This window comes from Hyla sarda, chromosome 5 (genome assembly GCF_029499605.1).
Source record: "Hyla sarda isolate aHylSar1 chromosome 5, aHylSar1.hap1, whole genome shotgun sequence".
In the NCBI taxonomy this organism is placed as follows: Eukaryota; Metazoa; Chordata; class Amphibia; order Anura; family Hylidae; genus Hyla; species Hyla sarda.
This window is the reverse complement of record NC_079193.1, coordinates 350,215,121-350,287,209: the sequence shown is the minus strand read 5'-3', so window position 1 is coordinate 350,287,209 and position 72,089 is coordinate 350,215,121.

The window sequence follows — 72,089 nt, the reverse complement described above, 5'->3', positions numbered from 1 at the left end:
CTCAACAGCCTGTTTTGGCCTCAATGACCAAGGCCTTTTTTTCAAATCTGACATGTGTCTCTTTATGTGGTAATAACTTTGGAACGCTTTTACTTATCAATCCAATTCCGAGATAGTTTTTTCGTGACATATTGTACTTTACATTAGTGGTAAATTTTGATTGATATATTCAGCGTTTTTTGTAAAAAAAATGAAAAATTTGGCGAAAAAAATGAAAAATTAGCATTTTTCTAGACTTTACATTTTATGCTTGTACCATAAATAGTCATATCGCACCAAATTAATGATTAATTTACATCTACAATATGTCTACTTTATGTTCCCATCATTTGATAAACATTATTTGACTTTTTTAGAATCTTAGAAGGTTTATAAGTTTAGCAGCAATTTTCCAGATTTTCAAGAAAATTTCAAAATCTGATTTTTCAGGGACCAGTTCAGTTCTGAAGTGGAATTGAGGGGCCTGAATGTTAGATACCCCCATAAATCACCCCATTTTATAACCTGCACCCCTTAAAGTAGTCAGAATGACATTAAAGAAGTTTATTAACCCTTTCGGTGCTTCACAGAAATGAAAGCAAAGTGGAGGCTGAATTTAAAAATTTCATTTTTTTTGCAGATTTTTCATTTTTATCCATTTTTTTCTGTAACACAATAGGTGTTGACAAAGAAATAAAACTCAAGATTTATTCCCTGAATTCTGACGTTTTTAGAAATATCCCATATGTGGCCGTTTTGCGCCATGTGTCTCTCATGCAGGCCTCAGACATGAAGGAGTGCTATGTGGATTTTGGGGCACCCTTTTAGTTTAGGATATTTTGTTGGCATCATATAAAGTTGCAGAGGCCTTGGGGTGAAAAAATATTTTTGGGAGACAAGTTGACGCTTTTATTGGTACCATTCTGGGACACATGTGACACTTTGAGCGTTTTTTATTTTATTTTTTATGAGGTGATATACATAAAAAAATCTATTCTGCTGTTGTTTTTTATTAAAAGAATTTAGGTCGTTCGTCATGCGGTATAAAAGACATGTTAACTTTACTCTGCAGGTTGATACGGTTACGGCGATACCAAATTTCTATGCTTTTTTTTATATTTTAGTTCATTTATAGCATAAAAACGATTTTAGTAAAAAAAATCACGTTTTTAATTCGCCGTATTCTGTGAGCCATAACTTTTTTATTTTTTCACTGACGCAATTGTGTATGGACTCTTTTTTTGCGGGACATGTTGATGTTTTTGGGGGGACTATTTTTGAGTTTGTGTTGGGGTGTAATATATATATATATAATTTATTTTACTATTTTTTTCCAATTTTTTTCATTTTATTTTTCATATTTTTTATTTTAATTTTTTTTCACATTTTTATTTTTTTTTTCACTTTTTTAATTTCTTTTCACTTTATTTCACATTTAACTTTTTTTTGTTTTACTGTTATACACAGAATTCAATGGAGTACACATCTGTACTCCATTGAATTTTGCCTATGTCTGTCAGTACTGACAGGCATAGGAAAGATCAGTCCCTACCTTAGGTAGAGACTGATCACTCATGTTGCCATGGCAACGGAGGCTACTGTCAGTCCTCCGGTTGCCATGGCAACCATCAGCGCTCTGCTTTCACTTTGCAGAGCGCCGATGGTGACAGTTGGAGCTCCCTCCTTCTGTAATCCTAATAGACGCCGCGGTCACAGTGACCGCAGCGTCTACAGGGTTAACTCAGGATCGGAGCTGCGCTCCGATCCTGAGTGCTGCGGGCGGCCTCCCCCAATGGGGCTCCTCTCACCACCGATCGCTTCACTGAATGAAGCGACGGAGGAGAGGGGGAAGGAGGAGACCGCCGCCAGATCCCTGCTTTCGGTTCGTCTGAACTGACGGACCAATAGCAGCGATCGCCGGCCGGGGACCGCTGCGATTGGTCCCTGGCCGGCTTCAGGGAGGTCCTGCTGTGTAGCACAGCAAGTTTCATAAAACTGTCACAGCGCGCGGCGGCGCTGTGACAGTTTATGTCCATCAGGTACATGTACCTGATGTTGCGCGAAGTCACCGCGATTCATCAGGTACATGTACCTGATTTTGCGTAAACGGGTTAAAGTGACTGAAAGCTTATTTTAATTTTGAGTCAACAACATATCAGAATCTTTAAAGTGAAGAAACCCCAGCAGTAGAAGTGGCTGAGGAAGAATTCTGGTCATGAAGATACTTTAAGGGATAGTCCAGGGAACTGAACTTTTTGGACACTTATCGCCTATACATAGATAGGGGATAAGTGTCTGATCGTGGCAAGGGTGATGAAGGGTCCAACTACTGGGACCCCTCGTGATCTCCTGTAAGGGCCCATTTTCTACTTACATGTCTTCGGAGTGGAGCCGCCCCCACCTTCCTGGGCGAACACAAGGGGCAGCCCACTCAGCCGGCTGCAAAAATGTCCTGCCTCAGCCGGTGATTGGCTGGGCATGCCATCACTTGTGTTCGTCCAGAAAGGTGGGCGAAGCTCCGCTCCGAGGACGCTTAAGTAGAGAGGCACATACAGGAGATTGTAGGGGTCTGACTGGATAGGGGATAAGTGTCTAAAAGGTTCAGTTCCCTGGACAAGCTCTTTAAAGGGGAATTTGGGCCTTTAAAACAAAATAATATGTTGCTGGGGCTTTGCGAACATAAAATGAAAAACTATACTTACATAGCCCGGATTTCCCGCTGAGACTGCTGTAGCTCCGAAAAATGCTTCTTCTTCTGGTCCCCATCACTAGTCTCTTTAGCTTATTTTCAAGATGATCGCTCACTGCAGGTTTTGCCTACTCAGCCAATCTTTGTCCGAGATAAAACACTAATATGGCCTTTGAACTTCTTACAAGGGCAGTTCCTGCACGAGTGCTTGTGTTAAAAGCAGGCTGAAGAGGGAAGGGGAGCGGGAACAAAAAAATAATTACTGAAGCTGCAGTGGGACCAGGGTTGACCGGGACCAGGTAAGTATAGTTTTTTATTCTATTTTTGCAAGGCCTCAGTAACAAATCATACCCCACCAAAGCAGATCTATTGTTAAAAGTACATTTGAGAAGGATTGTCCATAGATTATGTCTGGTATTGAAACTCAATATTGTTTGATTGAGCGGCTGTTAGGGACCGACCAGGGGACAGGGATAGTGAGCCCTAAACTGACCCTAAAACCACTCTCCCTGCCTACTTGCCCATCCACCCTAAATGGTGGATCGACAACTAAAGTTGTTAATGGTGAATCCTGAACTAAAGTGCAGGAGCCTAATAAAAACACATACTAATAAATAGTCGGTCACAAACCAGAAACATGACAGGAACATAGAACTCTATAACAGATTAAGTTCAGAGGACACAGATCAGTGAGCAGCACAGGGGACACTATGGATCAACAGTCATGAACAGAGGACACTATAGATCAGCGGACATGAACAGAGGACTCAGTGGTCATGAATAGAGGACACTATAGATCTGTGGTCGTGAACAGAGGACACTATAGATCAGTAGTCAAATACAGAACTCCAAAGATCTGAAATCAAGAACTAATAAACATAGAGTTCAAAACACCAGACAGGAAAACGGATAAGTCAACACACTTTAGGAACAGACAGGAATATAGCATAATCCCCCAGAACATCCAGTAGACACAAAGTCCCCAAGGACCAGAAACAGGGATCTATCACTAATCAGGAATATTCGCATTCCCTTTGCAAACCTACAGTAGACGAAGTCCCCATGGACAGGTAACAGGGATGCAAGCATGCACAGAATATATTTATAGAACATTGTTCACACTGAACACAAGACAGGAATAATTTTCAAAACACCTCCTGTAGATGCAGGAATAACAATACCCTCTGAATCCCCATGGACAGGTAACAAGGATGCCTAGTGACACAGGATATATTTATAGAACACTGTTCACACTGAACACACAAACTGGACACTCCACTCCCCTGTAGGAGTAGCCATTCATAATAAATCCAAATAGACTACTGGCCAGCGGCACACTACACCGTGTGGTCAGAATGCTGGCAAAGTAGGAAAACAGAAATAAAAACAAAGAAGTTCACAAAAAATGGATACAAGAGAAAACAGTGTGAACAGACACATAACAGAAAGGATAAGCAAATCCTAAAACCGACTAAACAAACACAGCTTAAAGGGTTATTCCAGGAAAAAACTTTTTTATATATATCAACTGGCTCCAGAAAGTTAAACAGATTTGTAAATTACTTCTATTAAATCTTAATCCTTTCAGTACTTATGAGCTTCTGAAGTTAAGGTTGTTCTTTTCTGTCTAAATCCTCTCTGATGACACCTGTCTCGGGAAACGCCCAGTTTAGAAGAGGTTTGCTATGGGGATTTGCTTCTAAACTGGGAGTTTCCCGAGACAGGTGTCATCAGAGAGGATTTAGACAGAAAAGAACAACCTTAACTTCAGAAGCTCATAAGTACTGAAAGGATTAAAGGGGTATTGCAGGAAAATCCCTGAAGCAAATCCCCATAGCAAACCTCTTCTAAACTGGGCGTTTCCTGAGACACGTGTCATCAGAGAGGATTTAGACAGAAAAGAACAACCTTAACTTCAGAAGCTCATAAGTACTGAAAGGATTAAGATTTTTTAATAGAAGTAATTTACAAATCTGTTTAACTTTCTTGAGGCAGTTGATATATATAAAAAAGTTTTTTTTCCTGGAATACCCCTTTAAGATTTTTTAATAGACGTAATTTACAAATCTGTTTATCTTTCTGGAGCCAGTTGATATATAAAAAAAAGTTTTTTCCTGGAATACCCCTTTAAAATCTACTAAGGGCATGCCCGCCAACATGGCTAAAACCAGAAAATACAAAGTGCATGCTAAAACAGAGATAGTAGATTAAAAGCTAAAACAAAGAATGTTTTACCAAGCCTCCATTAGAAGCATAGCCAGCATGTTAGCAGCTAGACATCAGGAAATCCATCAGTCAATCACCAGCACTGAAGCTAGTCAGTGCTGAACCTAAATAGACACAACCTAAAGGCAATTGGACAACAGAGGTTGAGGCTGAAAAAGCCAGAGACATTAACTATTCCCTGACCAGGAAATATAAAACTGTTCACATACAGCAATCCAATAGCTGTGTGTGAACACAGACCAGGACATACATGACATCAAACAAACTATGGTGTGCATACAGAAAAAAATTATTTTGACATGTCCTAGCGTCATGTCAAAGTTTTGATCGGCGGGGTCTGAGTGTTCAGGAAAACGAACCAGGAGACACACTTGCAATGTAAGTCTATGGAGCGTGTCTAGATCGTGCGACACAGAGCAGGGAGAGAAGCACGCAGCAGCGCAGACTTCTCCCTGCCCATTCTTCTGATCAGTGAAGGTCTGAACACTCAGACCCCGCCAATCAAAACGTTTGATATGTCGCAAGGACATGTCAAAAGTTTTTTTTTTTTTTTTTTTGCAAATTACACTTAATGTCCCCATGGAGGACATAATCATGAACTAATGCAGAGTTTCCCAACCAGTGTGCAAAACTACAAATCCCAGCAGGGGTGTACTAGAAATACCTCTAATGGAAAGACAGGAAGCTGAGACTATGCAACAGCACCCTGCAATCATATCAAGGGGGGGGGGGAATTTTGTCAAATACTGCAATTGACCAACAATTGGCTTCTGTCTAGATGCTGAGATAGCCATTGACTTAGGTATCTAGATGGCTAAACTTCTGAAATCAGAGACATCTCAAATCCTAGTTGCTGATGAAGGCTACAAGCTGCTAATAGCAGCCAACACCAAGCATGTATGACATGGGCTCCTCATGCACCTTATGTGACGCTTAGGAGTTAAGTATTAATAGGTTAATCCTAGAACACGAAGTGATGGAGTATTGCTGGAATATCTGCCTAGATGCTGAGATCACATGACACATCTTCAAGCAGACATAATGTAATAGTACATCAAGGAGTGTTAAGGGGTTAAAAGAATGGGACTGAGCTGCAGATGTATTGGCAGGAGAGTGCTGTCCTTACCAAAATCAGTTGAGATTTTTTTGCACAGTGTCCCCTATTAATAGGTTGTGAATATTATTACATCTCATCTGATTTCACTTCATTGGTCCTGAGTTACAATATTAGAGATCATTATTAATGTCAGAGTTCATAAAATAAATTTTTTCCTAATTTTGTACAACTCCTCTAAGCACTCACAACTACTGAGAGAGAAGGGGTTAACAGAACATTTTTTCCAAAACACATTTTTAGTGTTAACATATGAGTAACCCTATAAACTATTGCGCTATATTCCTGACCTGTTCCAAAATAATATGTATAATATGTCAGCAACTTAATATCTATTAAGTCCATCTGTCGTCCCTACAGGTTGTTCCTAACCGGCTACATATGCAATGTCAATATTGTATACATCGAGTTCCATAATGGGATAATTCATTCTGGTAATACACATATGTAAATGTTAACTCACTTAATGTTAAGGGATTTCCTTTTGTGGATTCTTTGTAATGATTGATGAAAAATTTAAACATGGCAAACAGAATTTAGAGCCTAATGGCCGGACATCATATGCATATTTATTTATTAGATCTGCCGTGCTATTAACTCGGGGTGGAAGTATGAAAGGAATCACAGGAATTAAATTGGGCATCAATATTAATTACATTCATGAAGTATTTATTAAGTGGGAAATTAATGATATAGGTAGGGCTTTGGGAAGCCATTAATCAGATCCGTCAATGTTTTTTTCTTGTTTAGTCCAAAACAAATAAATTTGGCATGTGCCCAACCAGTTTCTCAAGTAAATCGATCATTGTTGATTTCCCACTACATTCTGCTTGCTGCAAAAAAAAAGAAAAAATAAATAAGAATGACTTGAGTTAGTTCAATAATGTGGGCTAAGAAAATCTTTGCCATGGAAGCATCAATGTACCTGTCACGTCAAGTAGGGAAGAGTGCAGCCCTAGTATCACCCACAACCTCTGTTATTGTCTATTTTTCAATTTGTCCTAGATAGCGGACTCTGAACTGGGCGACGGTCCCTACGCTGTACTAAATGCATAGGTGTCAGAAGAGTCCAAAACAAATAACAAACACTGTACGTAAGTTAGGGTCACAACACAATAGGTTCAACAAAGTATAAACTAGGGAGCACAATACAGCAAACAGACAGATTGACAAACAAAGAAGAGTCAAACAGGCCAAGGTCAAAACCAGAAAATAGCGCAGTACTAAGCACTGAGCAGAGGGATAGTCAATGGCAAGAAAGGCTCAAGCTAGACAGACCACAAGGCACAGATGGTGTAATGGACATGCTGGGTTTTCTGCAGCTTAGTTATCATTCAATTCAATGGGAGCTGAGCTGCAGTTATCCAGAACGACCACTAGACAATGTATGGAACTGTCTGATTCTGCTACTTTATTAGGATACTTTTCTGCTGTATTTGACAAAAGTGATGTGGCATCAGCAAAAGGGGCATGGCTTAACACTAAGCACAAAGAATGTGCTTGAATTCTGGTGAAAAATTTAGAGCCCAGTTATTACCAACTAATTGTTAGTATAAGCTTAGACTAGACAGTCTAAGAATGCAATAGAATAACATAAATCTGATGCACTCTTAGACTGTTTAGTTCAGTGTCGCCCAAGCAGTGTTCCTCCAGCTGTTGCAAAATCTACAGCTCCCATCATGCCAGGACAGCCTTTCGCTGTCCGGGCATGCTGGGAGTTGTAGTTTTGCAACAGCTGGAGGCACCCTGGTTGGGAAACACTGCTCTATTTTTATTAATCCTCTTTGGGTGCTTGCCACTATTTCTCCCTAAAGGCATTTTCTCAAAAAAACTCTATTCAACATGCAAAACTCAATGGATTTCTGGAAATTATAGAACATAAAACAATAAAACCGGCCATGCCCGTAATAAATGTGTTTGGTAGAAATGAGCTCAGCCATCTGTTTTCCTCTTCTGTCGAACATGAATGTTTCTGCTGACTTTGCATCTGTATCCAATATGTCAGATCTGCGAAGGTTAATTTAGAATAGTATGGGCAGCTTAACACCTTTAGTAGCACAATACCTTTATAGACACAAACTGTAGATTTTGGCACAACCCCTTCTTTTCCTTTCTTCCCAGTGGCTGTTTCCTTTGACAAAGAGCCAAAAGGGGATGAGGCAATGCCCTGTATTCATTCAAGTGTTTTCATATTGTACTCCAACATGTCAAGTCTACCAGACTGAAAGTCACTCTTTGTAGTCCTCTGAAGGCTATTCATCGAATTAAGTAGTAATACTGTATGCAATATGCTCTTTGGCTTCCTCCAGTGGTGGCTGCAGGAATATAGAATTGCAGTACTTAAAGGGGTACTCAGCCCTAGACATCTTAACCCCTATCCAAAGGATAGGGGATAAGATGTCTAATCACGGGGGTCCCGTTGCTAAGGACCCCCGCGATCTCGGCTGCGGCACCGCAGACAACCGGTGCATGGAGCAAGCTTCACTCTGTGCCCAATGACTGGTGATGCGGGGTGGAGGCTCGTGACGTCACGCCCTGCTCGTGACGTCACGGCCATGCCCCCTCAATGCAAGTCTATGGGAATTACATTGAGGGGGCGTGGCCGTGATATCACAAGTTGGGCGTGACCGTGATGTCACAAGCGTCTAGCGCGGAACATGATGCTCTAAACGAACGCCGGGTGCAGCAGGGAGATCGTGGGGGTCCCCAGCAGCGGGACCCCCGTGATCAGAAATCTTATCCCCTATCCTTTGGCAGAGTACCCCTTTAACCCTTTTTCTATACATGAGCACGCCCCTGTAACACTCATTTTTTTTTTTGTGTCGTGATCTGTAGTTTTTGTCGGTACCTTATTTGTTTTGATTTGACTTTTTGATTGCTTTTATGATTTTTTTTTTTTGCTATATGAAGTGACCAAAAATCCTCAATTTTGGACTTTAGAATTTTTTTATGTTCAAGCCACTGTCCGTGTGGTTTAATTAATGTTTTAGTCAATAAGGATTTTTGTATTTTCACACATATGCTTATGTTTATTTGTGTTTGTGTTAATTTATTTAATTTTTTTTTATGTTTCTTAGTCCCCATAGGGGACTATTACATGCAATCTTTAACTCCTTAAGGACTGAGCCCTTTTTCACCTTAAGGATGCAGCCCTTTTTTGCAATTCTGATCACTGTCACTTTATGCATTAATAACTCTGGGATGCTTTTACCGATTTTTCGGATTTCAAGACTGTTTTTTCGTGACATATTCTACTTTAACACAGTGGTAAATTTTCATTGTTACTTGCATCCTTTCTTGGTGAAAAATCCCCAAATTTCATGAAAATTTTGAAAATTTAGCATTTTTCTAACTTTGAAACTCTCTGCTTGTAAGGAAAATGGATATTCCAGATAAATTATATATTAATTCACATATACACTATGTCTACTTTATATTTGCATCATAAATTTTACAAGTTTTTACTTCTGGAAGACACCAGAGGGCTTCAAAGTTAAGCAGCAATTTTCCAATTTAAAAAAAAAAAAAATCTAAATCGGAATTTTTCTGGGACCAGTTCAGTTTTGAAGAGGATTTGAGGGGTCTTCATGTTAGAAATACCCCATAAATGACCCCATTATAAAATCTGCACCCCCAAAGTATTCAAAATGACATTCAAAAAGTGTGTTTATCCTTTAGGTGTTTCACAGAAATAGCAGCAAAATGAAGGAGAAAATTCAAAATCTTCATTTTTTACACTCGCATGTTCTTGTAGACCCAGTTTTTGAAACTTTACAAAGGGTAAAAGGAGAAAAAGCCCCCAAAATTTCTAACCCAATATCTCTCGAGTAAGGAAATACCTCATAGGTGGATGTCAAGTGCTCTGTGGGTGCACTACAAGGCTCAGAAAGGAAGGAGCTACAATGGGATTTTGGAGAGTAAGTTTTTCTGAAATGGTTTTTGGGGGGCATGTCACATTTAGGAAGCCCCTATGGTGCCAGAACAGCAAAAAAAAAACAAGGGGTACAGTGAGCCTTAACATCCCACAGGTGTTTGACGACTTTTCGTTTAATTTGGATGTATAAATGAATTTTTTTTTCACAAAAATGCGTGTTTTCCCCCAAATTTTACATGAAAAATTTAGGGTAACACCAGCAATTTAGTGAAATAATTTTTTTTTTTTTCATTTTCACATCCAACTTTAACGAAAATTTGTCAAACACCTGTGGGGTGTTAAGGCTCACTATATCCCTTGTTATGTTCTGTGAGGGGTGTAGTTTCCAAAATGGGTTCACATGTGGGTATTTATTGTTTTGGGTTTATGTCAGAACCGCTGTAAAACCAGCCACTCCTGTGCAAATCACCAATTTAGATCTCAAAAGTACATGGTGCGCTCTCACTCCTGAGCCTTGTTGTGCGTCCGCAGAACATTTTACGCCCACATATGGGGTATTTCCGTACTGAGGAGAAATTGCATTACAAATTTTGGGGGTCTTTTTTTCCTTTTACAGCTTGTGAAAATGAAAAGTATGGGGCAACACCAGAATGTTAACATGTTTACAGTGTAAACATTTTTTTGTTTCACACTAACAGGCTGGTGTAGCCCCCAACTTTACCTTTTCATAAGGGGTAAAAGGAATAAGCCCCCCAAAATTTGTAACACAATTTCTCTCGAGTACGGAAATACCCAATATGTGAACCCCGTCTATGACTAAGCGCTAACGCGCAAAACACGTCAGAGTTTTGTACGTGTATCTGCAAATCTCCAAATAAAGTATACCCTTGGAATTCACTTGGATGCTGGATACTTCTTCTTTGTACCCCATATGTGGCCCTAAACTATTTCCTTGAAATACGACAGGGCTTCAAAGCGAGAGAGTGCCATGCGCATTTGAGGCCTAAATTGTAGTGTAGTGTAGTGTTTTTAGGATACATTCACATGGTCGGATTTGCAGTGAGTTTTAGCTGGGAGTTTGAGCTGCGGCTGAAAATTTGCTGCATCTCAAACTTGCAGCAGAAAATTTGCTGTAAACCCACCCGTGTGAATGTACCCTGTACATTCCCATGGGGGGGGGGGGAACCTCCAGCTGTTGCAAAACTACAACTCCCAACATGCACTAACAGACCATACATGCTGGGAGTTGTAGTTATGGAACAGCTGGAGGCACATTGGTTGCGGAACACTGAGCGTTTGTTACGTAACTCAGTGTTTCGCAACCAGTGTGCCTCCAGCTGTTGCAAAACTACAACTCCCAGCATGTACAGTCTCTCAGTGCATGCTGGGAGTTGTGTTTTTGCAACAGCTGGCGGCACACTGGTTGCAAAACACTGAGTTAGGTAACAAACTCGGTTTCACAACCAATGTGTCTCCAGCTGTTGCAAAACTGCAACAATCAGCATGCATTGACAGTCGAAGGGCATGCCGGGAGTTGTAGTTTTGCAACAGCTGGAGGCACACTGCTTCTTAGAAAAAATGTGCCTCCAGCTGTTGCAAAACTACAACCCTCAGCATGCACAGACTACCAAAGGGCATGCTGGGAGTTGTATTTGGAACTCGAGCGGTTGCAAAACTACAACTCCCAGCATGCCCTTTGGCTTTGCATGCTGCAAGTTGTTGCTAAGCAACAGTAGGAGGTAAACAGGCCTCATCTCCTTTTGTATCCTGCCGCTGAGACCGCCGCGCTGTATCCTGCCTCCGGATACAATCCTGCTGCTCCTGTCACCACCACCGCACACGAGGGGACCCCCGCCGGACCAGGGCAAGGTAGGAGACCCCCGCCGGCGCCGATCTCCGCTCCATTCACTGCCCCCAGCAGGTCCGTGATTGGTCGGTCGTTCCCCAATCACGTGATCGTGAGGCGGCACTGGTGCCACCTCACTCCTGCTGGGTAAGGGTGAATGGGGCTATCTCGGACAGCCCCATTCGCCCTTTTTTTCCGGGTCACCGGGTCACTTGAGACCCGATTGACCCGGAATAGCGGCAAATCGTCGGTCTGAATTGACTCGCGATTTGCCACGATCGCCGACATAGGGAGCGAAATGGGCGATATGCCAGGATGGCTGCTGATAGATATCAGCGGTCATCCCGTTCCGATCACCGCGTCCAGAGACGCGGTGATCAAGAAAATCTGCGCCGTAAATGTACGGCGCTGTGCGTTAAGAACTTCTTAGCAGCGCCGTAAATTTACGGAGCTCATCCTTAAGGGGTTAATAGTATATACTAAGCAATGCTGTGCAATAGCACAGCATTGATCAGTGTTAGCGGTGCTCCATTAGTACAGGCCCCATGGCTTCTTGCACTAAAGGAGGGGTTGGAGGCAGGTAGGGACCCTCTGTCCGTCCTCTGAGCTAATTTTGTCACAGCAATCCCGACCAGCTCCCTGAGATAGCCTGCTGTGTTCTATCCCACGTTTAGACATCGCAATGAACTGTGTCTAAATGGTTAATGCAGGACATGGACCCGATTGGCCATCATTAGCCGTGAGTCCTGCCTGCTGATTACAGGACGCAAGTGACTGGTGGGACCAGAATGGCTCCAAAATTTAAGTAAATCTGCAAACATAATAAATTCCTCCACAGCTGTTAGCCAAGGCATTGGTTTACGACATTTCATTTAATATTTGGTTAATCTTTAGTTTCATTATTGACATAATGCTACCACAAAGTATTTCAACACTCAATGGGGCTCACATCATGCCCAAAAAAGCACAGAAAAAAATGTTGCAATGTGCATTTCATTGTTTTCAGTAGGAATAAGTGGCAACATTCATAGTGTAAACTACTGCACATATGATTTTCCGCATGCATTTTAAATACACCGGAATATAGGACATGTGACTTAGGAGTGAGTGGCAGAGATATAAAGTGCAAATAAGTCTTACTAAAATGGTGCTAATCTGCATCCAAAAATATAGTCTAAAGTATCAAAATACCCTGCAGAAATCGGCGGCTACTCTTGGAATTTGTTCAGTGTATTTTTCTGTGTATCTTTTTCAAGGGACAACATTCTGCGTGAACAAACACTAATCCTTGCTTTGCCCAATTTACTTACATGAGTAGAGAAAAACAATCTGACACTTTAGCAAATTTAAGATTTTAGTTTTCATTTTATTTTAAGAGTATCACATGCTTCTAGTCTACAGGAAGCAGTAGTGATTTTGGAAACAGGGCTGGACTCTCTCAATGTCTAAGGGGCTGCAAAGATGTTTATTGTCTCTGCTATTAACTTGACTTGTTATCGGACCAATCTTTAGTCTACTGTCAACCCTGACCTGTGCCGGTGGCCTGTGGCCTGTGGCCTGGTCCTGTGTGTACCTGTTGTCCATCTATTGTATTTGAACAAACTCTGCCAGTCCTGACCCTCTTCTTGAATGACCATGATATCCGCCAGTACTACACTTTCTCCACATCAGCAGCTGTCTATGGTGAACACAATGAGGATAGCCACCTAGCAAGTCACTAAAGGAGTACTCTGGCAAAAACATCTTATACCCTATCCGAAGGACCCCTTGCGATCTCCAGCACGGCACCCCGATCATCCGTGCACGGAGCAAACTCTGCTCTGGGCCGGATGACTTGCAACTACAGCCCCACGCCCCCTCCATTCATGTCTATAGGAGGAGGCGTGACGGCTACTACGTAGCCGTCACGCCCCCTCCCAAAGACATGAATGGAGGGGGCGTGGCGTGATGTCCCAAACACAGAAGCTCCAAGCTTCCCTATTCCGGACACTGCTGCTGCCGGCCCGGAGACTGCGGGGATCTCCAGCGGCAGGACCCCTGCGATCAGACATCTTATTCCCTATCCTTTGGAAAGGGGATAAGATGTTTTTTTGCCAGAGTACCCCTTTAGGATTAAGAGTGAACACCAGGATTCCTTAGATTAAACACCTGGATTCTCTGCAAGAACATGTAGGCTTGTTACAGAGCTGTTAGCTGCTGTGGATGATGGGTCACAGACACCTTGGTCTGGGCAGCACCGGAAGAGATTGGTACTGGCTGTGGAGAGGCTTGAGTGATGTCTAGCCTAAAAGACAGATAAGCACCCCAATCTATGCATTTAGGTGGATGCGTGATCATTTGGGGAATGGAAGTTGGTCTATAGTAAGATCCTTGTGAGAAGCCTAATCTCCAAAACCCGGAGAAATTAAAGGGGTGCGCCACTGGAAAACATTTCTAATTAAATCAACTGGTGCCAGAAAGTTTACCAGATTTGTAAATTACTTCTGTTTAAAAATCTTAATCCTTCCAGTACTTATTAGCTGCTGTAAACTACAGAAGAAGTTATTTTCTTTTTTTGAATTTCCTTTCTGTCTTAGCACAATGCTCTCTGCTGACACCTCTGTCCATTTTAGGAACTGTCCAGAGTAGGAGAAAATCCCCATAGCAAACATATGCTGCTCTGGACAGTTCCATAAATGAAAAAGAAAAATTGTGTATGCAGCTCACAACCGAGAATCTGAGGTATATGTGGTTAAAAGATTGATCCCCACCGACCAGAATGAAATATAAGTAATGGTATTTGTTAACCACACCTCAAGGATCTGACCTACTAGATGGTACACAATGGAGAAATATTGGAGACAGTTTTGATTGAAGTAAATGCAAAAATATTTATTCTACAATGATAAGACAATTTATAAAAACAATTTTTAAAACATGCAAAATGTAATGCAAAATAAAAGTAAAAAAATGCATAGCTTACAAGCTTGTAAGCTATATATATTTTTACTTTTATTTTGCATTACATTTTGCATGTTTTTTTTAAATTGTTTTAGAAATTGTCTTATCATTGTAGAATAAATATTTTTTGCATTTACTTCAATCAAAACCGTCTCCAATATTTCTCCATTGTGTACCATCTAGTAGGTCAGATCCTTGAGGTGTGGTTAACAAATACCAGTTCCTAAAATGGATAGAGGTGTCAGCAGAGAGCACCGTGGTCAGACAGAAAGGAAATTCAAAAAAGAAAAGAACTTCCTGTGGAGCATACAGCAGCTGATAAGTACTGGAAGGATTACGATTTGTAAATAGAAGTATACAATTTTTTTTTTACTTTCTGGTTAATAATAAAAAAAAAAACAACGTTTTCCAGGGGGGTACCCCTTCAAAAGAATATGCCACGATCACTGGGTACAGGCGCTTTTAGTGAGGGGGTACCACAACCTCTTTTATGTGTGTGGAAGAGACTAGGGCGAGCTCTGCAGACAACAGTTTCACTGCAAAGAACTGGTCATCATAAACTGGAAGCTGATCTGGCCTGGAAATGCATACTGACTAAAGGCCCATTAAGATGGGCCAAGCTGGCCCCAATAACCTTTTTTACCTAACCTTCACATGGCTAGCCAGGCATTCCTAAAAGATCACGGGATCGTTCGTACGGCCCTTTAAATTCATCATTGTTAGCCACACACCCCTAATTACATAAATGCAATGTACGACCAAAAACACAATAGATACTTTTACCTGGAAACAAGTGTTATTGTTCATTGGCATGGCCAGGGGTCACTGTGCATAGCAAAAACAGAGCATGGCACTCAGAGCAAAGGGGCCCAAGCGATTCTAAAGTGACGGCACATCCTAGTAATGAGGAATTCCTTTATGAGATGGGAATAAATGAGAATATAAATGGGATATAGATGGGGATTGATGGGAATATAGATGGGTATAGATGGGACTATAGATGGGTATAGATGGGAATATAGATGGGGATTGAGGGGAATATAGATGGGAATATAGATGGGACTATAGATGGTTATAGATGGGAATATAGATGCTTATAGATGGGTATAGATGGGAATATAGATGGGTATAGATGGGACTATAGATGGGTATAGATGGGAATATAGATGGGTATAGATGGGACTATAGATGGGGATTGATGGGAATATAGATGGGTATAGATGGGAATATAGATGAGTATAGATGGGAATATAGATGGGTATAGATGGGAATATAGATGGGTATAGATGGGACTATAGATGGGTATAGATGGGACTATAGATGGGGATTGATGGGAATATAGATGGGAATATAGATGGGTATAGAAGGGACTATAGATGGTTATAGATGGGAATATAGATGCTTATAGATGGGTATAGATGGGAATATAGATGGGTATAGATGGGAATATAGATGGGGATTGATGGGAATATAGATGGGTATAGATGGGACTATAGATGGTTATAGATGGGAATATAGATGCTTATAGATGGGTATAGATGGGAATATAGATGGGTATAGATGGGAATATAGATGCTTATAGATGGGTATAGATGGGAATATAGATGGGTATAGATGGGAATATAGATGGGTATAGATGGGAATATAAATGGGTATAGATGGGACTATAGATGGGGATTGATGGGAATATAGATGGGTATAGATGGGAATATAGATGAGTATAGATGGGAATATAGATGAGTATAGATGGGACTATAGATGCTTATAGATGGGACTATAGATGGGTATAGATGGGAATATAGATGGGTATAGATGGGAATATAGATGGGTATAGATGGGACTATAGATGGGTATAGATGGGACTATAGATGGGTATAGATGGGACTATAGATGCTTATAGATGGGAATATAGATGGGTATAGATGGGAATATAGATGGGTATAGATGGGAATATAGATGGGTATAGATGGGAATATAGATGGGTATAGATGGGACTATAGATGGGTATAGATGGGACTATAGATGGGTATAGATGGGACTATAGATGGGTATAGATGGGACTATAGATGGGTATAGATGGGAATATAGATGGGGATTGATGGGAATATAGATGGGAATACTCCTTTAATGAAGCCTCGGTTTGTTCTTTTTGTAGCTATAAACAATAGAATGAATGGACCATCCTACCATTGATGCCGCTTTAAACAGGTCTATTAATGATTCCAGGAACCACTGCTCACATCTCATAAAATATTTACAGCCTATCTCACAGAATATTAAAAGTCTATGCAATGGCCTCTCCAAGCTTTACTACATTGTTTACAGTCATTCTTTTTCTTGCTTCTTTCGCAGTCTTTTCATGCTCCTTAATCTCAAAATCAATAAAGCTATAATTTCTTATGTATGATAATACTGTATAACTCTGAATAATAGTCGTATGGTTACCAAATAACACCAGAATGCAATGAATAAAAATAATATATTAGGACGATAACTTGACTGAATAAAAGTCATTATACCAAGGCATATACAGTATTACTAATAATTTCATTATACGAAGGCCAGATAGTATTGTAATACTATGACCACATTCCTTATTATGAATGAATAACACCACCATATTGAGTGAAAACCAAATGCCTCTTTGTCCCTATGTGTTCCCTATGTGGAGGTTGTACAAACTGGGAGACAAATTACTTTTAGGTAACCTAAACAATAGAACCATTTAATGTTAATATAGTTAATATAGAGGGACTTTACTTTAGGACCGCTGTCGTAATGTTGAATTTAGCCTAGATTAATCCCTTGAGAACACCTTTTATATGTTTGGCCACCACCACCTGCAGTGTCCCGTTGCCGTCTCCCAACTGCTACAGAGTTAAAGGGGTATTCTAGGGAAAAAAAATATTTTTATATATCAACTGGCTCCAGAATGTTAAACAGATTTGTAAATTACTTCTATTAATAAATCTTAATCCTTCTAATAATTATCAGCTGCTGAAGTTGAGTTGTACTTTTCTGTCTGACAACAGTGCTCTCTGCTGACATCTCTGCTTGTCTCAGGAACTGCACAGAGTAGAATAGGTTTTCTATGGGGATTTGCTTTTACTCTGGACAGTTCCCGAGACACGTGTCATCAGAGAGCACTTAGACAGAAAAGAGTGAAGTGTAAGGATTAAGATTTTTTAATAGAAGTAATTTACAAATCTGTTTAACTTTCTGGAGCCAGTTGATATATAAAACATTTTTTTTTCCTGGATAACCTCTTTAAGTTGTCGGGTAGAGGAGTTAACCTTTGTCAGTCTCAGTATTATGAGTTATATGTGCATAAATCAGCTATTTCACTGAAGTGGTATGGATATCTAGCGGATAATGTTTTTACTCTTTACTGCCACCTTTGGTAGATCATATTTGTACAGTATGGGTGGATCATTGGTCAAATGACTCTTCTCAGTCAATTTTAGCAACCCAACTTTTAAAGGGGTACTCCGCTGTAAACAATTTATTCCCAATCCAAAAGATGAGGGATAAGATGTTAGATCACGGGGGTCTGTTGCTGGGGATCCCTGCAATCCTCGCAGCAGCACCCCTGTCATTTGGTGCAAGGAGTGAACTCCGCTCCGTGCCCGATGACTGGTGATACCAGCCGTCACGGCCCCTCCATTTACGACTATGGGAGGAGACATGAATGGAGTTCAGTTCCTGTTCCGTCTTCTTTCCCTGCCAATAACCGGACACTTATCCTCCATACATGGCGGCATATGGTGGAGCATGTGACATAATATGTCACTGTGCCTCCTCCATAGCAGCACACCATGCTCAAACAAGAATCGCAGGCCAAGTGGAGGAAACAAAGTGCCGTATATAGTCACATGCTCCTCCATAGGCAGCTGTATGGATGATAAGTGTACTGCTACAGGCAGGGACAGAAGAGCGTGGGAGCAGAGCCAGACATTGTGACAGAATGGGGCCACATAGAAGCCACGGACTATGTATAAGTACAATGGTCCCTCAAGTTACAATATTAATTGGTTCCAGGATGACCATTGTATGTTGAGTCCATAACTCTATGGAAACCTGGTAATTGGTTCTGAAGCCACCAAAATGTAATCCAAAAATAGGAAAAAGTGAGGATTAAAGAAAAATAAGTAGATGACTAATACAGATAAAGCAAATCCTTACATATAAAAGTAAGAAAGATCTGCTGGGAGCTGTAAATCACTGTCTGTGTCAGCGTTTCCCACCCAGGGTGCCTCCAGCTTTTGCAAAACTACAACTCCCAGCATGCTGGGAGTTGTAGTTTTGCAACAGCTGGAGGCGCCCTGGTTGGGAAACACTGGTCTATGTAGAGAACAGGAGTTTCTTCAGGGTCCTGAACAGTAAACGCAATTTCCTAAAAAAGTAAAGTGGAGCCGGCTTTACTTGGTGTCCAAAGGAGCAGCTAACTGTGACATAGGTTAAGAGTAGTACAGAACATGTAATACCTTCCTGTACTGTAGGGGGCACTACCAGACAGGAATTCAGTGCATGCGCTTCAGTACTACAGTGCACGCGCTAATACAGGGTTTTACAAGTGAATATCCATTCTGATTGGTTGGTTCTTTCAGCCATTGACACGTTTCACAGATCTGGACTGTCCGTACATTGTATGTTGAGTCTGGTTTCAAGTTACATTGGTCCAGAAAAGACCTTTGTATGTTGAAACTAATGTATGTTGAGGCCATTGTAAGTTGAGGGATCACTGTAATACTTTATACTCACAACTGGGTTATTTTAAAAGTCACGATAAAGTTGGCCAACCACTATAACATCACAGTTACAACCTCAGACACTACATCGAGTTTACCACTGGGTCATGGACTCTGTACTTGATGCTAGACCCCTCATTGACAAGTGTTTTGCTGCCTCACTAGGAATTCATCAGGACAGCCAGTCCACCCAGCTACATGTGTCATTGTAAGTGTTACGCGGAGCGCTCCGGGTCCCTGCTCCTCCCCGGAGCGCTCGCGGCGCTCTCCTCTCTGCAGCGCCAAGGTCAGACCCGCTGACCGGGAGCGTTGCACTGTCACTGCCGGCGGGGATGCGATCCGCATAGCGGGACGCGCCCGCTCGCGGGTCGCATCCCAATCTACTCACCTGTCCAGTTCCCCGGCTGTCACGTCCTGGCGCGTGGCTCCGCTCTCTAGGGCGCGCGCGCGCCAGCTCTCTAAGATTTAACCCCTTAACCCCTTAAGGACACATGACGTTCTCATACGTCTCCATTTCCGAGTCCTTAAGGACACATGACGTATGAGAACGTCATGTGTTTTACCGGCCCCCCGCAACCATCTGGAGCGGAGCCGGTCCCCGATGCCTGCTGAAATCGTTCAGCAGGCATCGGGGCATATCGCCCAGGGGGGTCATTATGACCCCCCATGTCGGCGATGGCCGCAGATCGCTGGACAATTCAGTCCAGCGATCTGCGGCGGATTCCGGGTCAATCGGGTCTCCAGTGACCCGATGACCCGGAATTACTGGCTGATCGGGGCCGTCAGAGACGGCCCCGAACAGCCATAGCCAGCAGGGGTGAGGTGGCACTGGTGCCACCTCACGATCGCCCTGATTCGTCGGCCGGATTACCGGCCGACCAATCAGGGCGCCTGCTGCGGGTGTCACTCCCGCAACCCGCTCCGCCCCTCTTCCGGAGGACGTGAGCGGGTGCGGGACGTGCACCCCGGGTGCTGGGGACCCCGATCCCCGGCGCCCCTGTTGGGATCGGGGCCCCAGGAGCAGCGGCGGCGGCGGAGACGACGAGGGACTGACCTGGTGCGGCGAGGATCTTTGGAGGTGAGTGACAGCCTCCTGCTGTTGCTTAGCAACAGCTCCCAGCATGCAACAAGGGCATGCTGGGAGCTGTAGTTATGCAACAGCAGGAGGCAGACCACCACAACTCCCAGCATGCCCTTATGGGCATGCTGGGACTTGTAGTTTTGCAACAGCTGGAGGCAAATTCTTTCTATGGAAAAGTGTACCTTCAGCTGTTGTGTAACTACAACTCCCAGCTTGCACAATCAGCTAAAGTGCATGCTGGGAGTTGTAGTAGTGCATCTGGTGGTTGCATAACTACAACTCCCAGCATGCCCGTTGGCTGTCGGTGACTGCTGAGAGTTGTAGTTTTGCAACAGCTGAAGGCACACTGAGTTAAGTAGTAAACCAGTGTGTCTCCAGCTATTGCATAACTACAATCCCCAGCATCCCCAGCCAAAGTAGTATGCCTCCAGCTGTTGCATAACTACAACACCCAGCATGCCCTTCCGCTGTCCGTACATGCTGGGGGTTGTAGCTTTTGCAACAGCTGAAGGCACACTGGTTGCAAAACACTGAGTTTGTTACCAAACTCGGTGTTTCACAACCAGTGTGCCTCCAGCTGTTGCAAAACTACAACTCCCAGCATGCACTGATAGACCGTACATGCTGGGAGTTGTAGTTTTGCAACAGCTGGATGTTCCCCCCCCAATGTGAACGTACAGGGTACACTCACATGGGCGGAAGATTACGGTTAGTATCCGGCTGCAAGTTTGAGGTGCGGCAAAATTTCTGCAGCAGCTCAAACTGCCAGCGAGAAACTACTGTGAACCCCCCGCCCGTGTGACTGTACCCTAAAAACACTACACTACACTAACACACAATAAAATAAAAAGTAAAAAACACTACATATACACATTCCCCTACACAGCCACCCTCCCCTCCCCGATAAAAATGAAAATGTCTGGTACGCCACTGTTTCCAAAACGGAGCCTCCAGCGGTTGCAAAACTACAACTCCCCGCATGCACTGATAGACCGTACATGCTGGGAGTTGCAGTTTTGCAACAGCTGGATGTTCCCCCCCCCCCCCCCCCCCCCCCAATGTGAACGTACAGGGTACACTCACATGGGCGGAGGATTACAGTAAGTATCCGGCTGCAAGTTTGAGCTGCGTCAAATTTTCTGCCGTAGCTCAAACTGCCAGCGAGAAACTACTGTGAACCCCCGCCCGTGCGACTGTACCCTAAAAACACTACACTACACTAACACAAAATAAAATAAAAAGTAAAAAACACTACATATACACATACCCCTATACAACCCCCCTCCCCAATAAAAATGAAAAACGTCTGGTACGCCACTGTTTCCAAAACGGAGCCTCCAGCTGTTGCAAAACAACTACTCCCAGTATTGCCAGATAGCCGTTGACTGTCCAGGCATGCTGGGAGTTTTACAACAGCTGGAGGCACCCTGTTTGGGAATCACTGGCGTAGAATACCCCTATGTCCACCCCTATGCAAGTCCCTAATTTAGGCCTCAAATGCGCATGGCGCTCTCACTTTGGAGCCCTGTCGTATTTCAAGGCAACAGTTTAGGGCCACATATGGGGTATCAAATTTTGGGGGGTATTTTCTGCTATTACCCTTTTAAAAAATGTAAAATTTTTGGGAAAACAAGCATTTTAGGTAAAAAAAATATATATTTTTTTACATATGCAAAAGTCGTGAAACACCTGTAGGGTATTAAGGTTCAAATTACCCCTTGTTACGTTCCCCAAGGGGTCTAGTTTCCAAAATAGTATGCCATGTGGTTTTTTTTTGCTGTCCTGGCACCATAGGGGGTTCCTAAATGCGGCATGCCCCCAGAGCAAAATTCGCTTTCAAAAAGCCAAATGTGACTCCTTCTCTTCTGAGACCTGTAGTGCGCCAGCAGAGCACTTTTCACACCCATATGGGGTGTTTTCTGAATCGGGAGAAATTGGGCTTCAAATTTTGGGGGGTATTTTCTGCTATTACCCTTTTTAAAATTGTAAAAATTTTGGGAAACCAAGCATTTTAGGTAAAAAAAAATATATATTTTTTTACATATGCAAAAGTCGTGAAACACCTGTAGGGTATTAAGGTTCACACTACCCCTTGTTACGTTCCCCGAGGGGTCTAGTTTCCAAAATGGTATGCCATGTGTTTTTTTTTTGCTGTTCTGGCACCATAGGGGCTTCCTAAATGCGGCATGCCCCCAGAGCAAAATTTGCTTTCAAAAAGCCAAATGTTACTCCTTCTCTTCTGAGACCTGTAGTGCGCCAGCAGAGCACTTTTCACCCCCATATGGGGTGTTTTCTGAATCGGGAGAAATTGGGCTTCAAATTTTGGGGGGTATTTTCCGCTATTACCCTTCTTAAAAATGTAAACATTTTGGGAAAACAAGCATTTTAGGTAAAAAAAAAATTTTTTTTTTACATATGCAAAAGTCGTGAAACACCTGTAGGGCATTAAGGTTCACGTTACACCTTGTTACGTTCCCCAAGGGGTCTAGTTTCCAAAATGGTATGCCATGTGGTTTTTTTGCTGTTCTGGCACCATAGGGGCTTCCTAAATGCGGCATGCCCCCAGAGCAAAATTTGCTTTCAAAAAGCCAAATGTGACTCCTTCTCTTCTGAGACCTGTAGTGCACCAGCAGAGCACTTTTCACCCCCATGCGAGGTGTTTTCTGTATCGAGAGAAATTGGGCTTCAAATTTTGGGGGGTATTTTCTGCTATTACCCTTTTTAAAAATGTAAAATTTTTGGGAAACCAAGCATTTTAGGTAAAAAAAATATATATTTTTTTTACATATGCAAAATTCGTGAATCACCTGTGGGGTATTAAGGTTTACTTTACCCCTTGTTACGTTCCCTGAGGGGTCTAGTTTCCAAAATGGTATGCCATGTGTTTTTTTTTGCTGTCCTGGCACCATAGGGGCTTCCTAAATGCGGCATGCCCCCCAAAAACCATTTGTCGCTCCTTCCCTTCTGAGCCCTCTACTGCGCCCGCCGAACAATTAACATAGACATATGAGGTATGTGCTTACTCGAGAGAAATTGGGTTTCAAATACAAGTAAAAATTTTCTCCTTTTTATCCCTTGCAAAAATTCTAAAATTGGGTCTACTAGAACATGCGAGTGTAAAAAATGAAGATTTTGAATTTTCTCCTTCACTTTGCTGCTATTCCTGTGAAACACCTAAAGGGTTAATACACTTAGTGAATGTTTTTTTGAATACTTTAGGGGGTGTAGTTTTTATAATGGGGTCTTTTATGGGGTATTTCTAATATGAAGACCCTTCAAATCCACTTCAAAACTGAACTGGTCCCTGAAAAATAGTGAGTTTGAAAATTTTGTGAAAAATTTCAAAATTGCTACTGAACTTTGAAGCCCTATGGTGTCTTCCAAAAGTAAAAACTCATAAATTTTATGATGCAAACATAAAGTAGACATATTGTATATGTGAACCCCAAAAAAATATATTTTGAATATCCATTTTCCTTACAAGCAGAGAGCTTCAAAGTTAGAAAAATGCTAAATTTTCATTTTTTTCATCAAATTTTGGGATTTTTCACCAAGAAAGGATGCAAGTTACCATTAAATTTTACCACTAAGTTAAAGTAGAATATGTCACGAAAAAACAATCTCGGAATCAGAATGATAACTAAAAGCATTCCAGAGTTATTAATGTTTAAAGTGACAGTGGTCAGAATTGCAAAAAACGCTCCGGTCCTTAAGGTATAAAATGGCCTGGTCCTTAAGGGGTTAAGGACTCAGCCCATTTTGGCCTTAAGGACTCAGACAATTTAATTTTTACGTTTTCATTTTTTCCTCCTCGCCTTCTAAAAATCAGAACTCTTTTATATTTTCATCCACAGACTAGTATGAGGGCTTGTTTTTTGTGCGACCAGTTGTCCTTTGTAATGACATAACTCATTATATCATAAAATGTATGGCGCAATCAAAAAACACTATTTTTGTGGGGAAATTAAAACGAAAAACGCAATTTTGCTAATTTTGGAAGGTTTCGTTTTCACGCAGTACAATTTATGGTAAAAATGATGTGTGTTCTTTATTCTGAGGGTCAATACAATTAAAATGACACCCATTATTACATACTTTTCTATTATTGTTGCGCTTAAAAAAAATCACAAACTTTTTAACCAAATTAGTATGTTTATAATTCCTTTATTTTGATGACCTCTAACTTTTTTATTTTTCCGTATAAGCGGCGGTATGGGGGCTCATTTTTTGCGCCTTGATCTTTACTTTTTTTTGATACCACATTTGCATTTAAAAAAACTTTTAATACATTTTTTATAATTTTTTTTAAATAAAATTTATTAAAAAAGTAGCAATTTTGTACTTTTTTTTTTTTCGTTCACGCCGTTCACTGTACGGGATCATTAACATTTTATTTTAATATTTCGGACATTTACGCACGCGGCGATACCAAATATGTCTATTTGTCTACTTTTTTATTGGGGGAGGGGATTTTTCACTTTTTTTTTTACTTTTACTTTTCCATTTTTTAACATTTTTTTTTTTACACTTGAATAGTCCCCATAGGGGACTATTCATAGCAATACTATGATTGCTAATACTGATCTGTTCTATGTATAGGACATAGAACAGATCAGTGTTTTCGGTGATCTTCTGCTCTGGTCTGCTCGATCTCAGACCAGAGCAGGAGACGCCGGGAGCGGGACTGAGGCAGGAGAGGGGACCTCCATGCGGCGTTCTGAATTATTGGATCCCCGCAGCAGCGCTGCGGGCGATCCGATCATTCATTCAAATCGCGCACTGCCGCAGATGCCGGGATCTGTATTGATCCCGGCACCTGAGGGGTTAATGGCGGACGCCTGCGAGATCGCGGGCGTTGGCCATTGCCGGCGGGTCCCTGGCTGCGATCAGCAGCCGGGATCAGCCGCGCATGACACGGGCATCGCTCCGATGCCCGCGGTTATGCACAGGACGTAAATGTACGTCCTGGTGCGTTAAGTACCACCACACCAGGACGTACATTTACGTCCTGCGTCCTTAAGGGGTTAAAGGGCCAGTGCAACACTAATTGGTGCCTGGCCCAATCAGTGTAATTAGCTCCCATCTGCTCAGGCTTATTTAAACCCACTTCCCCTTCCTGTCTTTGCCGGATCTTGTTGCCTCAGTGCCAGTGAAAGCGTTTTCTGTGTTTGCCCTTACCAGTGTTACCAGACCTTCTGCCGTTGCCCTTGACTACGAACCTTGCCACCTGCCCTGACCTTCTGCTACGTCTGACCTCGCCTCTGTCTAGTCCTCCTGTCCCTCGCCACTCTCAGCAGTCAGTGAGGTTGAGCCGTTACCGGTGGACACGACCTGGTTGCTACCGCTGCAGCAAGATCATCCCGCTTTGCGGCGGGCTCTGGTGAATACCAGTAGCAACTTAGAACCGGTCCACCGGTACGGTCCACGCCAATCCCTCTATGACACAGAGGATCCACCTCCAGCCTGCCGAATACTGACAATAAGCCATTGCACCCAAGGAAACAAGACCCCTAGCTAGCCTGAGCTACCAATCTCATCCACTATGTGATCACCACATATCAACCTCCCGGAAAGGTAAAGTTTGCCTTTTCTATACTAAGCACATGGCAGCTGTTTGAGAGAAGGAGGACCATGGGCCCCTGATCAAGTGAATGGAGTTGAGCTTCAGTCTATGGGGAAGCTTGACATCATTTCTGGTAGAGCACAGTCATCTTCATCCAGCTTAGCGGTGGGGGTGCCAAGAGTCAGCCCCCCTACAGATAGACTATCAATATTAACAGAACTTTTCATGGATTATTATTCCACTTCTGGCATTTAGATATTATCACAATAACATTTCTGTTATGTAAGCTGCAGCTGCCTTTTTATATGTCAATATTTAATTTATTTCAATTGTTCCACCTAGAGCAATGAAACAGTGTTAGTCTCTGTGTAACACAACAGTAACTTTCAGCTGTTCTATGAACTAGGCTCTCAAACACAACTTATTTATACTTATTTTTATTTATTATTGGGATATATTGGGAGGATAAATGTCAATTATTTGGGTCCCTGAAAATAATAACCAAGGTCCATTAGGTTTAACCTGCAGTGCCTTCATAAGTATTTCCCCCAAACATTTTGCTACGGTTACAAACTGGAATTCAAAGAGTCTTGATAGATTGGATAGAGATTGGACCATCTGTGGACAGCAATTTGATATCTTGCCACAGATTCTGAATTGAGACATGAACTTCGACTGGGCCATTTTAGGACATTTACATGCTTTGATCTAAACTACTGCATTGTAGTTCTGACTGCAGGGCCACACTAGGACCAAAAATACATCCGGACATTTTAGACTAAGCAGCCCTCTATGTTCATGGGTGGAGGTATGTGAGGGCGGAGCCACAAAGGGGGAATGGCAAATGTTGATCATAGTTGGGTATAATAGGGTATAATTTCTCAATTTCGAGAACTAAGACAAATACTATGTACCTCTAAATACTACATATAGTTACCAAATAAGACCTGTAGATGAGGAGGAAATATTATCAAAATACATATTACCATCATACTGGCGCTGATCAAATCCTGTATACTTAGACCAATATTACCAATAATACCAGTATACAAGTAAGAAATATTGTCACCATGCCATACACCATCATACTGTTACTGACCAAATCCTGTATACTGGGACCAATATTACAAATGAATATCAGTATTTACCCCTTTCCCTTCATGTGACCATAAAGTGGTAGACATCAGCTCTACACAGGCTCTGCAGACCATATAAGTGATAACTTACATTCGCAGACTCACTGGTGTTGTTTTTGGAGTTGTTCATCTTCCTATTTCTTCTCTATTTAGCCCAGATCATCATGACAATTTATTCCAGCCACAACTCGTGTACACAGCTTCTGGCAAACAAGCATTTTAGGCTCTGGACTTTTCCAGCTCCTATAGTGCCACAAACAGTAATAATTGCCCCATTGGTGTTTTACACAGTAGAGTAGGTAGATAATTGAGTTGGGAAAGAGTAGTCAGGTCCCCTCATTAGGTATTTGGCTTTATTCATCTTTGTACTAATTCTAATTAGTTTTCCCGTACCTGCTAAAGAGAAGCATCCACACAGCATAATGCTACCACCACCATGTTTCAATGTGGGTATGGTGAGCTTAGGGTGATGGGCAGTGTTGGGTTTCCTCCACACATAGCATTTTCCCTTAGGCCAAGTAGTTAAATTTTGATCTAATCTGACCAGAAAACCTTCTTCCGCATGTTTGGTTGTAGCAAACTCCAAACTGCATTTCTTGTGGCTCAGTTTTAACAAAGGCTTCTTCTTGCCACTCTTTCATGAAGGGCAGATATATACAGGACATATCGTTTTCTTGTGGACAGATTCACCCACCTCAGCTGATCTTTGCAGCTCCTCCTGAGTTACCATCTACGATTAATGTTGTCCTTGCACCTTGCACGTCTTGTCAGTTTGGAAGGATGGCCTTGTCTTGGTAGGTTTATGATTGGGCTGTATTCTTTCCATTTTATTATGATGGATTTTATGGTGCTTTGTGAGATGCTCGAGGCATGGGGTATTTTTTTTTATAACCTAACCCTGCTTAATGTAAAGGAGAAAGGACTGCTATCTTTGACATGGGTCTCTGCTCCTCTGTTTTGCAATTTACTAGATACTAATGTCAAAACAATCAGATCTGGATGAATCTGAATTTTTGGGAGAAAATTTAAATATAATTGGTTCAGAATTAACCATTTCGCTCATCTTTGCTAACTATGCAATTTATGTAATTATTCCTTGAAGACCTCCTTTTAGCTTTAGCATTCCTACTTACGAGTACTACAAGTTCTTCCCTTTTGCTATTCCTAAGTTCCAGTCTTTGGAGCATAGGAATTGGGCTCTGTTGGAGCAGCAGTGAGAAATCATGGAAGGAGAGTTAATTTTTTTTTTCAGCCCAGCCTGGCCACTTTATAAAGTAAACAAATAGCTGGGCAACCTCTTCAAAGTCAGAATAGTTAAATGTCCATATTGCATGTGTAGAGAACGTTGTAATGGGTCACGGCAGGTGGTGGATCATCTAAGCCTATGTGGAGTGCTACCCCTGGCATGACTCGTCCACACAGGTTGCTGGGATGTGGCGTGGTACAAAAGGAAACTGGCAAGACGAGGTCAAGGTAGCAGTAGAGCAGGGCAGGTGGCACAGGTGCAGGGTCAGGTAACAAAACAAGGAAAGGAACACGGATATCAGGAACACAGGAACACAGTATGCTTTCACTAGTGCACAAAGGCAACAAAGATCTGGTAGGGAACAAAGGGAGGAGCTGATACTTAAAGACAGGGTGCCGGTGTAGACACAACTAAATGAGTACTGGTCCTTTAAATGTAAGGCAGGGGCCGAGGCTGTGAGAACAGGAAGAGCAGGGAGGTGAGTGACGGACTGGGATTCACATGCGGGCGCATCCCAAGATGCTAATCCCAGCCCCGCCGGCAGTGGGGACATGACATGAGAGTGCTAACGGCCAGCGTGTCTGGCTGGAGCGCAGATGTTACAAAAGTACTGTTATCATTACTGCCTGGAAACAGCTTATGCCAATTAAGAACACTGGTTTTGAATTTTGACTTAATGGGGTATACGGGATAAAAAATAAAAAAACATAGCTTCCTATAAAACAATTCTTATAAATAATTTAAAAAAAACATGGCTGCTTTCTATCAGAAACATTACCACACTTGTCCATTGGTTGTCTGTGATGTTGCAGCTGAGCATCAATAAAGTGAATGTGGGTTTTCTTATCTTCTTTCATAATCTTCTAATCTCAAACAGACTTTTATTTAAAAAAGAAAGTGGCCCAAGGAAAATAAATTCTCATCAGAGGAATACCCATTAAATCCCTCCGCCCTGTACCTGGCCCCATTGCAGTCAAAGACGTGGCCTCTACTCTGGTCTGTGCTCCGGCACATGATGATGACATCACTCATCTGTGCAGAGCGCATTGAAAAGGATTTTCAGCCTATTGTGGTCACCGGCATGATGCAGGAAGCCACAAGAGTGATTGACAGGGCAAGGAGCCAATGCCTCTTCACTCTGTCAAACAGCTGAGCACTACATTAAAGTATAAGCGAGTCATTAAGACACATTTATAGTAAAACGCAAATTGAAAGGCCTTTCAGATGCCCAGGACCACTAAAAAATAACCCAGTGTTCCCTATGGCCTTTTTTGACTGTTATTTTAGGGTCATTGTCCTACTGAAAGATGAACCTCTGTCCCAGTCTCAAGAGTGATTGACAGTTCTTTTTAATCTTGCTTCATAATGTTTTTATCTCAGATTTTATTAATTTTTTTTATACAAAAGTGGGTCAAGGAGGAGAAATACTCACCTGATAAATACCCATTGAGTTCCCCCCCCCCCCCCCCCCCACTTGCTAGTCTTTCTTTACTGTGGGGTACCAACAATTTAATTTCTACCTACAATACATAGCTGATGCCAGTGATTGGCTGCAACGGTCACATGGGCTGTTGGGCACATCATCACTGCAGTACAGTAAACAAAGACTGCAGTGGAAGAACTAAAAGGGGTAATCCAGGATTTTTTTTATTTTTTATTTGACTTTGCTACAGGGGCTGTAAAGTTAGTGTAGTTCATAATATAGTGTCTGTACCTGTGTGTGACAGTTTTCTCACAATTCTGATGTGATTTTCACCCCAATATTTATTTTTATCAGCATGCAAAATGACAGCTGTCTCTGATTTTTCCCAGCTTGCAATGCGGCCGAGGCCTGACTCACTAGTCAGCTGATGACAGGGAGCCTGTCTGCTTCAATTGGTGGAGCGATTGCTTGGTGGGAAAGAGATCAATCTGCAACTAATGCAACAGCTGTAGTCACCCTGATTGAAAACCACAGGTCTTTTGATGGATGCAGCTCATTTATGTTTCAATGGGTGGGGTGGCTGATGTGTGGGGGGGGGGGGGGAATGGAATTGTGGGATTTGTAGTCAAAAAAAGAAAAGTCAAACAGGAAATACAAGTTCACAAAAAGCTAGCCACAGTGTTATGGTAATCTCACAACATAGCCATTTAGCCCCAATACAAGCGCATATCCTTCCTAAGCATGTCCATTACTGTCTGCCAGGTACGTACTAAAATCCTCTTGTGGTGGATAACCCCTTTAAATGGCAAGTTTTATTGGATTAGTAAAGGGTCTTTTATGGCATTTCCCCCTTTTTTTCTCATCTGTTAAGAAAGCAGTCAAACATTTTGACTTTTTATGGCCCATTTAACCCTCTTGATTGCTGAAGTGTATTATTTTCCTATTTTTCCCCTAGAACAGTTAAATAAAGCAAGAAATTGCAAAATAGCAATCGAAAACATTGCATAACATTTGAGCCTTTCGCTGCTTTATAATTGTGTTATCTTATTGAGAGTTAAAGTTGACTCTGATCCAGGAATTTCGAATGCAGGAATTGCATTTCTCTTTGAGTGTTTGTCAATAATGTCAAAAGAAAATTGTTCCTCTAGCTGTGGAGTATTATAATGTTGTATAAAGTATCATTCGAGAAGGCCGGGAAGAAGAATGGAGGGATCAGAGAACGTTTTTCATTAAAGCTATTTCGGCTCCAACTCTATTTATCACAACAGCAACTTTATAATTATCGCCGTTATGAAATGTTCCTTCTTATGGTCTGAATAGCAGAGAAACATCCAGTCTTAAACAATAATGTTCAGCGATTACATGCACTTTGCGGTGCTACAAAACTCTAATTAACATGCCAGTATTCAGGTCTTAGCTACGCAATCGTATATTTAGGAGCACGTCGTAACGCACACAGAGGTGTTTAAGATGATTAATCGTCAGGCACGCCGCAACTATTCCTGAAATATCACCGCATATAACTTCCTTTGACACACAATAACGGAATAGCTTGCTTGCAATACTGAACATCATTGCTGCTTGTCATGCTGTTTAGGAGATATCCACTCCAATATTTTTTAATTTTATTCCTTGCACCTAATAATAAGATGATTTACAGGCATTAAATAATTTTTTTCTACATTGGTATAATTAGATAAGAAATGGGAAATGATCAGATTCCATTATAGTTGTGCACAAAGTCAGATTGGCTCCTTAGAGTACTTGGGCTCTGACAAAATATTGAATATTTGTTTATTTATCCCTGTGTGTATTTTTATTATGTATATGCCTGACGAAGAGGTCGAACTGACCTGGAAACGCATAGTGAATAATAAAAAGGTTTATACTTCACACAGAGAACTGTCATCTACTATTGCCATCCAATCTGCGCCATTCATTTCCCAAGGAGTTGGAGGATTTGTTGTATAACATTGGGTCAATCCCATTTGGAGCTGACTAAAGGGCCAATCGTTTGTCATTAGGGTCTATACACATACAGATAAGAGTAGAATCAGCCATACCTATAGAATTAGATGGGATCAATTGACTGTCCTATATCTATGAAAGTGTGTTAAACCCCCATTAAAGTTGAGTTTTGAGGAAAGAAGGATCAGGCATGCTAAAGTTCAACACTCAACTTTTTGTTCTCAATGGCGATAAGCAGTCTCTCCGTACTAGTAGCACCACCCCCCCCCCCCCCCCGTCACCTGCACGGTTAACCAGCCTGCGCCCCCACGTCTTCTGTTGCGCCGGCCCGATGTCCCTCCGCAGGGCTGCGCAGGAGGACGTGATTTCACTCGCAGAGGGCCCGGAGAGAAGGAGCGCTGCGCTGGATGGGGGAGTGAGTGTGTGTCTGTCTCACTCTATCTCTGTTTGTGTGTGTATGTGTGTGTGTGTGTGTGTGTGTGTGACTCTGTGTGTGTGACTGCGTGAATGTGTGTGACTCTCTGTGTGTGACTCTGTGTGTGTGTGTGTGACTGTGTGTGACTGTGTGTGACTCTCTGTCAGTGTGTGTGTGACTGTGTGTGACTGTGTGTGACTCTCTGTCTGTGTGTAACTGTGTGTGACTGTGTGTGTGTGTGTGTGACTCTGTGTGTGTGTGACTCTGTGTGTCTGTGACTGTGTGTGTGACTCTCTGTGTGTGTGACTCTCTGTCTGTGTGTGTGACTGTGTGTGACTCTGTGTGTGTGTGACTGTGTGTGTGTGTGTGAGACTCTCTGTCTGTGTGTGTGTCTCTCTCTGTCTGTGAGTGTGTCTCTCTGTGGGTGTGTGTTTGCATGTGTGTCTGTCTGTTGCTATCTCTGTCTGTGTGTGGCTCTCTGTCTGTGTGTGACTGTCTGTGTGTGATTGTGTGTGATTCTGTGTATGTGTGTGTGACTGTGTGTGTGACTGTGTGTGACTCTGTCTGTGTGTGTGTCTCTCTGTCTGTGAGTGTGTGTCTCTCTGACTGTGTGTGTGTGTCTCTCTCTCTATCTATCTGTGTGTGTGTGTGTCTCTGTGTTGTGTGTGTGTGTGTTTTTTTTTGTGTGGGGGGATGGGGGGTTTGTTTGAACCAGCGATCTAATGTGGGGAGACTTTGACCTATTGTGGGGAACATGCAAGGGAACCTGCGGCCTAATGGGGGGAAACTACTACCAAATGTGGGGAATCTATGCTACCTAATGTTGGAAAACTGTTACCTAATGTGCGAAAGCTGCTACATAATGTGGGAAAACTGCTACCTAATGTGGGGAATCTGTGCTGCCTAATGTGGGGAAACTGCTACCTAATGTGTGGAATCTGTGGTACCTAATGTGTGCAATCTGTGCTACCTAATGTGGGGAATCTGTGCTACCTAATGTGGGGAAATTACTACCTAATGTGGGGTAACTGCTACCTATCTAATGTGGGGGTACTGCTACCTACCTTAAGTGGGGGAACAGCTGCCTACCTAATGCTCCCCCCTGGCAGTAGCACCCTCATCATCCACCAGCAAACCCCCCCAGCAGCAGCACCTCCATCAGCAGATCCTGATGGTGGAGGATGGGGGTGCTCCTGCCAGGAGGATGATCCTGCCGATGGATGATGGGGGTGATACTGCCAGGGGGGATGGCCAGTAGCACCCTCATCATCCTCCAGCAACACCCCCCCCCAGTACTATCCACTAGCAACACCATCAGATTTATATTCAGAGGGTACAGTATGTGGCAGATTTATATTCAGAGGGTACAGTATGTGGCAGATTTATATTCAGAATGTACAGATGTGTGGTAGTATTATATTCAGTGGGTACGGTGTATGGAAGGTTTATAATCAAAGAGTATCACCTGTAGTCACTGATATCACTGATAATCACTGATATCATTGTACATTCTCCTCACTATAGAGAAGACGTCACCTGTAGTCACTGATATCATTGTACATTCTCCTCACTATAGAGAAGACGTCACCTGTAGTCACTGATATCATTGTGCATTCTCCTTAATATAGAGAAGACGTCACCTGTAGTCACTGATATCATTGTGTATTCTCCTCACTATAGAGAAGACGTCACCTGTAGTCACTGATATCATTGTATATTCTCCTCACTATAGAGAAGACGTCACCTGTAGTCACTGATACCATTGTACATTCTCCTCACTATAGAGAAGACGTCACCTGTAGTCACTGATATCATTGTGTATTCTCCTCACTATAGAGAAGACGTCACCTGTAATCACTGATATCATTGTGTATTCTCCTCCCTATAGAGAAGACATCACCTGTAGTCACTGATATCATTGTACATTCTCCTCTCTATAGAGAAGACGTCACCTGTAGTCACTGATATCATTGTGTATTCTCCTCACTATAGAGAAGACGTCACCTGTAGTCACTGATATCATTGTATATTCTCCTCACTATAGAGAAGACGTCACCTGTAATCACTGATATCATTGTGCATTCTCCTTACTATAGAGAAGACGTCACCTGTAGTCACTGATATCATTGTGTATTCTCCTCACTATAGAGAAGACGTCACCTGTAGTCACTGATACCATTGTACATTGTCCTCTCTATGTCCTATCAGAGCTGGAGTCACTTGTCAGTTCTACAGTTATGATGAGTGAAACTACAACTCCCAGCATAACCTCACCACTGCATAAAGGGGTACTCTACTGGAAAACATTTTTTTTTAATCAACTGGTGCTACAAAGTTAAACAGATTTATAAATTACTTCTACTTAAAAATCTTAATCCTTCTAGTACTTATTAGCTGCGGTATAAGTGATTCACAGGAAGTTCTTTTCTTTTTTAATTTATTTTCTGTCTGACCACAGTGCTCTGTGCTGACACCTCTGTTCATGTCAAGAACTGTTCATAGTAGGTGCAAATCCCCATTGCAAACCTCTCCTACTCTGGACAGTTCCTAACATGGACAGAGGTGTCAGCAAATAGCACTGTGGTCAGACTGGAAAGAACTGCACAACTTCCTGTGGAGAATACAACAGCTTATAAGTACTGTAAGGATTAAGATTTTAAATAGAAGTAATTTAAAAATCTGTTTAACTTTCTGGCACCAGTTCATATAAAAGTAAATGTTTTCCAGTGGAGTACCCCTTTAAGTAATTCTGGGAGCTGTATATTTAAATGGTGAAAACTTCTTTAACACTTTCCCATTCTGTGGCAACTGGTAGAACTAATTATTATACTGGAATTTCTCACAATGCGCTATACCAGTGGTGTCTGTCACAACAGGCTAAAAACTTACTGAGTGGGGGGGGCTAGGTAAGGGGGTGACACCATTTTCTACCGCATCGGGTGACACCAACCCTAGAAATGCCACTGTCTCCCTGGAGAACCAAAAGCATCAGACATTAAAATTCAACATGCCCAATACTTCCATTCAACTTACTTGATCTAATATCTATACACGAAGTTGGCCTATCCCTCCAGAATTGTTTCATTTGGCAGGCTAATCTCCCCATCATCCCTATACACATATGCACTCAGTTTTAAAAAGTGTGCATGGGTGCTCAATAAGGAGAGGGGAATAAGCCAATGCCAAACTACTCTGTTGGTGGCATATCTCCCTTGAGAACAAAAGCATCAGACATTTAAAATTCAGCATGCCCCATATTTCTGTTCAACCTGCCTGACTCCACCTCTATACCTTATATACACTATCACAGACTATGAAAATTGAGAGATTGATCATAGAGCTTATCAAAAGAACTTTGCATAACATTTGAAAAATGGTTCTTTTGAAATGTAACATTTAATTAATATATACATATATAAACAGTCCTCCAGTGCCCCTATGTATAAACATAAAAAGCAACAAACAACATAAAAGGCATACCTAGGCCAGCTCATGTATCAATTGAAATGGGGTGTAAGGCCGAGCAAATGTGGCCAGAAAAATCAACCCTCACAATGCTGCCCAGATACTATCACAAATTCCTGCTTATGAATCACAACAAACAACATGTTACCCATATGTCCCAATGCATTTCCCCTTTTATAGTTTCTCACAAAGGCGAGGTCAATCAGGGGAACCCAATAGCAGGATATATTGACAAAAAAATATATGGCTGTATGATATGAAAGAAAGTGCCAAACAATTCAGGTTAGGTATCCTGATCCACTTAGGGACCACTCACTCCAGGATCCAGGACTGATGGAGAGTTGAAGTCTGCTGCCCGTCTGGCAGCCATTTCTATTGATACATGAGCTGGCCTTGGTATGCCTTTTTTATTGCTTTTTATGTTTGCACACAGTGGGACTGGAGGACTATATATATATATATATATATATATATATATATATATATATATATATATATATATATTGCATTATGTTCACTATGTCTGTCTGAGCACGTTTCCTGACTTTAACCATGGTTATCTGTCCTGTTTGATATATAGATTTTAGCTTGCCTTGTTTTAGTACCTTTGTCAGGTTTTAGTATTCTTGTGCTCACCCTCATCTCCCAGCTCCTCCTTGACTAATTTCCAAGAAGTAGCATAAATGTACAGTGACCCCCCGACCTACCATGGCCCCGACATACGATAATTTCAACATGTGATGGCCTCTCAGAGGCAGCATCAACATACAATACTTTTTATGTCATGGACATCGCATAATCGGCTATGCGGCAGCGCAGACTGCTTCAGCTGCCGCCAGATAGCAGTTTACGGTGCCCCGTGTGCTCCCGTGGGTATCACTCACCTGTATCGGCGCACCGGACCGTCCTCTTTGGGATCCCCTGCATCGCCGGCACTCTCCATTGTCATCATCACGTCATCGAGCACGCTGTCCCGTCATCCAATAGGAGCGGCGTGTGAAGCGACGTGTTGATGGCGATGAAGAAATGCAGCATAGACGGTTCGGGGACGCGGCAACAGCGATGGAGGGTGACATCCAGGGCAACGGTGAGCGGCGGGGACAGGTGAGTACTGTATAACCTCCTATACCAGTGGTCTTCAACCTGCGGACCTCCAGATGTGGCAAAACTACCACTCCCAGCATGCCTGGACAGCCGTTGGTTGTCTGGGTATGCTGGGAGTTGTAGTTTTGTAACATCTGAAGGTCTGCCGGTCGGAGACCACTGTCCTATATTTTACATTGCATGGATCCCTCAACAAACGATGGTTTCTACTAACGATCGTTCATTTGGAACGAATTACCATCGTATGTTGAGGGACCACTGTATATCGATGTATGAGGGACTAGGAGGTGAGGTCAATTAAGGAGTGCCAGACTGTGGCACTTGAGCATCTTGGCTCCACCTCCGATAAGTTTGTGGAAACCACCATCCTCTCCAGAAAAGGTATAGCTTGCTTTTATACCCTTCCAGCTGTCCAATGGTGTCCGCAACTCTTAGCAGCCGTGCAATGGTTTACATTCTTTCTGCTGCCATCTCTGGTAGATTGTATGTGTGTATATGAGAGACAGGTCACATATTCCTTTCCACACAGTCTTCTCAAAGAAGTCACTAGAAAACCCTGTGGAAGTATTCTAAGAGTCCAACCCTCTCACCCAAGAGACCTGAAACCGACCAGTCAGTCCAGGCTTTGGCCAGAGAAGTTTGAAGATGCCTCTGCCAGCACTGGTACTAAGCAGAACGCTGCAGTCTCACAAGTGCTCTATACAACGGCATCATCATATTATCATCTCAAGTACTAGTTAAAAGCAAATTCATATTTCATTGAACACTTTATGATTAAGTCTCAAGTATCACTTCTTCCTGTGGCTGAACCCACTCCACACTACTGGTTTTGTTAATGTTACTCGTAAGTTATCAGCAATTTTCCTCCGTACTATATTACATTGTGCGCTACCTGCTCGGCTTGAAAGCAAGTGAAGATCACTTATAAAGTAAGAAAAGGTTAGCGACTTAAAAGGAAAGAATGTTCTTCCATGTGTTACATGAAAAGTTTTGCATAATGAAGATAACATAAAGTACACTAATATGCAAAACTCATAGTGTGGACAACAAATATTTCATATGGAAAAGTAGTTAAACTGCAGGAATAAAATATTTGTTTTTTTACAGGAGAAATATAATATTTTTATACATATATTTTTATGTATTATTTTTTTTCAATAATGATGCATTTGTAAGTGAAAAGGACATTTTTCTTTACAATGGGTTTACTAAAAAACGAATTATTATTTTATTCAACTTTGTTGTTTACATTTGTTAAGGCCCACTAGGGGTTCTCAACTGCCTCAACATTCGGAACATTTTGTTACGAACCCTGGGTGCGGGCTGCTAGAGTCGTGATGTCAAGGCCATGCCCCCTCACTGCAAGTCTATGGGAGGGGGCGTGGCAGTCGCCTGCTTGATTCCATTCTTCTTTTTTTTCTAAAGTATATGGTTTATTAAAGATATATCAGGTACAATCGTATCAGTAAGTAACATCAAAATAGTCGTCCACCACGACCAACCAAACAAAAAGAAGCAGGCATGTTTCAACAGTCATATGGAGTCATAAGAACACAATCAGATTGTATACAAAAATACAGATACAGATAGGGTGTTGAAACATATGAGAGAACATTGTGGGGATCAAAAACATATCAGTGAACAAGAGAAGAAGGGGAAGTAAGGTAGTGGGAAGACAGGAAAGAGATAATCAGAATGGGGACAATTCTAGTGTGTCCAGGATGTGCTTAATAACGTAACTTTTATTAATCTGCTTAAAAGATTAAAAAATTGTGTCCAAGTGATGCAAAATCAATTTATAGTTACTCGGTCAATGTACATAGGATGTAGATACTCAGTTCAATTGGGACTCTGCAGGGCCCTGCCAGTCCCAAGTGACCATTCACCCAGAATATCGTGATTGATATACCGCATGGGTGAACTAATATATATATATAACCGCCGACACGTTTCTACTGGCTGATTTTTAGCCAGTGTCCTCAGGGGGTACAAAACAAAACAGCTACGACCGAGAAAGGCACTGGTTAAAGTCGTCCACCAGTAGCCTTAAATAACTGCTAAAACAGTGGCTAGTAGTTTATGCCATCATATATTCAAAATCACATAGCAATAACACTGTATCAATGGTAAAGCTTGGCGTAGTAGTTGTGTGACCAAAGTACCTAGAGAAAAGATTCTCTCCCTATAAAACCTGCAATAGAAGGCAAACAATGCAAATACAATACATGTTGGCTGTGGGAGAAAGAGACTATCCCTATTGGTCACTACTGCCAGCAATGAAGTATGCAGCCAGGAATCTTTAATCCACCTGCAAAGAAAACAAAAAACGCTTTTCAGAACTTGGACCTGTAAATGAAAGGACAGTACTATACTCAGATAGTCTGTCTGTTGCTCACGATTCGCTGGTCTGCTGGTTCATGCAGACGCAGTCCCCCAGGTAACCGGGAGCCGGAGTTGTCCGGCCGTACTCCCCTCGTGCAGAGAGTGATGGCGTCTGACGTCATATCCGTCAGCTGAGCCGCCCTTATACACCGCGGGGCGCACTGCCCCCAATGACGCATATGGGGGGCGTGCGCCGCAGTTTTAAACAAACTCACGCCGCGATGTCAAAACACAGGCAGTCGCCAGCGTTATGACCTGATGTGTTAATTATGATCAGTTAGCTAAGTAATAGGTAAGGATCAAGAACATGGATACTAGAAGCTATGACTAGATATACACTATACAGCTAGGATGAATATACAAATAGATACCAAGTTATATGTACCATGCATTGTTAGTTGAATTAGATGCAGAAGTATGGTAAGGTAAGTATTTAAAGGGGATTTGCCCCACCGTGGAGCAGTTCGTGAATACACAATTCATGGACACCCTGCTGAATTTTATTGTACCCAGCAGAGTATCCAAACAACTCCTGAACCTAGAATTGATGTGTAACCTTTTCTGGTTAACTAGGGGTTCACAATTGACTTTTGGTACTTAATAAACACATCATTAGTCTGTACTGTTATTTATAGCATCTCTGTGCACCATTGTTGCACTATTAGTGCTGTCTGGGTGCGTCCCCTTTAAATACTTACCTTACCATACTTCTGCATCTAATTCAACTAACAATGCATGGTACATATAACTTGGTATCTATTTGTATATTCATCCTAGCTGTATAGTGTATATCTAGTCATAGCTTCTAGTATCCATGTTCTTGATCCTTACCTATTACTTACCTAACTGATCGTAATTAACACATCAGGTCATAAAGCCGGCGACTGCCTGTGTTTTGACAGTGCGGCGTGAGTTTGTTTATAACTGCGGCGCACGCCCCCCATATGCGTCATTGGGGGCAGTGCGCCCCGCGCTGTATAAGGGCGGCTCAGCTGACGGATATGACGTCAGACGCCATCACTCTCTGCACAAGGGGAGTACGGCCGGACAACTCCGGCTCCCGGTTACCTGCGGGACTGCGTCTGCATGAACCAGCAGACCAGCAAATCGTGAGTAACAGACAGACTATCTGAGTATAGTACTGTCCTTTCATTTACAGGTCCAAGTTCTGAAAAGCGTTTTTTGTTTTCTTTGCAGGTGGATTAAAGATTCCTGGCTGCATACTTCATTGCTGGCAGTAGTGACCAATAGGGATAGTCTCTTTCTCCCACAGCCAACATGTATTGTACTTGCATTGTTTGCCTTCTATTGCAGGTTGTATAGGGAGAGAATCTTTTCTCTAGGTACTTTGGTCACACAACTACTTCGCCAAGCATTACCATTGATACAGTGCTATTGCTATGTGATTTTGAATATATAATGGCATAAACTACTAGCCACTGTTTTAGCAGTTATTTAAGGCTACTGGTGGACAGCTTTAACCAGTGCCTTTCTCAGTCGTAGCTCTTTTGTTTTGTACCCCCTGAGGACACTGGCTAAAAATCAGCCAGTAGAAACGCGTCGGTGGTTATATATATATATATATATATATATATATATTAGTTCCCCCATCCGGTATATCAATCATGATATTCTGGGTGAATGGTCACTTGGGACTGGCAGGGCCCTGCAGAGTCCCAATTGAACTGAGTATCTACATCCTATGTACATTGACCGAGTAACTATAAATTGATTTTGCATCACTTGGACACAATTTTTTAATGTTTTAAGCGAATTAATAAAAGTTAAGTTATTAAGCACATCCTGGACACACTAGAATTGTCCCCATTCTGATTATATTCAATGCTTGATGAAATAGAGTCTATCTTGGGTTTACGTGGTCCCCTAATTTAATTTTCCACGTCTCTTTGAAGACAGGAAAGAGAGTGAGAAACTGGGGAAGCAGGAAGAATAAGAAATAATAAAGAGAAAGGGATAGGGGGAAAAAGAGAAGAAAAGAAAAGGGAAGAGAAGAGAAAAGAAAAGGAAGAAAAGAAAGAGCACAGATAAAGCACAAGATGAACTCACCACGGGGATCGTCCAAGCCTCTCGAGCCACAGGAGAAGATTTAGGGCAGTGAAAAGAGAGAGTTAATACATAGTGGATACATCAGAGGAGAGCTACTTAGCAGTGTTAAGGAAGGCATTGGGAATGTAAGTTCCTAAAATCTGGAGAAAACATAAACTGGAGCCATGGGGACCAGATTGTCTACAGTTAGTTTAGAGTCGGCTAAGAGTTCCTCCATCTTATGGAGATGAGCTATTTCCTGGAGCCAGGTCGAAAGGGTAGGAGGAAGAGTGGATCTCCACAGTCTCGGTATAACTGTTGTGGCAGCTTGAAGAAGAAAGCGAAGGAGAGTACCAGACAATCGCGGTAGTGGAGAAGGCAATGGCAGGCCAATGTGCGTTAGTCGATATGTCACATCTAGGACCTGAGACCAGAAGCAGGAGAGAGTCGGACAGTTTAGCCGAATATGTTGAATGGAACCACCAGGGGCCCCACATCGCCAGCACACATCCGGGAGAGAGGGTTAAAAGGGAAGAGCATAGCAGGAACCCTGTACCACCTGGTCAACCATTTATAGTTCATCTGCTGAGCTTTACACGATATGGATGACTTGTGACAAGCAGACAGGGTCATCTGTCATTCCTCTGCCGAGAAGTTACAACCCAGAGCTCTTTCCCATACATGACGGAAAGGTCATGATTCCATTCTATTTACTATCAAGACATGCAGGTGTCTTAATATGGGTCTGTGGATGTAAAAATAAAAGAGTTATGTCTCGGAAAATGTGAAGAGGAAGGGAACAAATCACACAAATGAAGATTTGCCCAGTCAATTATGGAGTACTACAGCATACCAATTTATTGTTATTATTTTTTTTAAACTTCCCCAGGCTGTTGCATTTAAGAAAACAGACTGAACATACCCGCTCCCTGTTCCCCAGTGCCTTTGATAACCCGCTCTGGCCTCTGCAGTGTTCCCCTTCCTGGTTGCCGGTGGTTGTTGTGTCACACTGCAGTTTAGCTAATCAAAAGACTCAGCAGTGTCATGTATTCGGCAATCGCTGAGGCTGGTGATTAGCTAAACTGCAGTGTGACCTTCCAACCACCGGCAACCAGGAAGGGGAGCGCTGCAGAGGCCAGAGCGGGTTATCGGAGGTACTGGGGGAACGGCAGCAAGTATGTACAGATTGCCATTTTAAATGCCGGCGTAATGAAGAAAACTGTGTCCCTGTAGAGGAATATGACCCTCCACACAGGGACACACTTTTCTGCTTTACAGCCGGCTCCTTCTCACTCCCTAATGCTAACTCCTAACTTCTAATCCTAACCCTTACCCTAATCCTAACCCTTACCCTAATCCTAACCCTTACCCCCAATCCTAACCCTATCCCTTACCCCTAATCCTAACCCTTAACCCTAATCCTAACCCCTAATCCTAACCAAAACCCTTACCCTTAATCCTAAACCTAACCCCTAACCCTAATCGTAACCCCTAATCCTAACCCTAATCCTAACCCTAATCCTTACCCCTAACCCTAATCCTTACCCCTAATCCTAACCAAAACCCTTACCCTTAATCCTAACCCTAACCCTAATCCTAACCATTAATCCTAACCCTAATCATAACCCTAATCCTTACCCCTAACCCTAATCCTAACCCCTAATCCTAACTCTAACCCTTACCCCTAACCCCTAATCCTAACCATAACCCTTACCCCTAATCCTAACCCATGCTCCTAACCCAACCCTTATCCCTAACCCTAATCCAAACCTTTACCCCTAATCCTAACCCTAACCCTTAACCCTAATCCTAACCCCTAATTGTAACCGTTACCCCTAATCCTAACTGCTAACCCTAATCCTAACCCCTAATCCTAACTATAACCCTTACCCCTAACCCCTAACCCTAATCCTAACCCCTAACCCTAACCCCTAACAGCGATCAGCACTGAGAGGGCTCAGGAGCTCAGGTCACATTCAGCTACGGGTCACAGTTTTTCTCATTTCACCACAGCCTGGGAAAGTTTAAAATAAAAATTTGGTATCCCAGAGTACTCTTGAAACTTTTGATAATTATTTGCATATTTTAAAAAATGTGCGAACTCACATTGAAACATCTCTGAAGAAGTAGAACATGACCTGTTGAGGAACTTGATGGATGTTTACAACCTAAGAAGCAGGAAACAGTGTATGTGTTTTAGACCTTTTTGTGAGCAGTATAGCTTATTTTATCTTTTTGAAATCAGAAATACACGAGAATAGAGGAAGCTTTGTTGTATATCGTATTAAGGGAAAGTAGCATGTTCCTCCCTGCCCAGGAGCCTGTAGTTCCCCAATCATCGCCTATTCTATCAAAAAAGTTCACAAACATACTTAGTCACCTGTAATAGTAATTAACTTATACATTATACATCAGTGGTCTCAAAGTGTGGCCCTTCAGATGTTGCAAAACTTCAACTCCCAGCATGGCCGGACACAGGGGCATACCTAGCGCATTTGGCACCCGGGGCGGACCCTTTGTTTGGCACCCCCCCCCCCACACACACACACGCAACACGCACCCCCCCTTAATTACACCCCCTCCCTCCCCTCCCTCAGGAGCGGACTAACAACACTCGGGGCCCCCGGACCAAAAAAAAAGCAAGGGCCCCTGCATCTCGTCAATCTTCTGCCACACTCCTATTCCACCCAAATCCCACACACAATAAACTAAAATTTATATATAAGAAACACTTTAACGTAGGTAAATTTCCATGACCAATAATACTGGTATACAAGGAGTAAATATATACCACCACACAATAACTGGATAGTACCGCCATACTGTATAAAACCACTATATACAGACCAGTATACTATACAGGATCTGTATACAATATAAGTGATTATATACAGGACCATATGGCGGTAGATATCAGCTGTACACAGGATGTGTATACCATATAAGTGATTATATACAGGACCATATGGCGGTAGATATCAGCTGTACACAGGATGTGTATACCATATAAGTGATTACAGTTACATTTTGGGACTCACAATTACGTCTTTTCTGATCAGCGGTGTCCTCTTTCCTTTTCTTCTCCGTCCGGATAAGACCGCCATGTGGATCTCTTAACATCTGCAGGAAAAACATGTCAGACTCTGCATATTTTCAGTGCCCTCCCCTCCTCTACACAATCTTCCAATCTATAGGCCCACAAACTGTAATAATGCCCTCCTTGGTGTCCTGCACAGTAAAAGGGCAGGTAGGTAGGTAGCCAGGTAATCCACTCTTTCCCATAGGTATATGCAGAGTTACACCCCCTCTCTTTCCCATAGGTATATGCAGAGCTACACTACACCCCCCCTCTTTCCCATAGGTATATGCAATTACACACCCCCCCTCTTTCCCATAGGTATATGCAGAGCTAAACCCCCCACCTCCTCTTCCCCATAGGTATATGCAGAGCTACACCCCCCCCCCTCTTTCCCATAGGTATATCTAGGGCTGGGTGGTATACCGGTTCATACCGAATACCACATTTTTTGGGCTGCACAATATGGATTTTCCCCCATACTGCAATACCGGTTGGGCCCCTCCCCCTCGGGAATGTATTATCAGCCTAGCACAGCGCTGTCCCCACATCGGGGAACTAATTCTATGTTACCCGCCAGCACTGTTCTGCTCCCCCCAATTAATGATCAGCCCAGCGGGGTACTACTCACATATGTCAAGCACTGCCCTCCTCCTCTTTGTTGGGGGCCGCCGGGCGCTGGAACTCTATACTGTACGCCAGTGGTCTCCAACCTGCAGACCTCCAGATGTTGCAAAACTACAACTCCCAGCATGCCCGGACAGCCGGCGATGGAACCACCGTGGAGCCACCGTAATATAAAAAAATACCGTGATACACATATATGGTCATACCGCCCAGCCCCAGGTATATACAGAGCACCCCCCCCTCTCTCCCCTTCCCTAGAGGTATATGCAGAGCACCCCCTCCCCCTCCCTCTCCCCCCCTTCCCTATAGGTGAATGCAGAGCACCCCCTCCCTCTCCCCCCCTTCCCTATAGGTAAATGCAGAGCACCCCCCTCCCTCTCCCCCCCTTCCCATTAGGTAAATGCAGAGCACCCCCCCCCCTTTCCCCCATATTCCCTATAGGTAAATGCAGAGCACCACCCCCTCTCTCCCCCTTCCCTATAGGTAAATGCAGAGCACCCTCCCTCTCCCCCCCTTCCCTATAGGTAAATGCAGAGCACCCCCCTCCCTCTCTCCCCCTTCCCTATAGGTAAATGCAGAGCACCCCCCCTCTCCCCCTTCCCTATAGGTAAATGCAGAGCACCCCCCCCTCCCCACTCCTATAGGTAAATGCAGAGCACCCCCCCTTCCCTATAAATAAATGCAGAGCACCCCCCTCCCCTATAGGTAAATGCAGAGCACCCCCCTCTCCCCCCTTCCCTATAGGTAAATGCAGAGCACCCCCCTCTCCCCCCCTTCCCTATAGGTAAATGCAAAGCACCCCCCCTCCCCTATAGGTAAATGCAGAGCACCCCCCTTCCCTATAGGTAAATGCAGAGCACACACCCCTCTCTCCCCCTTCCCTATAGGTAAATGCAGAGCACCCCCCTTCCCTATAGGTAAATGCAGAGCACCCCCTCCCTCCCCCCCTTCCCTATAGGTAAATGCAGAGCACCCCCCTCCCTCTCCCCCCCTTCCCTATAGGTAAATGCAGAGCACCCCCCCTTCCCTATAGGTAAATGCAGAGCACCCCCCTCCCTCTCTCCCCCTTCCCTATAGGTAAATGCAGAGCACCCCCCTCTCCCCCCCTTCCCTTTAGGTAAATGCAAAGCACCCCCCCTCCCCTATAGGTAAATGCAGAGCACCCCCCTTCCCTATAGGTAAATGCAGAGCACACACCCCCTCTCTCCCCCTTCCCTATAGGTAAATGCAGAGCACCCCCCCTCCCTCCCCCCCTTCCCTATAGGTAAATGCAGAGCACCCCCCTCCCTCTCCCCCCTTCCCTATAGGTAAATGCAGAGCACCCCCCCCTTCCCTATAGGTAAATGCAGAGCACCCCCCTCCCTCTCTCCCCCTTCCCTATAGGTAAATGCAGAGCACCCCCCTCTCCCCCCCTTCCCTATAGGTAAATGCAAAGCACCCCCCCTCCCCTATAGGTAAATGCAGAGCACCCCCCTTCCCTATAGGTAAATGCAGAGCACACACACCCTCTCTCCCCCTTCCCTATAGGTAAATGCAGAGCACCCCCCTCTCCCCCCTTCCCTATAGGTAAATGCAGAGCACCCCCCTCCCTCTCCCCCCCTTCCCTATAGGTAAATGCAGAGCACCCCCTCCCTCTAACCCCCTTCCCTATAGGTAAATGCAGAGCACCCCCCTCCCTCTCCCCCCCTTCCCTATAGGTAAATGCCGAGCAACCCCCCTTCCCCATAGGTAAATGTAGAGCAAAAAAAATTAAGAAAAAAGGATACTCACCTGATTTCCCACGCAGCGATCTCCTCAGCTGCAGGGCCCGCGTCTTCTCCCCTCCACAGTACAGGTGCTGATGAGTGACGTCACCGGCGCCTGTACTGCGTGCTGCGTGGGGGCGGAGGTCACGTCTCCTCTGTGTAGCTGCAGATGCGGCTCACACAGGGGGGACACCTTCTCCTGTATGTACGTGTATCGCGCATACAGGAAAAGGCACCGCTGCCCCTGGCACCCCCCTTGAGAGTGGCACCCAGGGCGGGCCCCCCCCCCCCCGCCCCCCCCCCCCCCCTTGGTACGCCACTGGCTGGACAGCCATTGGCTGTCCGGGCATGCTAGGAGTTGAAGTTTTGCAACATCTGGAGGGCCACACTTTGAGAACACTTGTATACATGTGATACATGGTATGCATACATCCTGTTCCCTTGGTACTCAGATCCTTATATCCTCTTTGCCATGAGGTGCCATGTTGATCTTCCAGTGATCAGTATTAGAGTGTGAGAGTGATAACACCAAATTTAGGACACTTGCTCCCCATTTACAACTGAGAGCTTGTAACAATTAACAAGTCACATGACAGTGGGGAGGAGAAAAATGGCAAATTTGGGCCAGAATTGGACATTTACACTTTTAGACACAAGGTTTAGACATTAATGGCTGTGTGTTGAGTTATTTTGAGGGGACACAACATTAAACACTGGTTGTGCACTTACTACTTTACATTGGAGCAGAGAGCCATTTCTTCAGATCTTCATATATATATATATATATATATATATATATATATATATGTGTGTGTGTATATGGAGGCACCAATAAAATTCACCAACATGACCTCATGTGGCAATTATAATAATGGTCTCTTATGGGGGCAGATGTACCTTAGGGCACCCTTAGGCACCTGGACCCGGTGCGACTGCTACCTCTGCGCCCCTATAGCTATGCCCCTGTATATATAAAAAGAGAGAAGTAGAGAATAGAATGGCAATTCTGGAAAAACACAGTACAGGGTAATGTAGTTCCAGTGTCATAGCATTAAAGATTAAGGTTCCAGCAGGGATGTACTTAAATACCTCCTATGCCCATAAAAATTGGTGGAGTTAAGGTGCACATACACCTTTTAACGACTGTCTGACAAACATTCATTCTTGACTGTTCACCCCATACACATCTATGTTTGGCTCAGTTGGACACTTGTTGTGTTGTAAATGGGTGAAGGGGAGGTAAGCCGCTGGTATACAAGCCCCCAACAAAGCTCAAACTTAAAGAGTAACTGTATTTGGAAAAACCTTTGACATGTCCTAGCGAGATGGGAAAGGTTTTAATCGGCGGGGGTCTGAGTGTTCAGACCTCCACAGATCAGGTGAACGAGCCGGTGTGAGGTGCAGAACTGCTCCCCATTCAATTTTGCATTGGCCCCTCCCCTCAGCTGTCTAGAAGGGGAAGGCAGAGCTGGGCAGGATGCAGTTCTGCACCTTCCTCAGCCCTGTACACAGCTCCCGCCTCGCCTCTCCCTCAGGAGGAGGACAGATTCTCACAGCCCTGCTCCCGGACATAGATTTTGACAGCAGTGCAAGCAGCACTGTGGGAGTCCCTCTCCTCCTGAGAGAGGTTCATGAAAATTTACATCCAGGAGCGGTGAGAATCCCTCTCCTCCTGAGGGAGGTGCACGCTCCCCTCACACAGTCCGCTGGAAATATATATTCACAATTGCTCCGTAAATCACACAACCAAAAGTAGATTTTTACGCCCCCCTGGATGTAGATTTGCACAGCTGTCAAAATCTACGTCCAGGAGCGGGGCTGTGAAAATCTACAACCCTCCTCTCCTCCTGAGGGAGGGCAAGAAGGAAATGGTGTACAGGGGCTGAGAGAGTTGCAGAGCTGCGTCCTGCCCCGCTCTGCCTTCCCCCTCCCCTTGCTGGATGTTTGGAAATCTCCGGACGGCTGAGGGGAGATGTGGACATAAACTTGCATAGGACGCAAGTCTGCACCTCACACCGGGAGAAGTCTGCGCTGCCACATGCTCTCTCCCTGCTCTGTATCACATGATCAAGACACTTTCTATAGACTTACATTGCTAATGTGTCTTGATCATGTGACACATAGCTAGGAGAGAATGTGCAGCACTGCAGTCTTCTCTTGGCTCGTTTTTCTGATCGATGAAGGTCTGAACATTCAGACTCCGCCAATCAAAACTTTTCACATGTCCTTAGGACATGTCAAACGTTTTTCTAAGAAATATTTTTTTAAACATCCCATTAAATCAGTGTTTATTTTGCAAACAACATATCCAAAACTAAAATTATAGAGGAATCATTCACATCGATGGCAATCCGTGTGTGATATTCATGTTGTATTTTGGCATCTGCCGTTGGATTTACAACCTTTTAAAGGATCTGCTCCCACTGTGTAAAATAAACTCCTTCTATCCTGATCCCATTAAAATAAGTTTTGAACAGATTTCTATGTACCCGGCTTCTGCCAAGTTCATTATTTAAAATGTCAGTTTTCTACCCTCTTTCTCTTTTAGAAAAAGTAACAACTTCAGTAATAAATCTTTTGGTGCGTATGATGCTGTTTGGGGAAGTGATACATGGCTCGAAGGCTTTCTGGACCTGGAAACGTTCCAGAAATAGCTAAATAGAAACTATTTGGATCACTGTGTAACATGTGCAGGGGTATATATATATATTTTTTTTTATCTAGCTTTGTACTCTTGATGGACACGGTAATTTGTGTTATACTTTTACAACCAGATAAAGAGATCAGTCAATTTATTAAGTTGTAAAAATAAAACCTACGAATCAAGAAAAACATACATTTGTAAAAAGAATGAACATAAAATTCTTCGTATATGATGGTGGTTTTCTCAGGTGCTTGGGCTCGAATCTAACCAATATGGAATTACAATGTGTGTTCTCTCTGTGCTATTTAGGTGTTTCCGCCAACACTCCATTATTCAGACAAAGACCCATTTCAGATGGTTTACAGTTCTGTGAGGTAAACCTCAAGACATAGGCATAGATAGAGGAAAGAGAACTGTAGTAAACTGTAGTAAAGTGTCGTTAGAATTTCTCCTTACAATCTTGAACATGAGAACTTGATGCTTGTTTGCCCTCATCTTCTTTTCATAACATAGAACCACTAAAGGTTTGCTCCATACTTTATTGTAAAGGTTGCTGTAATGAATCTCAGTTTGGTCAAAAGGGTTAAACCTTACTAATTTCTGGCTTAACTTGTTTAAACGCCCCGGCTTATCCTCTCTGCTGTGGTGAGTACAGGACTTCCCTGTTTCCCTGTGTTTTTGTAGTTTGTTATTTTGACTTGATGTCCCAGAACTTAGTAAGGAAGGGACCATCTTCATGGGTTGTGGATCCGTTGCTTAGAGCGGATACGCAATAGCCAGGGACAAGGGCTGCGGGTGAGTGCAGGACTTCCCTGTTACCCTGTCCATACATGACAGTTGCCATACACATACAATAGCCGTCTTTCATTACCCCCTCATGCACATGAATGCTTGGCTTAGGTGAACATTTGTGCATTTAGAATTGAAAGGGTCTAGAAGTTGCTAGAAGACTGCTTATCTCTACAAGAACAAAAGGTTCAGGCAGGTAAAATTTTACATATCTATACCTTCTCTCCCCACCATAACCTGTAAGCAGCAAGCTGGGAGCTCTCCATACACATTACACACCTAGCTGGTCCTGCCGAATTTGGCAGGTTTGATCAACTTTTCCCTAACTATAGCATGCTTGTACAAAAAAATATTGGGGCCAAATGAAACGGGTCATACAAAGATATATGTATCCATTCATGTACAGGTAGGATTCAAATTTGTAACTACAGATTCCCTCGACCAGTTAGAAGTGGCCGTATCGGCACAGCATGTGGTGTCAACCACAGGAGGAGTCGGAAGGAAGAGACAGCCCAGATATCTATACTCTATACACTATACACTCTCTACTTTCATCATTGAATGGGCAGGAGGAACATCACAGCCCCATTGAACATGTTGCTCCCCACAGTTACAGGTCTGCATCGGGGCACTGCTTAAACCACCAATTCACACAGACAGGGGACAACCAGTTGTATTCCACTCGTGTATTCATCCCTCCATTACTCCTAGGATGGGATGGAGATTTAGTAAGATTGTATACATTAACAAACAAGAGGACGGTATGGTATTACAGAGGAAGCTGGTGAAGTGAGAAGAACTGATGCTAAGGCTCATGAAGTTAAAATTGTCTAAAAGTATGTACTTCAGATAAGAGAAAATGCTTTTATCACAAGTATACAATTGTACATTATATGGCCATGCTAAATGCACTTGGGTACGTAAACCATCAAGATCCACTGCTGGCAGCTCTCTTTTCAAGTATTGACCAATGGCGTCCCAGATGTGGAGATGCTGCAGGCCATGGAGCACGTTTAGACCATGAAGGCTGCTTAGTGCTTACAGTTGCATGAAAAACATGTGTCCTGGCATTGTTGTGTTGAAAAATTGGAGAAATAGCTGCATCACTGGTTCCACAACCAAATGAACGTAATGCCTAACTTTCAGTTTACCTGGAATGAAAACTAGGTGGGTCCGGCTAAAGAACATTATGCCACCCCACCCCACGAATATTCATCCTATATTCGCGAAAATCACCTATTCAATATGTTCATGCTTATTATTGTTTTTTTTTATATGCGGAAATGCATATATAAAAAAACAAATGCTCGCATGCACATACGGAAATGCATCACATGACATTCGCATACAAATGCCCGGATTCACGGTAATTTGTGGCTTTTTTCACATGCGACAACTGAGTGAAAACATCATGCCACCGAATACTTTTCCCGAGGAGGAGGAAGAACTCTTGATCCTTGTAAGTCATTTCACATTACACCAGTGTATTTCATTATAGTTCACATGCATGTTAGACCAATTTCTTTATATGCAGATGTTTTCACACATGCAAATCTGCGAAAATTGCTGTGAATACTTCCACTAGGTACAACTTCGCTATTTTTCAGTTAGATGACAATAGCAGGCCCCCCTTTAGATGACAGTAGCAGGTCCCCCTTTAGATGACAGTAGCAGGTCCCCCTTTAGATGACAGTAGCAGGCCCCCCTTTAGATGACAGTAGCAGGCCCCCCTTTAGATGACAGTAGCAGGTCCTCCCTTTAGATGACAGTAGCAGGCCCCCCTTTAGATGACAGTAGCAGGCCCCCCTTTAGATGACAGTAGCAGGTCCTCCCTTTAGATGACAGTAGCAGGCCCCCCTTTAGATAACAGTAGCAGGCCCCCCTTTAGATTACAGTAGCAGGTCCTCCCTTTAGATGACAGTAGCGGGCCCCCCTTTAGATAACAGTAGCAGGCCCCCCTTTAGATTACAGTAGCAGGTCCTCCCTTTAGATGACAGTAGCAGGCACCCCTTTAGATGACAGTAGCAGGCCCCCCTTTAGATGACAATAGCAGGCCCCCCTTTAGATGACAGTAGCAGGCCCCCCTTTAGATGACAATAGCAGGCCCCCCTTTAGATGACAGTAGCAGGTCCCTCCCCCTTTATATGACAGTAGCAGGCCCCCCTTTAGATGACACTCACAGCAGGGCCCCCTTCAAAAACTTAAATACTTTTAGATGTTTTTGTTGAGGAAATTATTTTCTATACTTTTATTAAACAAAATTGTGATTATGTACTTGCATCTTTATCCTGCAGCGATTTTTCCAGCGTGGATACCATATTAGCTGGGTCTGGGCTGAAAAACATTGTATTGTGCACAATGTCATCTGGGAGAAAAACCAAGGTCCGGCATGAGAGTCTGACCATCATAAAAAAATGGTCAGACCTCAAAAGGTGGAATCTTGACCTAATAAGAAAGATCCAGGACAGACATTGCCCAGGTACAAGGCTTACATTACTTTTGTTTCTCTCGCCAACATTGTAATGTATATATACGGTTATGAAAATAGAAAACATTAGTGCAGCACTCCAAATTGCCGCAAACTCCGTATGCGGCGCAAAAAGGAGCTCACCGGAGACTGCAAGTGAATATTTTCTAGGTACACTAGGTACAACTTCACTATTTTTCAGTTAGATCACAGTAGCAGGTCCACCCTTCAGTTATAAAAATAGAAAACAATAGCGCAGGACTCCAAATTGCCGCAAACTTGTGGAATCCGGCCATCTCCATTGAAATGAATGGAGTGTGGCTAGGTGTGGGCAGGAATGCGGCTGCATCCTCTGCAGCGACAATACTGTAAACTCTTTGGTGCGGGGAGGGGGTACAACCTCTCCCCATCTTCAGACCCCTACACAGGATTCTGACAGCCTCAGATCTGTAATAATTCATAATTGCCACCGGCAGACGGGGGCTCTGATTAGTCAGTAGCTACTGACCATTAGTGATGTCGCGAACATAAAATTTTCGGTTCGCGAATCACGAACGCGACTTTCCGCAAATGTTCGCGAACCGGGCGAACCACCATTGACTTCAATGGGCAGGCAAATTTTAAAAGCCACAGGGACTCTTTCTGGCCACAATAGTGATTTAAAAGTTGTTTCAAGGGGACTAACATCTGGACTGTGGCGTGCCGGAGTGGGATCCATGGCAAAACTCCCATTGAAAATTACATAGTTGATGCAGAGTCTGGTTTTAATCCATAAAGGGCATAAATCATATATTATTCCTAAATTGTTTGGAATAATGTGTTTTAGCCCCCTTTAGGCATCACATAGTTAGATTCCCCCATGTTAGTCAGCACATAGTTAGATTCCCCCATATTAGGCAGAACATAGTTAGAGCCCCCCTTGAGGCAGTACATAGTGGGATTTGAACCCAAGGCCCCAGCACTGCAAGGCATCAGTGCTAACCTTAGCATACATCTAATATCAATGGTTGCTAAAATGGACAGAGATGTCAGCAGAGAGTACCAGAAAAATTAGGCATGTACACATGGATGAAAAATTTGGTATTGTCGCAGCCGCATCTGTAGCAGCAGCCAGAAAAATTGCAGCACCAGAAAAAGTGCAGCAGCAGAAGCCAGAAAAATTAGGCATGTACACCTGGCTGGAAAATTTGGTATTGTCGCAGCTGTAGCAGCGGCCATAAAAATTGCAGCACCATAACAAGTGCAGCAGCAGAGGCCAGAAAAATTAGTAATGTACACATGGATGAAAAATTGGGTATTGTCGCAGCTGCAGTTGTAGCAGCGGCCAGAAAAATTGCATCACCATAACAAGTGCAGCAGCAGAGGCCAGAAAAATTAGGCATGTACACCTGGCTGGATAATTGGGTATTGTCACAGCAGCTGCTGTAGCAGCGGCCAGAAAAATTTTGGTTTGTTTCGCCAGGAAGAGTGCCCTAAAACATTGCGACTTGAACCCTAGTTGGTGGCGGATAAGTCACGCAAGTCATCCGGCATTCAGAGTTCAAATACAGCAGCGTGTGGACCATTTTTAGGCCAAGGAAGCTCATCTGATCAGGCCTTGTTCAGTCAAATGTATCGCCAAGTGTCAGTCCCTTCGGGATCCATCCCTCATTCATCTTAAGAAAGGGGAGGTAATCCAGACTTTTTTGACCAAGGCGACTCCTCTTCTCAGTGACAATACCTCCTGCTGCACTGAAAGTCCTTTCTGACAGGACACTTGAAGCGGGACAGGCCAGAAGTTAGAGCGCAAATTGGGATAGCTCAGGCCACAGGTCAAGCCAGCACACCCAGTAGTCAAGGGGTTCATCGCTCCTCAGAGTGTCGATATCTGCGGTTAAGGCCAGGTAGTCTGCTACCTGTCGGTCAAGTCGTTCTCTGATGGTGGACCCCGAAGGGCTGTACAGCATCCTGTCCTTGCCAGCGTGTTCGTTGGAGGAGGATTACTTTCACCTCTTCCCCTGTTAGATCCCTGTTGTGCTATGACATGACCCTTATATGCTGTGTACAGCATACTTCTTAATTTATTTTGGACCTGCTGAATCCTTTCCGCCATGCTGTAATGCGGTAACATGTCAGGCACTTTATGTTTATACCGGGGGTCTAGTAGCGTGGACACCCAGTACAGGTCATTCTCCTTCATCCTTTTTATACGAGGGTCCCTCAACAGGCACGACAGCATGAAAGACCCCATTTGCACAAGGACGGATGCCGAGCTACTCATGTCCTGTTCCTCGTCCTCAGTGATGTCAGGGAAGGTATAATCTTCTTCCCCCCCAGCCACGTACAACACCACGGGAACCAGATAGGTGACAAGGAGCACCCTGGGATGCCTGCTGTGGTTTGTCTTCCTACTCCTCTTCAAAGCCACATTCCTCCTCTGACTCCTCTTCCTCACAATCCTTTCCAGCGTTGCTGCAGGTCCAGCAAGCGATGCTGATAAGGCTGTTTCTGGTGGTGATGGTGTCCACAACTCTTCCTCTTCACACTCATCTACTGCCTGATCCAGCACTCTTTTCAGGGCACGCTCCAGGAAGAAAACAAATGGTATGATGTCGCTGATGGTGCCTTCAGTGCGACTGACCAGGTTTGTCACCTCCTCAAAAGGACGCATGAGCCTACAGGCATTGTGCATGAGCCTCCAGTAACGTGGCAAAAAAATTCTCTGCAGATGATGTCCTAGCACCCCGGTCATGCAAATATTTGTTGACGGCTTTTTCTTGTTGGAGCAGGCGGTCGAACATTAGGAGTGTTGAATTCCAACGTGTCAGGCTGTCGCACATCAAGCGCCTCACTGGCATGTTGTTTCGCCGCTGGATATCTGACAAGTGCGCCATGGCCGTGTAGGAACGCCTGAAATGGCCACACACCTTCCTGGACTGCTTCAGGACATCCTGTAAGCCTAGGTACTTGAGCACAAAGCGTTGTACAATCAGATTACACACATGTGCCATGCACGGCACATGTGTCAACTTGCCCAACCTCAATGCCGCCAATGTCGCAAACCACCTTGCCGATCTCCAGTTGTTGCGGAGTCAGTCACTGGTTCACCAGTGCGTTCAGGGCCGACAGGAGCGCTGGTGCGGTGTGACTCTCCGCTTTGAGGCAAGTCAACCCCAAGATGGCGTGACACTGCCGTATCCGGGATGTGGAATAGCACCTGGGGAGCTGGGGGGGTGCCGGTGATGTGGAGCAAGACGCAGCAGTGGAAGAGGACTCAGCCGAGGATGTTATGGAAGAGGATGGAGTAGGAGGAGTAGAGGAGGTGGCAGTAGGCCTGCCTGCAAGTCATGGCGTTGTCACCAACTCCTCTGCAGAGCCACGCATTCCATGATTGGCAGCCGTCACCAGGTTTGCCCAATGAGCAGTGTAGGTGATATACCTGTCCTGACCATGCTTTGCAGACCAGGTATCAGTGGTTAAATGGACCCTTGCCCCTACACTGTGTGCCCGACATGCCATAATTTCCTCTTGCATAATGGCGTAAAGGTTGGGGATTGCCTTTCGTGCAAAAAAATTTCGTCCGGGTACCTTCCACTGCGGTGTCCCAATGGCTACAAATTTTTTAAAGGCCTCAGACTCCACCAGCTTGTATGGTAAAAGTTGGCGGGCTAGCAGTTCCGACAAGCCAGCTGTCAGGCGCCGGGCTAGGGGGTGGCTTTGAGACATTGTCTTCTTGCGCTCAAACATCTCCTTGACAGACACCTGACTGTGGGCAGATGAGCAGGAACTGCTCAAGGCGAGAGATGGAGAGGCGGATGGTTGAGAGGGGGCAAGGAGGGCAGCAGTGGTTGACCTGGCTGAAGATGCGCTGCTTGTACTGACGTGTTGTTCCCATAGGCGTTTGTGATGTGACATGATGTGCCTTTGCAAAGCAGTTGTGCCTAGGTGGGTGTGGGACTTCCCACGACTCAGTTTCTTCTGGCACAGGTTGCAAATGGGCTCGCTGTTGTCAGAGGCAGACACACAAAAAAATGCCACACTGCTGAGCTCTGCGACGGCATTCTGGTGGTGGCAGCAGCATGCGTTGATTGGCGTCCCGTCTGGCTGACCCCGGGTGCCGATGTATGTTGTTTGACTGTGCCACTAACTCCTTGCGACGACCTCCCCCTGCTTCCAACTTGTCTCCTCCTCCTCTCTGTCTCCCCATCTGAACTTTCCCCCTCTTCTTCTCTTCTAGCGGGCACCCACGTGGCATCCACGGACACATCGTCATCATCAACACCTTCACCGCTATCTGACACCTCAAGAAAGGAAGCAGCAGCGGGTACAACATCATCATCACACCGCACGTCCATGTGTGTAATGCTGCCTGACTGAGACATATCCCTGTTAACTACATCCTCTGGCAATAATGTTTGTGCATCACTCATGTCTTCAAACTGATGTGAAAATAACTCCTCTGACGGATCAAGTAAAGCTGCTGTGGTGCTAGTGTTGGTGGTGGCGGCAGGCGGGCAAGTGGTAGCATGAGAGGTGCCCGAAGCTAAGCTAGAGGAGGAGAAGGATGGTGTGCCAAGGTTACGAGCGGAAGCTGTAGTAGATTAGGTGTCTTGTGATAGCCAGTTAACTAAGTCCTCAGAACTTTGGGGGTTCAGGGTAAGTGGCCTCTGAACACTGGCCATTCTAGGGCCAAAGGGAATCCCAGCACCACGACGGCCCCTGCGGGGTGGCCTTCCTCTGCCTGTCATTTTTTTGGTTAAATTTGCACAAGTGTCACACCAAATGTGATTTGCACTAGGGTGACACAATTTGCCCTGCAGGCAAAAAAACTGGCAACTGTGACGGGAACTGACAGTGACGACTGATTTTATTTAACAGCCAAAAAAGGTATTTTTTTTTTTATTTGCACAACTGTCACACCTAATGTGATTTGCACTGGTGTGACAATGAGCAAAAAAGCTTGCCAATGGAGTTCCCCATTTAAGCAGTGGTCCCCAATCAGGGTGCATCCAGCTGTTGCAAAACACACAGACTGATATATTTCAGCCCTTTAAATACTGTAGTAGTTAGTTGCTTGAAGGAACTTAAGTTTGATTCTGGAGTACCCCTTTTAACCAGCGGTTTCCTCCCAACCAGGGTGCCTCCAGCTATTGCAAGACACACGGACTGATATCTTTCAGCCCTTTGAATACTGTAGTAGTTAGTTGCTTGAAGGAACTTAAGTTTGATTCTGGAGTATCCCTTTTAACCAGCGGTTCCCTCCCAACCAGGACTGATATCTTTTAGCCCTAAAAAGGGCTTTTTTGGGTGCTGTCCTTAAAGCAGATGTTACACTAGTGCTTTAGAAGTAAACTGGACCCTGAATACACCACCTAGCAGCAACCTTGCTATCACTTTCCCTATACAGCAGGAGCAGCTTCTCTGACCCTCCACTTCCTAAGCCTGCAGCATGAGGGTAAAATGGCGCCCGTGCAAGAGGTAGGAGGGTCTGAAGGGAGGGACTGCTGCGGATTGGCTGTAATGTGTCTGCTGACTCTTATTCACAGGGTCAAAGTTTACTGCAATGTTAAAGTATAGGGGACGGATCGAACTTCACATATGTTCGCCCGGCGATGCGAACGCGAACATGCTAAATTCGCCAGGAACTGTTTGCCGGCGAACAATTCGCGACATCTCTACTGACTATCAATCAGAGCTCCCAGCAGAAATTATGTATTATGAAAGCTCTGAATTCAGAGCTATATGACCCAGCCAGGAAGCCGGCGGGGACCGCTGAAGTGTGCGATACCCACAGGCTTCTTTAGTTAATAACTTCTGATGGCAGTGGGTCTCAGGAGTGAGACCCCCTGCCATCTGTCCCTCAGCCCCAAGACTACAACTCTCATCATGGCCAGAGTCTGGCCATGATGGGAGTTGTAGTTAAAAATGCACAAAGACAGCCAGTGGGGATCGCTGGTGTATGCGATACCAACCGGCTTCTTTTGCCACCCGTTATGACCCGTCAAATAACGGGTCCATTCTTTGTGCGAAAAAAAAGAGACTGTAACAGACCTGTTATTGACGGGTCATGACGGTAGTGTGAAAGGAGCCTAAGACATTTTTTACCCAAGGGGATTAGCTTCTTGGTTTGTAGGACTGTTGTCACTGTGCTCCTATCTGGACACAAGTGGAAGATGTCAATAGAGGACCAAGATGCTACAACTCTTTCGAGTCCATCACACCTCTGTCATGCCACCTACAGCCAGTTTGAGAAGTGTGCCCCTGGGTTTTAAAGGGACATTTTTTTAAGCTCATATCTAGAAGTCAACTAAATATATAGATGTATAAACTGTGGTGCATATGTGTTCCCATTTACATGCATCAATGAAACCCAGTCACTATAGGGAGTGGGACATAAAAATAACATTGCAAATGCATCTCACCAAAATCTATTAAGCACTTGGCTAAACAGTTGATCACAGAAAAAGAAAATACAAAAACTGTAAATCTTAATCAAATTCTCTACATCTTGTTTAGGTGACGTAACTCCTTCTTGTTTCAAATTATAGTGGTATATGATCTACCAAAAAGAGAAAAAAAGAATTACCATACAAAATAATATAATTGTTGGAAATTATAATTTAATACAAAATGAAGTAACAAAAAAATAAGATATCAATATGTATCACTTCATTTGGGTACAGTTTACACATGATAAACAGGGATAGGATGTCAGTTTCCGTGTTGTAAGAAAAGTTTGTCCTCTTTTTATTCTAGCAGGGACTTCTGCATGTACAAGTTTGCCTTTTAGATTCGCTGATCTCCTATGTGACATAAGGGGATTATAACTAAACTATTTTATGCCCTAAGTTGCTTGTCTATATTCTGAACATCTTGTGATTACAGGGGTCCACTTCCCGCTTTGTGGCGGAAGAGTAGAGCAGAGAAGGATATGGGAGAGGAGGAGGAGGATGATGGAGAGCAGCCAGGACCCTTCCATCAGGAACCTGTTCCAGCCGCACCACCTGATGTGGGGTAAACTATGGAGGTGGAGGCACAAGGGGAGATGCACCCCCCCCCCCCAGCTCCTGGTGATGATGACTCGGTGACTTGGAAGAAGAGGAGGAGGAAGTTGTCCTGTCCCCCCGCTAGGAGGGTAAACATGTGCACACAGCATTATAATTTTGTATCCATAAGATGTACCCAAAAAAATGGCCAACATGAACATGAAGGGAAAACCACACAATACAGTAAAATAATAACACTAGACACTAACTCTTTAATCTACATAAAAACCATTAAATAACCAACTAAATCACATTATACTCTACCTAACTATCACAAACTAACCAACTAAACATCTTAATCTGATTTGAAAGTAATTTTACTTTTTTTTTTTATCCTAACAGTTCTCAAGAAAAAAAAACAAAAAACTGAGGAGCTGCAGTGGGACCATGAAGCCGCAATTATGGCAATTAAGAAGCAGCAGCAGCTTCTACAAAGGAAGATTGAGCAGCTGGAGGAGCGTCACTAGAAGGGGATGCAGGACTTGCTGGACCTTCAGAACCAGCAAAAATATTTGCTGTAGAGGCGTGCTTGTTATTGTTACGGAGCAGGATGTGGATCCTCTAACCTGTGTAGCTGAGGACTCGGACCGTATCGGGGAGCAGGGCCCGATCACCATTGGCGATCCTGGAGCACCTGCTCCGTTCCCCGTGCCCGCAGTGGGCCGTCACATTCGGGACATCCCTGCGGGCTGCTCAATAGCGGATGGGGGACTGTTTTAAAGTGGCCGCAGCGCAGGCTTCTTGTTAAAGATCAGTAGCCCAGCCGCAGCCACTTTAAAACAGCGACCAGCAGTGTCTCCTGTGGGCCCGGACTCCTCCTGCTTTTTCCATTTTTCATATTTCCTTACCTGGCCGCGCTTAGTAGGCTCAGGTAATGCGTCGGGTCTTGTGGGCTGTGACGAGTGACGTCTCCTGCAGCTCCTCTGTGGGGCGTCAGGGACATCACTCATCATCTCCTGCTGCCTCGGCCGCTACACGGCACAGTTTTCTTCATTACACCGGACTGCTAGGCAATTACGCCGGCGCTGCAGGGAATGAGGAGTGACGTCCCTGACGCCACACAGAGGAGCCACAGGAGACATCACTCGTCACAGCCCACAAGACCCCACACATTACTTGAGCCTGCCGGGCGCGGCCAGATAAGGAAATATGAAAAATAGAAAAAGCAGGAGGAGGGGGGAGCAATGAGCAGAGGAGGATTATGAGTGGGGGAGGGGAGATTAGCAGGGTGAGGATGATGAGCAGGGGGGGTAATTATGGGCAGGGGGGTAATGATGAGCAAGGGGGGAATGATGAGCAGGGGGGAATGATGAGCGGGGGGAATGATGAGCAGGGGGGGATGATGAGCAGGGGGGATGATGAGCAGGGGGGAATGAGGAGCAGGGGGGGAAGATGAGCAGGGGGGTGGAATGATGAGCAGGGGGGAATAATGAGCAGGGGGTGGAATGTTGAGCAGGGGGGTGGAATGATGAGCAGGGGGAATGATAAGCAGGGGGGAATGATGAGCAGGGGGAATGATGAGTAGGGAGGGGAATGATGAGCAGGGGGGAATGATGAGCGGGGGGGAATGATGAGCAGAGGGGATGATGAGCAGGGGGAATGATGAGTAGGGAGGGGAATGATGAGCAGGGGGGAATGATGAGCAGGGGGGGAATGATGAGCAGAGGGGATGATGAGCATGGGGGGGAATTATGAGCAGGGGGGAATGATGAGCAGGGGGGAATGATGAGCAGGGGGAAGAATGATGAGCAGGGGGGAATGATGAGCAGGGGGGAATGATGAGCAGGGGGAATGATGAGCAGGGGGGGAATAATGAGCAGGGGGGTGTAATGATGAGCCGGGGATGGAATGATGAGCGGGGGGGAATGATGAGCCGGGGGGGGGGGGGGGGATTGATGAGCAGGGGAAAACACGGGAAAGGAGGTGTGGGGGGGGGGGGGGGTAAATGTGGCACAGGGGCTGATAAAAGGGGGAGGAAGGAGGGAGGCAAACTGAGGATCAAGGGAACCAAAGTTGGGGGGATGATGAGGCATACAGTTGAGAGATTCCAAGTCATTTATTTTACATTTGTTTTTTTCCCCTCAAATTTTCCTGTGAAAATGAGGGTGCGTGTTATATTCCAGTGCGTGTTATACACAGATGAATACTGTAATTCCCCCTCCCCCCCTCTCATTCAGCAGGACATCCCTGTGTCCTGAAAGATCTTGTGGGGGAACTGTACTGGACAAGAAATAGACAAGAACCTACAAGTGTGGAGAACCACACAGCAAAATTGTGAATATACCCCAATTAAAAATAACTGGTAACAAATTTAATCATGTATAAAAAATATTTTATTATGATATATCTGTTTAAAAAATACATGTATATATATATATATATATATATATATATATATATATATATATATATATATGTAGAAAACACAGAATCAATTCATAAAAAGGAGATATCAGAATAAAAATACATATGTATAAAAAAGAATAAAATGTAAGGTGGATACTGGGGGGAGAAAGCCTGTATGTCAATAGAAAAATTGAAGGATAAAAAATAATAAATATAAATATAAAAAGTGCTTAGAGAGTCACAGTGCTGATAGTAAGCTGCAATTCATACATATAAATGAGTTAATATACACGGGGTTTTGGATGCACAAGATAAGGGAAGAGGGAAGGGGCGGGGCGTTGTGCAGGGTATACACAGGGAAAATGTGCAATACGTGCAATACGTATTTATGGTTGTGGGAAAACTCGGTCCAGTGTAGTAAATCGGCCCAGTCGTCTTGGCGAGCAGAAACAATATGGCGGAGATAGTCTCCCAAGACCTGGCTCACCCTTTCAACCTGTCCATTGGATTGTGGGTGGTAACCCGAAGAAAAAATTTTTTTAACTTGAAGACGTGAACAAAGAGTCCTCCAAAACTTAGAGACAAACTGGACTCCACGGTCGGAGACAATATGAGAGGGCAATCCATGCAGGCGGAAGATATGGCAGGGGAATAACTTGGCAAGCTGTGGTGCAGATGGTAATCCTGGTAGAGGCACAAAATTAGCCATTTTAGAGAATCGGTCAACAACAACCCAAATTACTGTATTTCTGCCAGAAGAGGGAAGGTCAGTAATGAAGTCCATTGTAATATTGGTCCAAGGCTGCTCTGGAACTGGCAACGGATGACGTAGACCAGCAGGCTTGGAATGGGGGGTCTTGTCCCAGGCACAAATTTAACAAGATCAGACAAATTCAACAACATTCTGTTTTAAAATGGACCACCAATACTGTCGGGCTATGAGCTGTATGGACTTATGAATTCCAGCATGACCGGCCAGAAGAGAGGAATGACCCCATTTCAAGACTCGGAGTCTAAAACGGGGAGGTACATAAGTCTTCCCTGGTGGCAAGTGCTGAAGACTCACTGGCGCTGCTGAGATGAGACAATCAGGGGGAATAATATGTTGAGAATGAGATTCCAGGCCTTGAACATCATCTATGCAGGAAGGAAATTAAGTTAAATGTAGAGAAGAAAAGAGACCAATGAGCCTGTCGGGGGTTGAGACGATGGGCAGACTGGAGATAGAGCAAGTTCTTGTGGTCGGAATAGATATTAAGTGGGTGTACAGAGCCTTCCAAGAAGTGACGCCATTCGTCCAAAGCCAACTTAATGTCCAAGAGCTCGCATTCTCCGATGGTATAATTTCTCTCTGCAGGGAAGAAGGCTTTAAAGAAAAATCTGCAGGTTGAAGTTCTCCCCTTAGAAGACTTTTGAATTAACACTGCACCTGCTCCAACTGAAGAAGCATCCACTTCCAAGATAAATGGTTTGCTAGGGTCGGGTCTAGATAGAGCAGGAGCAGTAGCGAAGGTGGACTTTTACTGTTTGAAAGATTCTTCAGCCTCTGGAGTCCAAACTTTTGGATTACCAGTCTTCTTGGTCAGCGAGATTATGGGGGCTACCAGAGTGGAGTAGTGAGGAATAAATTGCCGATAGTAATTGGCAAAGCCGAGGAAGCGCTGAATCGTTTTCAAGCAAGAAGGTTGAGGCCAGTCCAGTACTGCGGACAACTTGTTGGGATCCATAAGAAGACCTTGACTGGTAATAATATACCTCAGAAATGTAAGGCTGTTTTTCCAAAAGTACATTTCTCTAGTTTAGCATACAGATGATTTTCACGGAAACACTTGAAGAAGAGACAAGCAGAGTTTTGATCCGGAGACGACTGCAGCAGCGGGATGCAGAACTGGAGCAGGAGGAGCCTATGGCTGTGGCGGTTGCAGTTGTGCAATGAACAATTGCTGCATCAGAGCGGATAACTGGCTCAACTGCTGTGTCTGCTGGGCCAACTGCTGTGACTGGAGCGCCACGATGGAAGTGAGATCCGGTTCTGTGACAGAGGAACCCCAGCGGGATCCATGGCCGGATCTTGCTGTTACGGAGCAGGATGTGGATCCTCTAACCTGTGTGGCTGATGACTCGGACCGTATCGGGGAGGAGAGTCTAAGGTGCCGCTGGTCTCGTCCTAGGAGACAGGGACACGCGTGCCAGAGCTGAGACACGGAGGAGGCAGCAGCAAGGTATGGTGAGTGAGGGGCTGGGATTCGCATGCAGACTTTTTTTGGCGAATGTTCAATGTACACCTTCTGAGCGTGTTTGTCTAATTTTACACTGTTTTAATTTTTAACCATGCAGTAGACGAGTATTTACTTAGAAATTAGGCGCAAGATAGGCGCAAAGTAGGGGGAAATTAGGCGCAAATAGCAAAAAAAGGTGTAAATCTACACCAACTAAAAGGGGGTGTGAGAAAAACATCTACATTAGAGAAAAGTGTAAAGCAGCTGCTAACACATACATTTATATTTGTCCATGCATGGTTTTGATAAATAAGTATATGTATATATTTATTGTGACACTGTGGCAAGGGAAGGATGTATTTCCCTAGCAAACCCTGGAGAAATCTTCACCTGTGGCCTTATTATTGAGGTAGCAGAAAGGGGAAGTGTGTTTAAAAGGAAGTCAGACAAAATAGTTGGTGCTCTCCCCAGAAGACAGCAAGGTGGCTGTAGGGGGAGGCAGGGGTCCTGGTGAGGAACACACGGCCCGAGCTGTGAGTGTCCCCAAGAGTGATGTGGGTGAGACACACAGCAAGAGGTTGCAAAAGCTGTGTGTGAACAGTGAGTAGAGGGTTGCAGGAGGCATAAGTTTACTTGGTCTGGAAAAGCCCACCAGTTGATAGTCAGGGCATGCTGGATTGTTTAGTTAGTGACTAGACGGTCTAGGGCAGTGGTTCTTAACCTTGTTGGAGGTACTGAACCCCACCAGTTTCATATGCACATTCACCGAACCCCTTCTTAATTGGAAAAATAAAATATGATTTTTTCAAATTCAAAACATAGGAGGTATATATTTAAGTACATATTTATAAATAGGTACACAAAATGAACAAAACCATTAAGAACAAAGAACAAAACCATGAAAACATGATTTTCACACAAAAACATAATGAATATTTACTGCAAATCAGTGTGACTTCTGCTGTTGTCTTTCCGAGACCAGTTCAGAAATGCGCGGCTTTACCTTGGCAAGTGCCACTCTCATGTCATTTTTGCAACAATGTCAGTGTTCCCCAACATTAGGCAGACAGTTCCCCCACATTAGGCAGACAGTTCCCCCACATTAGGCAGGCAGTGTTACCCCACATTGGGCAGACAGTGTTCCCCCACATTAGGTAGGCAATGTTCCCCCACATTAGGCAGGCAGTGTTCCCCCACATTAGGCAGACAGAGTTCCCCCACATTAGGCAAGCAGTGTTCCCCCACATTAGGCAGGCACTGTTCCCCCACATTAGGCAGGCAGTGCTCCCCCACATTCTGTAGGCCAGTGGTCTTCAACCTGTGGACCTCCAGACGTTGCAAAACTACAACTTCCAGCATGCCCGGACAGCCGTTGGCTGTCCGGAAATGCTGGGAGTTGTAGTTTTGCAACATCTGGAGGTCCACAGGTTGAAGACCACTGATGTAGGCAGTGTTCCCCCACAGACATACAGCCTCCAGCCATATACAGTGTATGGCTGGAGGCTGTATGCCTGTGTACTGCCCACTTCAGTGCTCCGACCACCGCTCCGGCTATAGCAGTAGGTCTCTGGACCGGTGGTCGGAGCACCAAAGATGACGTGCCGCTGGTCACTTACCAAGCTGGCCAGCGTGCGTCTTCCTCCTTCTCTATAATCTGGTCCTAGGCGCCTTCGTTTCTATGGGCACACGCATGGGACGTCAGTGACATCCCGGCGGGGGCTTTGTCCTGGCGGCCCTGCGTTTTTAAACTTAACGCGGGGCCGCAGGAAGTTAATAGTGATGGGGGGAATTGCCCCGTCTCTACAGGACGGGCAAACACCGGCTCTGCTCTGGGCCCTGGGCCAGCAATTGCTTGGTTTGCCTGTCCTGTTGCGACCTCCCTGGGACTGACTCACCGAACCCCTGGGGTTCGATCGAAACCAGGTTAAGAACCACTGGTCTAGGGTTTTGTTTGTTCCTGTCTTATGTTTTTATTTATCCTGCAACCTGTCTAATAAAGCTGGCGAGAGGTTGGACTTGCGTAAAGTACTGTTATTTGCCTGCTGATTGAAGTGGAAACAAGTCCTGTGGCAGTGTCAAGGACGATCCAAGAGCTATCCCCAGGGAGAAATCCTTACAATTGGTGGAGGGTGCGGGCAGCATGTTGCTAAGAGCAACCAATGTTTGAGTTGCAGTAAAGTTGTTGCTAGGAGCTACCCACCCTGCATTGCAAGTCAAACAAGCCCAGCTGTGAAGTACAAGAGCAGGACTGAGCCTGTGGTGAAAGCGTTGCTAGGGGCAATGGATCGCGTCAAGCGAGTGAGCACTCTCTCAGCTAAGGAGACAGGTGGATGGGCCACCTGCGCAGCGCAATAGCAGTAAGCCTTGTCATTTGTTTTGCAAAGATGGGTTGACGTCGAAATGCTGTTGCTAGGAGCAACCGACGTGGACATCAACCAGTTGTCACCAAGATGGAAGCTATGGTGGGCACCTTGATAAAATTGGCTGCAGCTCGGCTAGAGGACAAGTTCACACCTGATGATCCTCTGGTCAGGAGGCCAGAAAAGAGGGATGTGAGGACCCGTTGATGGTGGGTGGAATCCCACTGTTTGTGGATTTGGACTGTCACCAGGCTGTATTCAAAGTCATGTCGGACATAATATCGTTTGAGAAGATTCGACCAGAATCTGGTAAGACCTATTATGGGACAGTGATCCATGTTATGGAGGTGTGTGCTGAGCTTGAAATAGAGATTATACTGAGCAGAGACTTCCCATATTTTTGGCAGTTGTGGAATGAAGAAAGTGTGCCAGAGAAACCACACACAAATGTTCCGGAGGTAATGGTGGGTGGTGCGTCCCTACCTGACGGTGTGAACTGTCCTGTAAATTTTGAACCGATGCAGTGTGGAAATGTTTTTTTTTTTTTTTTTAAATTCATGCATACAGTGTGGATCAAAAGTTTGGGCACTCCAGGTAAAAATTTGTATTAATGTGCATAAAGAAGCCAAGGAAAGATGGAAAAAATCTCCAAAAGGCATCAAATTACAGGTTAGACATTCTTATAATATGTCAACAAAAGTTAGATTTTATTTCCATCATTTACCCTTTCTACATAACAGAGAACAAAAAAATGGTGTCTGCAAAAGTTTGGGCACTCTGCAGAATTTATAGCATGCACTGCCCCTTTTGCAAAGCTGAGACCTGCCAGTGTCATGGATTGTTCTCAATCATCATTTGGGAAGACCAGGTGATGACAATCTCAAAGGTTTTAAATGCCCAGACTCATCTGACCTTGCCCCAACAATCAGCACCACGGGTTCTTCTAAGCAGTTGTCTAGAAATCTGAAACTGAAAATAGTTGATGCTCACAAAGATAGAGAAGATAGCAAAAGTTTTCAGATGTCAATATCCTCTGTTTGGAATGTAACTAAGAAATGGTAGTCATCAGGAACAGTGGAAGTTAAATCAAGATCTGGAAGATCTAGAAAAATATCAGACAGAACAGCTCGCAGGATTGTGAGAAAAACAATTCAAAACCCACGTTTGACTGCACAATCCCTCCAGAAAGATCTGGCAAACACAGGAGTTGTGGTACACTATTCCACTATAAGAGATACTTGTACAAATATGGTCTTCATGGAAGAGTCATCAGAAGAAAACCTCTTCTACGTCCCCACCACAAAAATCTGCGTTTGAACTTTGCAAAAGAACATATAGACAGGCCTGATGCATTTTGGAAACAAGTTCTGTGGACCGATGAGGTTAAAATGGAACTTTTTGGCCGGAATGAGCAAAGGTACGTTTGGAGAAGAAGGGGAACAGAATTTAATAAAAAGAACCTCTGTCCAACTGTTAAGCATGGGGGTGGATCAATCATGCTTTGGGGTTGTATTGCAGCCAGTGACACAGGGAACATCTCACAAATAGAAAGAAAAATGGATGCTAACTTGATGCTAAAAATGTTGGATGCTAACTTTATGCCATCTGTGAAAAAGCTTAAGTTAAAGAGAGGATGGCTTCTACAAATGGATAATGATCCTAAACACACCTCGAAATCCACAGGGGATTACATCAAGAGGGGTAAACTGAAGATTTTGCCGTGGCCTTCACAATCTCCTGACCTCAACATAATTGAAAATCTATGGCTAGACCTTAAAAGAGCAGTGTGTGACAGACAGCCCAGAAATCTCAAAGAACTGGAAGACTTTTGAAAGGTAGAATGGGCAAAGATACCTCAAACAAGAATTGAAAGACTCTTGGCTGGCTACAAAAAGCGTTTACAAGCTGTGAAACTTGCCAAAGGGGGCAGTACAAGATATTAACTATGCAGGGTGCCCAAACTTTTGCAGACGCCATTTTTTTTGTTTTCTGTTATTTTGAAAGTGTAAATGATGGAAATAAAATCTAACTTTTGTTGACATATTATAAGGATGTCTAATCTGTAATTTGATGCCTTTTGGAGATTTTTTTCCATCTTTCCTTGACTTCTTTATGCACAATAATACACATTTTTACCTGGGGTGCCCAAACTTTTGATCCCCACTGTATATGTTCTGCTGCCAACTTTGAGAGGACAAAAGAAAACTTGTGTGGGCTGATAGTAGGTGGTAAAAAGATGACTGCTTTGCTAGAGCCTAGGGGTATATTAAGTCTGGTGAAGCCAGACCCTGCCATAGTGTCTATACAGGCAGTTATTTGGGGTTGTAAAACTGTTAATATCTATTTTTCTACCCCCTATGGTACCGTATGTCACAAGGTTGCAATAGAGCCGTCCTTGGAGTATGATATAGTACTGGGGATGAATTTTCAATTTTTTAAGCATTTATGGGAAGACTGTCAGGTAACTAGAGTGGGTACACCTCATAGGCCCAAAATACTTGACTTGCACCACACACTAGTTGAGAGTTACTCAACAATGGCTGAGGATAGGGAGTGTAAGCAGTCACTAGATACATGTCAGGTAGGGGTCTGCCAGACTGCTGGGAGAGCTGAAGAACAGACTGTCTGTGAGTCAAGTCCAAGAGGATCCAGAGACTCAAGTGACAAGTGTGCCTCTGTCTAAACAGAATCTTCAGAAAAAACAGAAACGGATCAGGTACAGGAACATAGGTTCCATCCGCCAGCTGAAGATGAGCCCCAGGTGGGGCTAGAATTGAGTGGTCATCTGGAAGAGGTGACTGGAAAAGAAGCTACAGAGATGTCTGTGGATAATGCAGAAGTACTGAAGAGAGTACATGTGGAGCTGGGTGCTGCGCTTACTGTCATAGACAGAGTCCTGAGGGAAGGAGATGTGATGTCTGGACCAGAGATGGATAGTGACCAGGAAGGTCGAACCACTGGACCAGATGTTGTTGTTGCAGACCCAGGAGCTTTTGACATTTCTGTGATTGAGCGGAGAGATGGTGGTGAAGTGAAAGAGAAGTCTGCTGGAGAGCAGAGAAACAGTTCAGAGAGACTGTCCTGGGACTACCCTGAGGCCCAAGGGGCCAAGATCCTTGCAAAGGGGACGACAACCCCTAAAGGAGAAGAGATGGAACGAGTTGGTTTGAAGGAAGAGACAGGCCAAGGACAGGTGACTGTCAGAATCCTTGCAAAGGGGATGACAACCCCTAAAGGAGGAGAAGAGTTGGAACAAGTTGGCTTGAAAGAGCAGGAAGCAAAGCTTCAGCTACAGAATAATTAGTTTGCAGCTCTGCAGGATGAACTGTGAACAGCAAGGAGAGAGAATTGGAGAGTCTGGCCAAGCAGGTCTCATTCAAGGATGAAGAAGTGAATATCCTGTGTGAGGCATATCTGGCTCTACAAAGTGACCACAAGGCTAGGTTGGTAGCCATGGATGAACTGGAGAAGGAGAAAGTAGTAATGGCTCATAAGGTGCAGAGCCTGGAGGAGCAGAACGAAACGCACCTTAAGTCTCACGCAGCTACCTTGGATTCACTGGGAACGAAGCTCTCTGAACAAGAGGCTCAGCTATAAGTCTATGAGCAGAAAGTGTCCAAGATGGTGCAGCTGAATAAAGATAATGAGCAGATGTGAGAACAACTGCTGTCCCTGGAGGATACTGTCAAAAACATGACAGAATTGCTGGAAAGTGAGAAGAACTCTGCTAAGCTCAAGAGTAAGCAGCAGAAACATTTAAAGCTACTGGAGACGGAGATACTTTCTCTAAAAGTGTCAGAGTATGAGCAATGGACTCAAGAAACGGTAGAGGTTGAAGATCATGAAAGGTAGCCATATGAGAAGTTCTCTGAAGCTGAGACTGAGGTGAAACCCTATGAAAGGTCCTCTGAAGCTGCAGAGATATGGACATTGGATGGTGAAAATGCTGAGGTAGAGAAGTTCTCTGAGGCAGAAGCTAAACCAGAGATAACTGCAGAAGTCCTGCAAATGGGTGATACAGGTTTGTTTGGCCACCAGCAAAGTTCGGGTGATGGCCGTACCGGTGACAGAAGAAGACAAAGGCCTGGAGTATCTGCCTTGTCTGCACCTAGTGTCCAGAGCACTGCACAGACCAAAGTGAAGAATCTGGCATTGGAAAGGTATGACATGAATAGAGCCTTTTACAATTTGCCAAAGGTTACCAAAAGTCTTGTGCTTGGTGGCTGATGAAAGTGTGAATGAAGGAAGTGTGCGCCATTGAAGTGGTGCATATAAAATCTGCTGAAGAAGTAAGCCAAGTGCCTCAAAACCTGTTGGACAAAGTTGTTCAAGGAAAAGGAAAGGCAATTGGACTCTGCCTTTTGAATACAAGTGCTCCTTCCCAGTGGTCTGAGCAGGGGGGGGGATATGTGACACTGTGGCAAGAGAAGTGTGAATTACCCTAGCTAACCCTGGAGAAACCTCCACCTGTGGCCTAATCAATGAGGTAGCAGAAAGGGGAAGTGTGTTTAAAAGGAAGTCAGACAGAATAGTTGGTGCTCTCCCCAGAAGACAGCAGGGTGGCTGTAGGGGGAAGACAGGGGTCCTGGTGAGGAACACACAGCCCGAGCTGTGAGTGGCCCCAAGAGTGATGTGGATGAGACACACAGCAAGAGGTTGCAAAAGCTGTGTGTGAACAGTGAGTAGAAGGTTGCAGGAGGCATAAGTTTAACTCGCCGTTAAAAGCCCACCAGTTGATATTCAGGGCATGCTGGATTGTTTAGTTAGTGACTAGACGGTCTAGGGTTTTGTTTGTTCCTGTCTCATGTTTTTATTTATCCTGCAACCTGTCTAATAAAGCTGGCGAGAGGCTGGACTTGCATAAAGTACTGTTATTTGCCTGCTGATTGAAGTGGAAATGTGTCCTGTGGCGGTATCAAGAGCTATCCCCAGGGAGAAATCCTTACAATATATATATATATATATATATATATATATATATATATATATATTGCATGTACCTATGCCAGTGTTTCCCAGCCAGTGCATCTCCAGCTGCTGCAAGACTATAACTACCAGCATGCCCGAACAGCAAACTGCAGTTGGCTGTACGGGCATCCTGGAGTTGTAGTTATGCAACAGCTGGAGGTACCCTTGTTGGTAAACACTGACATGATAGCCTGGGGGTGTAAGGTATATGGGGTGTAGCTGTGCGATGACTAAAGGGTGTCTGGTTAACCCTTTCTATTCGTGATGCCATGGTGAGGGCTCCTCTGTAATGCTTGTCCTACCGCCACCCTTCCCAAGAGTAATAGGGAGGTATAGAAAAATTGAATGTCCACAACCGGAGAGCTGAAAACTGTTGGAACTTTTACTGAAGATTTTATGCAAGCTTCATAACCGGAACAGTCTCTATACATGCAAAGTCTCTTACAGATTCAGTTAACTGGCTCCCTACCACCCATGAACATTCAATATGGAGAAATATCACACAGGGAGTACATTGCAACAGCTGTAAACTTCTGTCTATGTATATTGTAGGAAAAAATTACTATTAAGCCCACAAT